General features: G+C 28.9%; 5 protein-coding genes across 7 annotated transcripts; 4 read left to right on the top strand and 1 right to left on the bottom strand.

Moving 5' to 3' along the window:
* Positions 1-8,504: 8,504 nt before the first annotated feature.
* On the top strand, positions 8,505-11,484 carry LOC137809694 (1-aminocyclopropane-1-carboxylate synthase-like). The gene is made up of 4 exons (XM_068610789.1): positions 8,505-8,886; positions 9,285-9,416; positions 9,509-9,669; positions 10,171-11,484. The coding sequence occupies exons 1-4, from the start codon at positions 8,722-8,724 to the stop codon at positions 11,150-11,152; spliced, it is 1,440 nt and encodes a 479-aa protein (XP_068466890.1). The 5' UTR covers positions 8,505-8,721; the 3' UTR covers positions 11,153-11,484.
* Positions 11,485-35,060: 23,576 nt separating this feature from the next.
* LOC137811438 (transcription factor MYB46-like) lies at positions 35,061-37,450 on the top strand. Its single transcript, XM_068613196.1, has 3 exons — positions 35,061-35,322; positions 35,445-35,574; positions 36,376-37,450. The coding sequence occupies exons 1-3, from the start codon at positions 35,190-35,192 to the stop codon at positions 37,061-37,063; spliced, it is 951 nt and encodes a 316-aa protein (XP_068469297.1). The 5' UTR covers positions 35,061-35,189; the 3' UTR covers positions 37,064-37,450.
* A 1,584-nt stretch (positions 37,451-39,034) lies between these two features.
* On the top strand, positions 39,035-41,379 carry LOC137811447 (small ribosomal subunit protein eS10z-like). The gene is made up of 5 exons (XM_068613209.1): positions 39,035-39,173; positions 39,289-39,337; positions 39,415-39,694; positions 39,781-39,913; positions 41,170-41,379. Exons 1-5 carry the CDS (start codon positions 39,171-39,173, stop codon positions 41,242-41,244), a joined length of 540 nt encoding a protein of 179 aa, XP_068469310.1. The 5' UTR covers positions 39,035-39,170; the 3' UTR covers positions 41,245-41,379.
* A 1,047-nt stretch (positions 41,380-42,426) lies between these two features.
* Positions 42,427-46,312, top strand: LOC137811444 (mitogen-activated protein kinase homolog MMK2-like). 2 transcript variants are annotated; one of them, XM_068613204.1, is made up of 7 exons: positions 42,427-42,517; positions 42,841-43,198; positions 43,289-43,418; positions 43,498-43,635; positions 44,336-44,668; positions 45,575-45,758; positions 45,857-46,312. In XM_068613204.1, exons 2-7 carry the CDS (start codon positions 43,041-43,043, stop codon positions 46,030-46,032), a joined length of 1,119 nt encoding a protein of 372 aa, XP_068469305.1. In that variant the 5' UTR covers positions 42,427-42,517; positions 42,841-43,040; the 3' UTR covers positions 46,033-46,312. The 2 variants fall into 2 exon arrangements, with proteins under 2 accessions (XP_068469305.1, XP_068469306.1); XM_068613205.1 differs by lacking the exons at positions 42,427-42,517; positions 43,498-43,635 and having other exon boundaries at positions 42,864-43,198.
* Positions 46,313-51,722: 5,410 nt separating this feature from the next.
* Positions 51,723-52,896, bottom strand: LOC137811436 (protein SPIRAL1-like 5). 2 transcript variants are annotated; one of them, XM_068613194.1, is made up of 3 exons: positions 52,746-52,896; positions 52,318-52,572; positions 51,723-52,137 (listed from the first exon to the last, which is right to left on the bottom strand). In XM_068613194.1, exons 2-3 carry the CDS (start codon positions 52,540-52,542, stop codon positions 52,063-52,065), a joined length of 300 nt encoding a protein of 99 aa, XP_068469295.1. In that variant the 5' UTR covers positions 52,543-52,572; positions 52,746-52,896; the 3' UTR covers positions 51,723-52,062. The 2 variants fall into 2 exon arrangements, with proteins under 2 accessions (XP_068469295.1, XP_068469296.1); XM_068613195.1 differs by lacking the exon at positions 52,746-52,896 and adding an exon at positions 52,655-52,730.
* Between the last annotated feature and the right edge of the window lie 8,972 nt (positions 52,897-61,868).

Genomic DNA, 61,868 nt, shown 5'->3' with positions numbered 1-61,868 from the left:
AAAGAAACTCGTGAAAGAAGGATTTTCATCAAATTTGTCATAAGTTTTATGATAGTTTGTTCATTTATTTTCATGCGTAACTACAATTTCTGTTGAAATTAAATGCAATAATCTAACTTGCATGTATATATCTTTTGTTAATATGAACATATACAGTTATTATTTATCCTCATTAGTTATTCCGTCTGTGTTTAATAAATTTTGTTCGTGAGATTTCATCTTTATGTTTAATAGATATTGTAGTTGAAAAAAAGTCATAGTTTGAATCTTAAGTCAATAACTATATTGAAAAAGTATTTATGGTTTCTGTTATAGAGTGAATCACTTTTTATATTAGATATATAAAAATATGATTTGATTCATTGGTTGTTTTATATTACTTTTCTTAATAGAGAGTATCTTACAAAATATCAAGGAATTTATATTTCAAAAAGGAGTTTATAATTTTATTATCAGTAGATTGATAGTTAATTATAATTATATTAGTATATAATTTTTTTAATAAAAAAATTCTATAAATTATAATAGTAATACTCCAACCTATTCAAATACTAATAGTTCCTACTTGTTTATGACAGTGTAAAAATCATCACATCATACTGCATGAAAAATAATTTCATACTTTATTTAAAATTTGGACTTTTTTAATGCTATTTGATCATTAGAGATAATCAAATAATATATGAATTATTATGTATACATTGTAAAAAAAGAAAATGTTATGTAGATAATTACATAAAGTTTGAAACGCGCTGTTTCTTTGTAAAAAATATTCCACCAAAAAATGTTGCGGTTATTTGTGTGAGAAAAATAAAAGACAAAATGTTCTTTCTACTTTTTATGCAAAAAAAAATCTTCAATTTTTTTTTTCTGTGTGTCAAATGGATCTAGAAGTTTTCTTTTGTAAATGTTGTTGTGATTTAAGTCTGCAGGAAATATTTAAATAATTTTTTGGAAATTTGTAGGTTAGTTCAAATTTGCATAAATAGAAAAAAGTATAAGATATTTTTAATTTTTGTAAAAATTTAATTTAATTTACTAGATTAATCATAAATATCTTATCATATTTAATTTAATAAAAAATAAAATAAATATTCTATTTTAGTTAAGAAAGGTCGTGTGATATAAGTTCTTTTTAACAAGTATATATTAATATTGTAAAAAATATTAATCAACAACAAAATCAGTAAATACTTTATACTAAAAATATAATTTTTTTATAGGAAAAAATTAATTATTATAAAAACTTCAACCAATGATTAAAAAATATAATTATTAAAAAAACACGTGGTTTACTTAGTCATGAGTTCAAAGTTATAGCAACTATACACTAATAAATTCCCAAGTTTGGTAAACGTCAACCAATGAAGTAAAAATACGTAAAATTTGGAATTGCGTTTGATTCCTTATGCTTTCAAATATCAACATTGAATATTTTATAGTCGCGGGAAGTATTTATTATAAAAAAAAGGCTACTGGTAAAATTAAATTATGAAAAGCTTGTATGATGCATCACTATAAGTGTACTGATAATATATTGTTAATAGCATAGTTGCATTGTAAAATAGAAGAATATATATATATATATATATATATATATATATATCAACTAATCAATATTATTAAGAAACAATATTATTAAAAAGTGAATTTTAAGTGTAACTCTCAACTTTATAATTATATGATGAAGTTTGCACTTACTTATAGACTATTAAATGTTCTAATATTTAGTTAATGTGTGATTTTCAACACATTTCCTCACGTCGAGAGTAACAACTCGTGTGTGAGATAACATATTATGGGTGATCCGAAAAAATTCGATAATAAGTGACATGATAGGTCCAATAAAAAAACTTATAATATTAAGAAGTATACTTAAATCAAATTTAATATAATAAAATTTATAAGATGAGATAAAAAAAACTCATAAGATTGATTTTATAAAATTGAGTTAGACTTAAAGTCTTCAGTTTAACAAACATATTTAAAAAAAAAATTATAATGTTATATTAAGAGTTGATTATACTAAAATAGCGAATACCATTTCTTGTAAAGAATGTTTTGTACATTCTAAATTCTGCGTGGACTTTGAATGTGATATTAGAAAGCAGAAACCGTTAAGCTTAGTTGTTCATATTCTTAGTTTGTTTCTATAATTTCTTTTACTTATACATTCTGTCTTATGTGTGCCTTTTTATTTTGGAGTCAAGATATGCAAGATTCTACATTTTTCACGTGAACATACAAAATCAGCTTAAATGGATTTTGACCAAAACGAAAAAGTCTATAATGGCAAAGGTTGAGCGAGTAAAAGTATAAAACCAAATCAATGCAGAATTACGAAGCTTTGACTAAGAAACCTCATTCGTAATTTCAAGTTCTTTTTTTATTAGATGATAAATCTGATAAAATATTTTTTTTTAGTATTCAACCATATTAGTAGATTTTGTTATTTCTTGTTTGAATTTATAACAGCTGGATATGTATATATATATATATATATATGTATATATATATATATGTGTTTTTTTTTACAATATGATTATTTTTGTCATAATATTTACAAAAGCAGAAACTGATTTTCAGTAAAATCGCAATTCATACCTATACCATATACCATGTCGTATAAGTCAAGAAATCATCATTTGATTATATTGATTTCATATTTTAGAAAGAAAAAAAATTGAGAGACCATAGTTGAAGACTTTGATCTTTACATTGTTATTAGTTACAAAAAAAACAAGAAACATAATCAAATTTTCATTAATACTAAATAATATTAATTAGAAAAATTAGTTAGATAATATAAAGTTTGACTTGTCATGCTGAAAATAAGAAACAGAACATAGAAGAAAAAGGAATTAAAATGCTCTAAAACTATATTAGTTTCTATTATCTCCTTTATAAATAAAAAACAATAAAAAAGAAAAAAAAAATGTGTACTTTATTAATCGGATAACTCTTAGATATCTATTCCCCTAATGATTACTTTATATAAGATTGCTTTTAATTATTAAATATTTTTTAGATATTGAGAAGAAAAAAATAGCGGTCCTTCTAAAATGGTGTGAGGTGAGGCTCCCACAATATACGTTGTCGTGTTTCTTCATTTCTCGAAAGTCCCAATTTGACACGTATACAGTTGACAGTGACATCACTTTCCATTTCCGACAAAATTGTTGTTTTTTGATCCAAAGCACACCATTTTATGAGAGCAAGGAAGAGGTTGTTTGGTCTATAAACAACCAACCCAAGTAAATACAGTCAAATGCTTCTATCAATTCAAGTCAGGTACCATTAATGGAAAATTATTTCTACCAAAAAAGTTTCGTTAACACCATCAAATTAAAAACATATATTTCAGAAACACTTATATTAATATAATAATATTTTAACTTAAAAAATAAAATGAAAATAAATCAAATATTAATTTATTAAATTTTATTGTTGGATGTGTTAACATATCAACATCCTATTTCTACTGCCAAACAAACAAAATTTAATTTATATAATTATATATAATTAATTCAATTTTAAAACTGTTTTTACAATATCGAAATTATCTCCAAATAAAAATCTCACTAAATTAAATAACAATCTAATAACAACTAAAACTAATAACAACTAAATTAAATTCTATTATAGGAAATAAAAAATTAGTTATATTTAAAGTAGTTTTTATCATTAATAAAAATTTATAAAATAATTTTTAAATTAGTTATCAAAATTTTAATAAACTAATATTTTAAATTAATTTCTAAAAAATTAATAAAAATTAATTTAAAATATAAAGTAATAAGTAAATAAAAATTTAATAATCAATTTATAAATTTTTATTAATAATAAAATTAAAAAAAATACTTTATAAAATATTCTCTAAATTAAATAATAATAAATTATTTTGATTTCTAAACTAATTTCTATTTAATAATTTTATTGTAATGTGATTTTTATTTTTAAGTCATAATTTTTTTTAATCTTTTGGATGTTCTGTCTCGATCCAAAAATAGAGGAAATTTTATAAAGTATTCCAACATTCAAATAAAAATAAGTATTTGCATTACAATTAAATTAGAAATGTGTGTTTTATTTTAAAGAAACTGACACTTTATGGTGATAAAAATGGAGCACAGGAAAAGTTAATTGTTGAGGGTATAATGGAAAAACATTTACCATTTTATAAAAGTAGAATAGATAATTATTTATTTTCTATGTTAGTATAAAACAACATGAATTGATAACCATTGAAATGAGAAATGAAAAATGGTAACAAAGTGTTTTTATTATTAAGTGAAATTTATTTGGAGTTATAAATTTGGATGAATTTCATTTTCTATATAATGATATTTTTAAATTTTATAATTCCATATATTTTAATTGATAGTAAAGTACGTCAGAAAAAATAGGTTATTTAATATGACTATTTATCTGTAATAGTTATAAAAAAATATTATTATAATGTTTCGTTCTTTGTATATTATTCACCATTGTTTGTTTGTTTGATATGTTTCCGTTGTTATAAACAAATCGCTCTTAATTCCTTTCACTAATTAGAAGTCGAATATTCGAACAATTTGTTTTATCTTTTAACTAATAAAATATTTAATTTATTTTTATTATCAGTAAATACATTATTTACTTTATTTTTATTATCAGCAAAGACAATATTTACTTTATTAACATGTAAGGTCGAATCAAGTAGTGTTCTGTAAAAACGAGTATAAAGCGATTTTAAAAACAATAACTTAAGATTATGTTTTAAACATAATTTAATATGTTTAAAGGAAGAATCGTTTATAAGTCATTAGGTTAACAATATTTTCATAATGCTGTGCCTTCTACGTAAAAGTAGTATAACAAGTTTATTAGTATACAATCAATTGTAGTTTTTTCATGAACATAAATCTTCAACAAATTTCATAATTATAGGTAAAGAAAAATGTTACTTTGGAAATATTTCATCTTAACAACCACGAAATTCCACGAGATGCTTATGTTACGAAGATAATTTTAGAAATATATAACAAAATCATTAAATAAAAATTAATTTTAAAAATAAAAATCAATAAATTGTTATCTTTAATAAATTAGAAACTATTTTAAAGACTAACAAAATCATTAGTTTCTAAATTAATTTATATTATTGATAAATAGTTTGTAAATTGATGTCTAATTAATTATTAAGATTTTTCTATCAAATTTAAAATTTAAATAATTTACCGTTAAAATTTTAATAGTTAATTAAATATTAATTTAAAAACTATTTATTAATAATACAAAATAATTTACAAACCAATTTTTTTTAATATTTAAAATAGTATCAAATTTAGTAGAATTATTTTTAGTTTATAAAATTAGTTTATATAATTTTTTAGTAGGAGATATTAAGATATACATGATATGGTAGTATGAAAAACCTATAAAAAATAGTACTAGCGTGTATTAAAGATATACTCATATAGCCATCTAACAATTATATATATTAGTTTTTTTATTTCAACTATATATTTTATCATTTTATTTCAAAAAATGTACTTATATTTATTTTTATCACTTGAATCTAATAACAATTGTATATATATATAACTTTTTTTTTTATCATCTTAATATAATATTTTATTATTAAAAAGATTATTAAATTATTGTTTAAAAAAATGTTACTAAATTATATTTTTTACAATGAAAAAAGAGAGTAATTTATCTCATATTTCTGGGATAAACATTTTTAAGTATAGAAAGTTTAACTTTATGTTATTTTTTTTTTTATAAAGTTTTCGTGTTAGGCATCACTATGCAACTTGACATCTCAGCTAAGCTGACACCTCAAGTAACAACAATCATGTGCCATCATATGAAAAAAAATATTATTAAAAAAAGAAAAAAGAAAGAAAATACAAAAATATGGGGGACTAGACCAAAACCCATATGTTAACACAAGCGATACATAGGTAGATTATACCTATTCATAAAGAATTCTAAGAACAGACTAGCTGGGAGTCTATTATACCAATGAAATGATTCTCTATGAATAAATCCTAAATTAGCCAACTTATCAACACACATTTCCTTCACGAAAAATATGAGTTACCTTAAACCTGATTGTCCCACAAAAATTAAGACAAGTATTCCATCGATTCTGAAGCATCCACGGAACATTAGTCCTGGCAATAAACGCAGCACAAACCAAGGCAGAATCACATTCAAGCCAGACATTAGTAAGCCCCATTTTTTGAGCTTCCTCCATAGCATGTATAACTCCATAAAACTCAGCAACCAAAGCAGTTTGAACTTCAAGAAACGCTGAAAAAGCACCAATAAATTCTCCCATACTTCCACGAAAAATACCTCCACAAGTAGCAAGACCAGGATACCCCTAGCAGCCCCATCAGTATTAATTTTGACCCAGCCTGGTGAAGGAAATTCTCATCTAATAGGTAGAGGACGAAGAACTTTACCACTACGAGTCTTAATACCGAAAAACTTAATCACGTTGAAGTCCAACATATCATTCTTCATTGAAGCTTTAGACGAATTTCCCACTAGACAAGTTAAATATTTAATTATCGAAATAGCCTTAGAAACCCCAATCTTATCCTGAAATCTAGCATAATTCCTCATACGCCATATCATCCATATAGAAAAGGTTATCACCGCAAGCTTAATCAATTTAACCAAAGGACTACCATCACTCTTAATAAAAGAAAGTAGATCATCCTTATTAGAGAAATGAGAAGTAAGAACATTCAAAAAATAGATGTTGAATAGATTCTTCTTGCTTTTCACAAAGCGAACACATAGAACATATATGCAAACCCTTATTCTGAATATGTTGATATGTAGGAAGTCGCCCATGAAAATTTTTCCAGAGTACTAGAGTTTTGGAAGGCAGAATAGATGAAGACCAAATGAATTTACCCCAACCACCTGGAACTCTTGGTTAGTTTAACTTTATGTTATTTAAGTATAAGAAAGTATTGAAATTCAATTAAATCTTTGAAGTATACTTAGGGGTCCACCTTAGTTTGCCGAAAAGTTTTTATGTGTTACATTTATTTTCATTTTGGTTTAGACTTAAACATTTTAAAAGAATTTTTTTTAATAAGTTAAAATTAACTTATATATTAGTTAATTTATATAAACCATTACCCAGACTTATTTTTCACTTATAAGTTAGTTTAACTAAAGGTAAAGCTTATACTTTTTTTTCCCTTTTATGTCATATAAACATTTATGAGAAATTTACACAAACATTTCCTTGAACAATTATTGTAGATTTAATCTCTAAATTTAGTCATTTACTATTATTTTAACACCTAAACTAGTGAGACTGGATTGAAATTTTAAAAGTACTTTCAAATGCTAAAAATGAAAATGAATGGCTAATTTAGATATTAAAATAAGTGTAAATAATAATTTTAATGATTAAATTAAATATTAAGAAGTCTGGAAATAACATAGTAATAGGTAGATTAATTTTTTAATAAAAAATAAATGACAAATAAATTCTATTTTTATATAGATTTTTTTGAATGTTAACATTTTCAAGAACGTAAATGACAAATACTCATACTTTTTAAAAATTGAAATAGCAGTTTACCCTCCATATTTACCTATAATAGAAGGAAATGCATTTTTTTGAATGCCATTTTATTTTAAGCTAATAAAGTAAATTTGGTTTTAATTTGATAATGATACATTGATAATTCATATTATTTATACAATCATATTACAATTTTCAATATTATTATTTTAATATTATTTTCATATCATTTAATTCTAAATTTATCTATTAATATATATATATATATATATATATTTCTAAATTCATCACATCAAAAAATTGTATATAACTCCAAAAATTAATAAAACATAATTTTTCTTAGACAACAAGAAAATCATGAAATAAAAACCAATTTTAAAGACAAAAAATAATTAGTTGTTATAGTGACTAAATTATAGACCGAGACTAAAAAAAAATTTGGTTTCTAAATTAGTTTCTATTATGATTAAATAATTTATAAATTGGTATCTAATTAGCTACCAAAATTTTAACTACCAATTATTTAGATTCTAAATTTGGTAGCAAAAACTTTGGTACCTAATTACATACCAATTTAGAAACCATTAATAAAAACTAATTTAAAAACCATTTTTTTTTTAGTTTTTAAAATGATATCTAATTTAGTTACTATAGCAATTAATTATTTTTGTCTTTAAAATTGGTTTCTATTTCATCATTTTCTTATAATGTTAATAAAATTATCTACGAACAAGTTACTGGGTGAAAGATAAAAAAGAAAGTAAGTATAATTTCCTTTTAACTTTAAACCCTAAACATGTATATGTGGTATGTGAAATAATATAATTAGCAATGCTTTGATGGCAAGAATCTTATTTATTTTTGAAGTAAATTGAAGATTGGTGACTGTGATGGTATTTTGTTATTTAAAATGGATAACAAGAAGAGGACCAGTTAAAAAGAAGCATGGCGGTCTCCTCTTGGCAAGAAACTTCTATTATATTCAGTCCACCGGGATTCTAACCTTTGAAAATCAACGTTAATGTGTGGGAACTCCCTATAAATACCTCTCATCTACTTCTACTTCATTCACACACTCACCTTCTAATATTAACACACACAACCCCTTGCTTTTGCTTCTTCACCATCATATTCAACTTCGCTAAACAACGTAACTTGGTTGCAGAAAATAGACATAGAATATGATGAACCAAAACCAACCTCAGTTACTCTCTAAGATTGCCACCGGCAATGGCCACGGTGAGGACTCCCCTTACTTTGATGGGTGGAAGGCCTATGAAGATGATCCCTTTCATCCCATCAACAATCCTAACGGGGTTATCCAAATGGGTCTTGCAGAAAATCAGGTATATAATCAAATCAACCTTCTTTTTACTTCTAAACCTCAACACTAAAAATTGTCTTATGCTTCAAACCACCTCCTATTCATTTATTTGCAACACTAAAGAATAATTTTTCGAATTTATTAAGTTTAATTTAATCTTATAAAACCAATTTATAAGATGAGGTTTATAGTCACTCTTATATAAAAAAATGTTATAATTTTTAGTCGATGTAGAATTTCAAACACAATTTTTTATGCCGAAACTACCAATTCAAACGTGAAACTATATATTATATTTGTTAGGGAACCTTAACCTAACTCTACTTTATAATACAAAATTCAATGAGTTTAAACAAAGCAACAACACAACCCAGAAATAGTAATTTTTATTGGTGTGCTGAGGCTTTACATTTTTTGCAGCTTGCTTCGGACTTGGTTCAGCATTGGTTAGCGAATAATCCAGGAGCTTCCATTTGCACACAAGAAGGAGTGCGTGCTTTCAAGGCCATTGCTAACTTTCAGGATTATCATGGTCTGCCGGAGTTCAGAAATGTGAGAAACTGAAAACCTTATAGTTATTCAAATCAAGCATGCTATATACAATATAACATAACACTAACTTTGGATTGAACCTAATTTCACAGGCAGTGGCTAAATTCATGGGAAGAACGAGAGGAAATAGAGTAACGTTTGACCCTGAGCGTATTGTTATGAGCAGTGGAGCAACAGGAGCACACGAGGTCACTGCGTTTTGTTTGGCAGATCCCGGCGATGCATTTTTGGTTCCCACACCCTATTATGCAGGGTAATACTACAAATTCATATCAACTTTTGGATAATTTATTATATAAAGGATGATTTTCTATAGAAATAATTGTGAAAACATACTCTCAATTTAATTTCCGCACATACTTTTACTTGACACTTGATAGCAGCTTTCAATATATCAATTAAAGCAAAATTGAAATTTGTAAAAAAAAAAGAGTTGATTTTATTCCATTGACTTTCTTTAACATTCCATTATAGGAGGAACAGGTAAATGTTGGTAGATTGGATACTAAGTTAAATATGATTTAAGTAAGTGATGACCAAGACCCGGTCAACCCTCGTAGGTCAATAATAACACACTGATTTAATAATCCACTGTCTCTTTCTGATGTTTCTCACCACTCAACATGACTCCTAATGTAATAAACATGATTTTTCACAAAATATAGCACGAACATGACGTGCAATTAAGATTCTATTAAAAATCAAGTTCTGTTCTAAACCGTTTAAGCTGATTGAATTGGTTTTACAATTGCAGTTTCGACAGGGATTTGAGGTGGAGAACGGGGGTTAAACTTGTTCCAGTTATATGCGAAAGCTCGAACGATTTCAAGTTGACAAGGAAAGCGTTGGAAGAGGCGTACGAGAAAGCCAAAGAGAAGAACATCAGAATAAAGGGGTTACTAATTACCACTCCATCAAACCCACTGGGAACTGTCATGGACCGACAAACTCTAAGAACAGTGCTGGGTTTTATCAACGAAAAACACATCCACCTAGTAAGCGACGAAATATACGCAGGTACAGTTTTTTGCTACCCTGGATTCACGAGCATCGCGGAGGTAGTAGAGGAAGACAAGGACATAGAATGCGACCGTGACCTTGTCCACATTGTTTACAGTCTTTCCAAGGACATGGGGTTCCCTGGTTTCAGGGTTGGCATCATTTACTCTTACAACGACGCAGTCGTCACTTGCGCTCGCAAAATGTCTAGCTTTGGGTTAGTGTCCACGCAGACACAACATCTCATTGCATCAATGCTTTCTGATGATGAGTTTGTGAAAGGGTTTCTGGAAGAGAGTGCAAAAAGGCTTGCGCAAAGGTATGGGGTTCTTTGCAGGGGTCTTGGGCAAGTTGGCATAAAGTGCTTGGCGAGCAGTGGTGGACTCTTTCTGTGGATGGATTTGCGTGGTCTTTTGAAGAAGGCAACGTTTGAGGCGGAAATGGAACTGTGGAGAGTGATCGTTCAGCAAGTGAAGATCAATATTTCCCCTGGCTCCTCCTTTCACTGCTCTGAGCCAGGGTGGTTCAGGGTGTGCTATGCCAACATGGATGCTAGAGCCGTGGAGGTTTCTCTGGCGAGAATGCGCATCTTCGTTCATCAGAACACCGAAGCCAGGAAGAAATCTTGCAGCTATAGAAAGTTGAGGCTAAGCTTCTCATCCAGAAGGTTGGATGAGTTTTTGGTGTCACCTCACTCACCTTTTTCTCAGTCACCTCTAGTTAAAGCCTACACTTGATCCTCCTAAGATTCTTGCTCTAACTAACCACATTACAGTATGTTGAATGTTCCTCGAACACACTTTTTCATGGATATAATAACTCCATGGTATTCGTCTCTCTTTTTTAACTTGCAACCAATTGGATTGATGGTGAAACAAGTTTTATATATTAGGGTTTGTATGGTTTTTACTTTAGTGTGAAACAAACTTTGTTTAATTTGGTTTGTAAGATTTATGTACCTGTTATGTTATGCAGATTGTATTTTTTTTTTTTTCTTGTCCTCTTGTAAGAAAATAATGTAAGATCATCTTCACATTATCTTACACGAATAAGATTATTTTTAAAGTTAAGTGTTAGATTATTTACAGATTTTTTTTTACTCGGGTAAAAGTAAAAGTATCATCTTTAATTACTTCTAAATTTTTCTTTATTTTTTTTCTGATTGATGTGTTGATCATCTCTTATTTTGATTATTGTCTTGATTATTTGATTTTTTATTTATTTATTTATTTAGTTTGTTTGTGTTTGATGTGTAGGAGTTTGAAAGGATTTGTGATGTTTGATAATTCTGATTTTTTATAAGGGGTTTATTACTCTTAAAATGGTTCAAATATTTTGTAATGATAACTAAAGTTTGTTTATATTTTTATGGTATGTTACACGAAAAAATTAAACTAAAAAAATTATGTTTATTTAATTTTATAAAAATAATCTAATAAATTAATTGACGAAATGCAAAGCTTATAAAGAAATTAGCAAGTTATACCTATACTTTTCCATGTTTAAGTATAAATAATGACAATATTATTAAATTTAATTACGTGTTTTAAAAAAAGTATAAAGTTTGAAAGAGATGTTTTTATTGTTAATAATGAATATATCATTTTTTTATACCAAAATATATTAAATAGATAAGATTTTAGAAGTAAAGAAAATTAATGGAAATAAAACTATCCGAATCAAATGTATTATTTATCTAGCTATTAAGTTGAAATGAACGTAAAAAAATTAACTTAAAACATAATTTAAATTAGGCTAATATGTTTTTGTCTTAAACAAAACTCTTCAATTTGATATGATATATGTAAATTATATTTGTATTTAAATTTAAAATTTTCAAGTTCAAATGTAAATTGATTAGATTAGATTATATAAAAATTGAAGATATATAAAAAGTGAAATATTAATGTATAATAGAAAGAGAACTCATAAAAAGTGTATATTCAAATTGAAGGATAAGTGTACAGAACTTTTGTACTGTCGCCGCCATAAGTGGACCTCCATCAAATTTAATTGTGTGTATCCCTCACCCTATCTATCTATAACAATATAATTTCTTTAAAAACTATTCATTTAACAATTTAATAAATTAATATTTTAATTACATTTGGTTTATTTTTCAATTTAAAATATTATTATATTAAATAAAATTATTAAATAAAAATAAATATTATTAAAACGTGAATTTTAAGTTTAATTTAATCTTATAAAATCGGTTTATAAAGTGAGATTTGTACCCATTTATATACTATAAAATATCCTAATATATAATCGATGTATAGTGGTTGACCTGATAAATCCAATAAACAATTGTTAGGATAAGATCGAAATGACTCGGATACTATATTAAGAAGTGAACTTTAAATTTACCTTGAACTCATAAAATCGACTTATAAGATGAGATTTGCACTCACTTATATACTATAAAATGTTTTAATCTTTAATCAACCTGAGATTTTCAATAAATACAATTAAAGTTAAAACTAAAATTTATTAAATTATTAAATAAATGTTTTTACCATTTACAATGTGAAAATATCAAAGTATAAATCAATTTCATAAACACAAGGTGATACACACAACCCCAACTCCTGGTATATTCAAAAAGAAAAAGAATAAAATTTGTTTGAGACTCTTAATTCATTTGTGTTGGATTGAACTATTGTTTTTGGAGATAAATTCTGTTTAATTAAATTATAAGGATTATAACTCAATTAGTTAAACAATGTATAAATGAATTAATGTTAAATTCCTACTAATAAAAAAATAATTCCATCTAACACTCGTTTTATTTTTATGTATATTGGAAGCTCAAGTATAATCTTTTTGTTCAACTACAATCAAATGGATATCCAGCACACTCGTACTCTGTTAGTATACTCTTTATTAGTTTAGTAATTTTAAAATCTTGTTTATTTAGAATTAACTTGACATATTCCAAGTTTATAAATACAAGAATTCAAAAGATAAAAATATTTATATTAAATCCATTAAGTTAAATAGATGTTAAATATAGATAAAAAAATGTATTAACATACGAATATGAAAAACTAAAATATCAAATGTTAATATTCATATGATATAGTAAATAAATGATTTTATAAATACTATATATCAAATATGTTACTGCGTTATTAAAATAGTTGTGAAGTGCTTTTGGAAAGATAAAGGGTAAGTTAATGGGCTAACCCACTACTTCTGCTTACAACCTGCAATTGTTTTAGCCCAATTTAATTTAAAAATTTAAAATCTATCTTAGGGTAGCTTCAACATTTGATCCAAAAAAATGTCGTCTAGAATGAACACCTAATATAAAGAAGGTGTATATGAAAAAAAATGTATTATATATTTCTAGACACTATATATTTATATATATATATATATATATATTTTATTTTATCATTTTAGAGTAAAATTCGCATCTATTTTTTATTGACAACTTATATGTAATATATTATAAAAAATATTAAATAAAAATTAATTTTAAAAACTAAAATAATTAGTCATTATATTAATTAAAATAGAAATATTTTATAAACTAAAAAAATTATTTTAAATTTAGTTATTATTTAATGATATTTTTGAAATGTATATGTTTATGATTTCTTAATAATGTATATGTTTAAGTGAATTGTATCTGATGCAAACTAATATATTAATAACTAATATTTATTAAGAAAAAGAATCTTTATTTTTTTTCTATTTTTGCGTGTATAATGCTCCAGCCTGAAACTTGGCTGTTAAAGATATCCGAACTAATTAGAAGTTGGTATTTAATTGAATTTAAAAAAAAACTTAATTATTTTAAAAGAAAATAATGTTATTTTAGTTTTTTCTTTAAATATTGAATTGTTTTTATATATAACCATTTAAATCAAACTATAACATATAAAGATGAAACAAATTAATAAGTATTCATTTATAACGTTAATAAAAAAAAATTAAATAAATTTTTATGTGCTCACAAATTTTTACTATTTTACCTTCTAGATTTCATAAATATGTTAACTTACTTAACTACACATAATAAAAAAATGTCTACACAATAAAAAAATTTCCAACAATAAAATTATAAGTTTTTATTTATTTTTATAATGATTTTTTATGATTTTTTTTATAATTTAATAATATTGTTTTGTTACATAAAAAAGTGGTGTTTTCCTAAATTAGTAATAATTAAAAAAACTATTTTTTCTTTATGTTTACTTGAATTATAATGATGTAGTTCAATTCATTTAAATACAATTTGTGGCTGGGAAACAAGGATCGGTTATCAAATCACTCTTAGAATTGAGTTTAATTCATGAAATTTTATTTATTTTTATCCAAAATCTTGTTTAAGGAAAATGATTTTGTCACTTGTTGAAATAATGATATGTTTTCTTTCGGTTCACTACTTTAATTAATTTTGACTAATTAAGATTTGACCTCTTGTATAATTGGAATTTGAATAAAAGTCAATAACCATGTGTAACTCATGTGACTTTGTATATTTTGCTGAGTTTGAATATAACACTACAATAAACTTATTAAATAAAAATTAATGTTAAAGATAAAAAAATAATTAGTAATTATATTAATTAAATTAAATATTATTTTATAGATTAAAAAGTTATGATATTTAAAATAATTTTTATTTATTAAGAAAATTTATAAACTAGTTTTTAAGTTGATATATAATTAATTACCAACTTTTTTTAGATTTTAAAGTTAGTAGTTAAAATCTTGATATTTAATTAGGTATCAATTTAAAAATTAATCTATAAATTTTATTAATAATAGAAACTATTTTAAATATTAATAATTTTTTAATCTTTAAAATAATATTTAATTTAATTATTATAATAATAAATTATTTTTTATTTTTAAAATTGATTTTTATTTAATAATTTTTTTATAATATAGATTTTGTAGGTTGATCACTAATGCTTTGTTTGGATTAAAGAGTGGAAATGAGGGAGTGGATTTGATATGATTTGAAGAGAAAGTGTAAAGAAAGTTAGGGTGTTTGGATTAAGGTAAAGTGAGGGGAAAGTGTGAGGAAAGTTTATGAAAGTTTGTGAATGATGTGATGGGTGTGATTGAAATTGTATTTTTTTTAATTAATAAAAATGTAACTTTACATATTTGTCCTTATATTTAAAAATTGTTAAAAAATTAATTTAATTTAATTAATTTATTTATAAATTATATTTATTTTAATTAAAATATTATTAAAATATTTATAATTATAAATATTTAATAAAAACTCATTTTTATATTAAATAAAATTATTTTTATCTTTATTTTTTTGTAATTAATAATTTTTATATATAAATTTATTTCTTTATTCTTAAAAATATATTTATTATTATTATTTATATTTATAATTTATTATATATAATATAATTAATTATGTTATTTTATAATAGTATTTTTTTTAATTTTAGTTATATTTTTTATATTTAAATTATAATTCTACTTAAATAAAAATAAAATAACTTGAGTTTAAAATAAAAAGGACAGAAAAGTAATTTACAATTAATTAATTAAAGAAATATAAATATATAGAACTTTCTTCGCAAATTTGCGAAGAAAGTTTAGAGGGTAAAAACTTTTTCGATTTTCGTGTTTTAATATATTTTATTACTTGATTTTCGCATTTTTTCTGTGAACAGTACAATTTTGTCTTTCTCCGCTAAAAAACAAACGAATCTTAAAGCGTTTTACTTGTGGATTTTGTATGTTATCCACATCCACTATAAAAAATATTAATTTTACCAGAGATTTTTTAGAATAGATTATAAGAAACTCCATTAGTACATGAGGTTTTTTTAAATCCCTCATAAGTTCCTATAGTTTTACCAAAAATAATAATTTTTTTTTCTTTATTTTTTACTTTCTCCTATTGTTGGTGGCAGAGTACTTTTCATGTTTTATTTTTTCATAAACTACAACTTCCTCATCTTTCTCAGATTTTTACACATTTTTCATTCGAAAGTTGAGCTCTCTCACGTTTAAACATTTCTCAATCCCTGGAAAATCATCTCACGTTCCTTGAGCTCTCTCACATTCCTTGAGCTCTCTCACGTTCCTTCAACTCTCTCACGTTCCTTCAGCTCTCTCACGTTTTTCCCTCCGTTCTTCCCTCTAAAGCTTCATTTTTCACTATGTTTTTGCCTTAAAAAATCATCTTCAGCTTCTTTGTTTTTCCTTCTGAATTGAAGGTTCATTTCTCACTCTACTTTTGTTATATTAGGTATTCATTTTCGTTTTTCCCTATTTGATTTTTCAAATTTGGTTTTCATCTTCTCTATTTCTCATTTCCAAAGTTGCAGTACGTTTTGCACAACATTCGTGCCTTAGATTTTTCTCAAGGATCGAATACAACTTTTAGAACACTGTCTCTGATTAGTCTCAGGTACAATCTTTTCTCATTGTGATGATTTTTAGTTTGTTGGTTTGATAACGTGTTCTTCGAGCTTTGTTTTTCTTATAAATGTTCTGGATATTTTTTTTAAATGTATGCATTTTGTTTTTAAGGGTATAAATGTGGACTAGAGTATAGGGAGACTGTTTTTCGTTAGTGTAAGGAGACTATTTTTCGTAATTTGCCACATTGTTATTATTATTAATAATAAAGAACAATTGATTGAAGTTTGGTGTGATGACACTATACCTTGAAATAGTAGTTGGTAGAGAAATAAGATTATCCCAAAAGAGACTAATTGTATAAGAGAACTAGCACATGTTTGACTTAGTTGGGGATCACTAAGTGGATTACACAACGAAGCTAATTATGGAACAGCTGAAAGCATATTTACTTAATTAGGGAAAACTAAAAGTTTTAAATGTTGATAAACAGTTTGTCCAAAACATAGTGTATAATATATTTTTCAAAAAACTTAATAAACCTAAGACCCAAATACACTTGACGTGGACTAATTAAGGAGTTTCACTCATTTTCTAAGCTTCCTTGATTCACGTGAAAGTGAAAAATGTTTGCTGTGAAAAATCTCTGATGGCCCTGTAGGATCTTTAGGTCCCCCTATACTCTGGTACCTTATTTGATGCTCGTCAGTATAGACCAGTCGGTGATTCTGACTTGTTTTGAAACGTGTTTCACCTTGCCAACTCCATTCTGAATTACTTAGCTATATCAGGATGTTAATCTTTAGTGGGTTCTATATTTTTCAAGTGAGACTCGTTGAGTCTCATCCGAAGGTTATATTGGAGATAAAAAAAATTAACCTATTCAATTTTTCATCTAGGAAATTGGAATTTTTTTAGGGTGCTATGTTATGCTAGCTTGGAAGGTAAACTAGATAGTAAAAATTGTTGTGAACTTATGTTTTTGGTGAATCAGATTTTCAGCTGCTGTTATATGGCTTCTAAAACATTTTTTTTAATATTTATAGGATATTAATTAATGTGGTGTTATGACGTGATATAAGTAGACTAGATACAATCATGCATATTATTGGTAAGTTCTATTTTTTTAGAAAGTGGTGATTTAGTATAAAATAAAGAATGTATGATTAAAGGATATTACCCTTTATTAATCAATTATTTACTTTTCTTGTTCTTAATTGTATATTATTATATTTTAATTTTTAGTATGATATTGACTTATTTGATTTCACAATAGTGTTATGATAACAAGTGATTAATTTCATTCATTTTTTTAAACTAGGTTTCTATGTTGACATCACAAGTCAATGAAATGAAGGCAATGATGACTTTTTTGGTACAAAACTATTCAGGAGAGTTGCCTCATGATTTTTCTATATTTCATGCGGTAATCTTTATTAAATTAATATATATTTTATATCATAATTGGAATGTTACTTATGTTGGGTCTATTAGTGTCTAAGTTCAAGAGGGGAGGGGTGAATTGAGCTTATAAAATTTTCGCAAGAACACACAATTTTCAGTATATCAGAGGCAAAAGAACAAATTGTTTTTACATGAAACAGATTGATTCTTCAGAGCAGTCTAGCACAATTTGAATTTGTTCAAATTAAAATTGTAACAGAGAGTTATAAAAGAATCATATTGGTTAGATTTTATGAGTATGAAGAATACAGCTATGCCAAGAAATCAACCAAGTTCATTCAACACGAGGTTTTAAAGAGAATGAATCTTTCTCAGGTTTTAATGAGTAGACAATTTGTTCACAACCCAGTTAAGACTTCATATACAATTACCTTGTTCGTGATTAAAGAACTTTGATAGATCAGGAAGAACAGTTTCTATTAAACCCAGAATTAACAGATTCAATTTCAAAAGAACAGATTTAGTTCTTGACAGAATTAAGCAAAACCAGAAATGAGTGCAGGGATGAGAAGAGAAAGACAAGCAAGTTTTTATACTGGTTCACTCATACACAGCTACATCCAGTTTCACCTTACTCCAAGGTGGAATCCACTAAAACAGTATCAATCACTTACAAACACAACAGTTCTTGAACACTACAAGAACAATACAACCAATGCTGAAAAATCCTATTTCAGCACACCTTGCACTCCAAGAAACCCTATCAAGGAGTGACTAACACTTAAACCTTTACAAACCATAATAAAGGAAATATAACACCTGAAAAGAAGATGCAAGAACTCAAAACCAGTAGTTCAATTTGCTGCAGAACTGCACCAGCACCTTCACCAAGATCAAAGGTTTCCTAGAACAAGCACACTTGAAGATCTCTTTGGAAAACATTTCAAAAAACCGTTTCAATCCTTCTTCTCACATAGAAAGTGTTTGATCTCTGTCAAAAATGTAATTGCTCAGCATCATTTCTTGTGAGAGAGACTTTTCTTTATATAGAAAACAATTTCTAACTTCTTTTCAAAAAACAATTGAAAAGCTGTTATGAAAACAACAGATTCAGTTTTGAACTTAATAGATTTATTTTGTGAAAACTGTCAACTCAGCTAACTGAAATAACTGTCTGAGTTGTACCTTTGGTGCCCTAACTAACTTTCGAAAATCCTTTCAGCAAACCAAAGAATAAACATGTTCTTTTACAGAGAAACAGATTTATTTTTGTGCAGTATCCTGATTTTAGGAGAAAACTCTAAAAAGCTTTTGGAAAAACTTTTAACCACTTCATGTGCTTGATCTAGGCTTGGTTAGGCATCTAGGATAGATCATGTAGCAAAAGGAAACCTTACACAACCACAAGCCTACATACAAGATCATCTAAACCTATTACAAATTTCAAAACAAACTAGCTATTTTCTACATCAAACACACACTAACACTAGGTATAGAAGAGGCTTCATCCATCTTCAACAATCTCCCCCTGTTTGATGGAGACAAATCCCCTTTGCACAGCATAGTTTGATGATCAAAATCTGTACAATACTAACTGCTAAAACTTGCACAGTAATTTTTAGACATAAAACCAGAATTGAGCAGTTGTGAGTTTTGTGCTACCTCCATGTAGCTTGAGTCAGAACATCAACTTTTATGAGCTTTCTGTGAGTTGTTCTTCTCCCTCTTTGGATTCATCAAACAGAATAAAGCATGGGATAAAAACATACCAAAACATAGACATTCATCACAGTTCAAACTACAAAGCCAGTATTGAGTTCTATTACAAACCAAAATAAAACCAACTAAAAACAGTGCAGAATAAAGACAAACAAATTAAACCCAAATTGTTCAACAACATATAAAAGATAAAGACTTAGAAATAGGATCACTTGTTGTTGTAGTAAAGCTCAGCTAGCTACACTTGAACTCCTTCAATTTGGTCATCCAAGTGTTGAAACCTGGCGTAAGTCATTTCATAATGTGCCTTCTGTTCATATGTGAATGTGTCCAGCCTGCTTAGTACTTGTCTTTCAAACATGGACAGAGGTTCACCTCTGTACTCAGGTTCCTCATATGCAACCATTGCATTTTGACTTGTAGCAGCAACATCTTCATGTCCAGCAGAGTGCACTGGTGATTCATCCATGTGCTGCACTCCATCAGCATTTTCTTCTTCTCCATTTGCTGGATCAGCTGCTTCATTTTCAGCTCTGTTTGCAGCATTCCTTCTAAATACCTAGTTGTCATCCTCCTTTTGAAACCCCATCTTCAAGAGAGTAGAGTTGTATATTTCACTAGCTGCCTTAATGGTGTCATTTCTCTCATTTGTAGTGTCAACTTCAAAATAATCGATTAGCTTTGACACAAAAATAGCATATGGAAAACGATAGTCTGGTAACCTTGTGGATTTGAGCATATCCTCCACCATTGTACTTACCCAATTTACCTTGAGTTGGTTCATGATACAATACAACAAAATCAAGTTCTCTTCATGAAGGGTAGCATGATTACTTCCTCTTGGAGTAAGCTGCCAAGCAATTATGTAGGCTAGAAGTCTTGGAATGATTTTCAGATTTCCAGCATGAAACCTAGCTACTGGTTCATCAGGATTTCTAACACAACTTCTGTAAAATTGCATCTTGTTGAATCCTTGAATTCCAACAGTATTCCCTTTGCTAACCTTCATTCCAAAGTATTTGATTCCTCCCACATTGCTCCATATTTCCCTTGTAATTTTCAGCTTCACACCTTTCACATGGGAAACCAAATTTTTGCCATCTTGAACCAAGTTGCTGTAGAACACTTTCACCAAGTCTGGATAGACATTTCCAGTCATTTCTAAGAAGTTCTTCAGCTTTTGATGCTTGAGCAAAGTTTTTGCTTCAGTCAGATTTTCTTCCCTCAACCAAGAGAATTCCAGCACTTTGGGCGCATTGACTTGCTTTCTGCTTGTCTCATGGATGAACCTAGTCATTGCTTCAGAATCTCCAGCAAACCATTTCTCCAAAATACCTTGGTTGCTGCTGGATTGCTCTTTGGATTTCTTCTTTCTGTGTGATGAGGATGCCATGCTCAATCTGTTGTTACCTGCACCTGTTTATTAATATACAATTCCAGCTAAAAAAAAATGCAGTTCAGATTATCACTCAAAACAGAAACGAAACCTGTAGTGAAGCAGATGTGAACCTGGACAGCTTATAGCATAGATGAGAAGGTGTGAGAGAAAAGCTGATTTGTGTTAGGTTTATATAGAGTCTGTAAATCAGATTTCAAAAGATCACAAATTTTAAAAGGAAATCAATTTAATCAGATTTCAGAAATTATTGATTAACAGAAAAAACAATTTGATATGTTTCAGATTTTATTCCTATGGTGCAGCAAATTCAGGTGTTGATATGCGCAAGAATATATTGGAACCAGATTTTAATTTGATAAATCAAATCTGTTGCACTTACACACAATCCAATCAGTTAGGATACCCATAAGCTTATTGCCATAGGCCTGCTGGTTAATAACCGTAAAAGCAATCAAAGATAAAGTGGGAGAGAGAAAAGTAAATCTTTCTCTTTCCTAGTCACAACTGTGATTCTGAAACAGGGAACAAAACATGTTAAACTATAAAATAACATATTGAAATTTTTACTGCAGAGGACAATTTAAGCTAATGATACCCAATTCATTTAGAAGAAAATAAAACCTGTCTTTAGCAAGAGGTTTAGTGAATAGATCAGCCAATTGAAATTCAGTGTCAATGAATTTTATATCACAAGTTCCATTAGCTATATGTTCTCTTAGAAAGTGATGTTTAATTTCAATATGTTTAGTTCTTGAGTGCATGACAGGATTCTTAGACAGATTTATGTCACTAGTATTATCACAATTTATAGGTATCTTGTTTAGCAAAATTCCAAAATCACTTAGCTGCTGCCTTAGCCATAAGGTTTGAGCACAACAACTTCCAGCAGCTATGTATTCTGCCTCTGCTGTGGAGAGAGCAACACAAGCTTGTTTCTTGCAATGCCAAGAGATTAGACTTGATCCAAGCATGTGACAAGTCCCACTTGTGCTTTTTCTGTCAACCTTGCAACCTGCAAAGTCAGAGTCTGAAAAACCAGTTAAATTTAAAGATACATTGTTAGTATACCATAATCCAACATCCTTAGATCCTTGCAAGTATTTCAGAATTCTCTTTGCTGCATTGTAGTGTGATTCCTTTGGATCAAATTGATATCTAGCACATAGGCACACAACAAACATAATGTCAGGCCTGCTAGCAGTTAAGTATAATAAGGAACCAATTAAACCCCTGTACTTAGTTTGATCCACTGATTTTCCTGTAGAATCTTGATCCAGCTGGCAGCTTGTTGAGATAGGAGTGCTGATTACTTTGCATTGATCCATATCAAACCTCTTAAGCAACTCTTTGCAGTACTTTTCTTGACTTATGAAAATTCCATCTTTGAGTTGCTTAACTTGTAGTCCAAGGAAAAAATTCATTTCTCCTAACATTGACATCTCAAACTCACTTTTCATTGCTTTCACAAAGTCTTCACACATCTCTTCATTTGTGGATCCAAAGATAATATCATCTACATAGACTTCCACAAGTATAATGTCTTCTCTTTTCTTCTTTATAAAGAGAGTTTTATCAGAATTGCCACGGCTATATCCTTGAGAAAGCAGAAATTCACTTAGCCTCTCATACCATTGCCTAGGTGCTTGTTTCAATCCATATAAGGCCTTCTTAAGCATGTACACATGTTCTGGATTTTTGTGATCTTCAAACCCTGGAGGCTGAGATACAAACACCTCTTCATTGATGCAACCATTTAGGAATGCACTCTTGACATCCATTTGAAACAGCTTGAAACCTTGTATGCTGGAAAATGCTAGAAGTAATCTGACAGCTTCAAGACGTGCTACTGGTGCATAGGTTTCACCAAAATCAATTCCCTCTTCTTGGTTATAACCTTTAGCAACCAGCCTTGCTTTATTTCTAGTGATAGCCCCATGTTCATCCATCTTGTTCATGTACACCCACTTGGTTCCTATGATATTAATCTCATGCTTTCTTGGAACCAAAGTCCACACTTCATTGTATTCAAACTGGTTCAGTTCTTCCTGCATTGCTATTATCCAATTGCTGTCTTGCAGTGCTTCTTCCAGACTTTTAGGCTCAATCTGTGACACAAAAGCCACTGTTCTGCAGAAATTATTAAGTGAATTCCTTGTTGAGACTCCTTTCTCAATTTTACCAATTACATTATCTAGTGTAAGATCCTGGGTGTCTTCCATTCCTTAGGCAATCCTACATTCACAGTAGATTCTTTGACAGAATTTTGATTAGTTGCATCAAGCTCAGTAGATTGATTCTTTTGCAAAATGGTTATTAAATCATCCATACCAGGTTCATCCAGAATAGATTTGGGCACAGAAAAATCTGTTTCATCAAATACAACATATATAGATTCTTCTACTGCAAGCAATCTTTTGTTATACACTCTATAAGCATGACCATTTATAGCATAACCAATATGTATTCCTTCATCTGATTTAGGATCAAATTTCCCCAGATTGTCTTTACCATTATTTAGAACAAAGCATTTGCAGCCAAAAACCCTAAGATGACTTATACCAGGCTTCCTACCTTTATACAATTCATAGGGAGTTTTCTTAAGAATTGGTCTAATCAATGTTCTGTTAAGCACATAAGAAGTAGTGTATACAACATCAGCCCAAAAATATTTAGGTAAACCAGATTCATTTAGCATAGTCCTAGCTAACTCTTCTAATGATCTATTCTTTCTTTCAACAACACCATTTTGTTGGGGTGTCCTAGGAGCAGAATAATTATGTATGATCCCATGTTTTTCACAATATCTATCAAACTTTGCATTTTGAAATTCTCCCCCATGATCACTACGAATCTGTTTTATTCTATTTTCATTTTCATTATGCAGAACCTTAGCTAGTTTCTTAAAGGCTTTATATGCATCATTTTTAGAAGCAAGAAACAAAGTCCATGTATATCTTGAAAAGTCATCAACAATCACCAAAGCATAATAATTTCCAGCTAAGCTAGCAATCCTAGATGGTTCAAACAAGTCCATATGCAAAACATCCAAAGCTTTATTTGTAGAAACCATATCTTTTGATTTAAAGGTAGTTCTAATCCGTTTACCCTTTACACAAGCATCACACAATTTGTTATTTTGAAATTTTATGTTTGGTAAACAAGAAACAAGTTCCTTAGACTTTAGCTTATTTAAGTGATTTGTGTGAATATGAGCTAGCCTCCTATGCCACAGCCATGACTCATCACTTTTAGATAACAAACACTCATTTTCAGAACAGCTCTTTATAATATCTAAGAGATAGATGTTGTTTACCCTTTTTCCAGTGAACAACACCTTACCAGAAATTTCATTTGAAATTGTACACGTGTTGGCTTCGAAATTGACCTTGTATCCCTTGTCACACAGCTGGCTAATGCTTAAAAGACTATGTTTTAGCCCTTCAACATACAATACATTTTCAATAGTGGTTGAGTCTTTAGTACCAACATCTCCTCTTCCAAGAATTTTTCCTCTATTGTTGTCCCCATATGTGACATGCCCTTCAGCTTTGAGTTTCAGGTTTATGAACTGAGTCACATCACCAGTCATGTGCTTTGAGCAGCCACTGTCCAGGTACCACTGGTTTTTCCCGCTGTTTTTCTGCAACAAAACAGATTTAGCACATATGGTACCCCTTTAGTCTAGGGTCCAACATGATTAATACCTTTCCTTAGGAAGCCATTTGGTCAATCCTTTAGGAACAAGGTACCTCCTAGCTTTACACGTTCTAGATACATGACCAGACTTCATACAATAAAAACATGTTGCAGTATGCATTGTTTTTGAACAACTAAAAGAAGAAAAACCTGTTTTGGAAGGAACAAAGAAACTGGACAGCTTTTTCACATTACTTTTCATTCCAGGATTATATCCTAGACCATTTTTATTGAAAACAGCTGTTTTGAAAGTGTTTTTAACAAATATTCAACCTGTTTTGAAAGTGTTTTTAACAAATATTCAACCTGTTTTTCCAGCTTCTTACAATTATCACAGGTTTTAATTGATGCATGCAAACATGTTAATTCAAGGCTAACCAATTCAGTTTTAGCTTTGTGCAGTTCTTCTTCAAGAGCTTTGACCTTAGGTTCAAGTACCCTATTTACTCTATTCAATCTGTTGCACATTATAGCCAACTTGTTTGTTTCATCATGTGTTTCCTTAAAAGCTATTAATAGCTGATCATAGTTTTCAGAATCAGTGGAAAAATCACTTACTGAATCAGAGTTGGATCCTTCATCATTCACCATGAAGCACAAATTTGCTTCTTCACTTTCAGTTGAGGAATTACTAGATGAGGATACATCATTTTCTTCCCATGAGATGTATGCTCTTCTACCTTTGCCTTTGTCACTCTTCTTGCTTGCTGATTTTTCTTTATTTTGATTGTTTGGACAATCATCTTTTATATGACATGGTTTACCACATCCAAAGCACGTGTAATTGGAAGAATTTGAATCATTAGGTTGTTTGGAGTACCTCTTTCTTTGCTAAGTTCTGTCACGGTTTTTCTTTCTAAGAAACCTGCTGAATTTTCTTGTGAGCAGACTCACAGTCTCATCATGTTCAGGATCAACTTCTTCCTCACTTGTATCATGTTCCATGGTCGTTTTCAGAGCAATTCCTTTGGCCTTCTTCTCCACAGTTTCTTGTTCTTTCAATCTTTTCAGCTCTATTTCATGCTCTATCAGCTTTCCAAAAAGTGCAGTAGTGGACATCTTGGATAAATCTCTAGATTCTGAGATTGTTGTTACCTTAGGCTGCCAGCTCCTATCAAGGCATTTTAACACCTTTATGTTGAGCTTTTCCTTGTCAAAGACTTTACCAAGGCCAGTGAGGTGATTTACAATATGTGTAAATCGTTTCTGCACATCTACAATACTTTCTTCTGATTGCATTCTGAACAGCTCGTACTCCTGAATTAGTGAGTGCTTCCTTGCCCGTTTCACATCATCAGTCCCTTCATGAGTTACCTCTAGTACATCCCACATCTCCTTAGCTGAGTTACATTGAGAGACTCTAAAGAACTCATCCATATTCAGTGCAAAGGTGATGATATTCTTGGCTAAGGAGTCATATTGAGCCTTCTTCTTCTCGGTTTCACTCCATTCAGACCAAGGCTTCTTTATTGTTTCATCTTTGACAACCTGCATAGGTATAAAAGGTCCACTGACCACTGCATCCCAGATTCCCATGTCAATAGAATCCATAAAGATCTTCATCCTGATTTTCCAGAAAGCATAGTTAACACCACCAAACATAGGAGGTCTATTAATAAACACACCTTCAGCAAAAGGCATTTTAAACTCAGACATCATGCATACACTTGAGCAAAATACAAGCCCTAGCTCTTGATACCAATTGTTGGGTCTATTAGTGTCTAAGTTCGAGAGGGGAGGGGTGAATTGAGCTTATAAAATTTTCGCAAGAACACACAATTTTCAGTATATCAGAGGCAAAAGAACAGATTGTTTTTACATGAAACAGATTGATTCTTCAGAGCAGTCTAGCACAATTTGAATTTGTTCAAATTAAAATTGTAATCAACAGAGAGTTATAACAGAATCAGATTGGTTAGATTTTATGAGTATGAAGAATACAACTATGCCAAGAAATCAACCAAGTTCATTCAACACGAGGTTTTAAAGAGAATGAATCTTTCTAAGGTTTTAATGAGTAGACAATTTGTTCACAACCCAATTAAGACATCATATACAATTACCTTGTTCGTGATTAAAGAACTTTGATAGATCAGGAAGAACAGTTTGTATTAAACCCATAATTAACAGATTCAATTTCAAAAGAACAGATTTAGTTCTTGACAGAATTAAGCAAAACCAGAAATGAGTGCAAGGATGAGAAGAGAAAGACAAGCAAGTTTTTATATTGGTTCACTCATACAGAGCTACATCCAGTTTCACCTTACTCCAAGGTGGAATCCACTAAAACAGTATCAATCACTTACAAACACAACAGTTCTTGAACACTACAAGAACAATACAACCAATGCTGAAAAATCCTATTTCAGCACACCTTGCACTCCAAGAAACCCTATCAAGGAGTGACTAACACTTACACCTTTACAAACCAGAATAAAGGAAATATAACACCTGAAAAGAAGATGCAAGAACTCAAAACCAGTAGTTCAATTTGCTGCAGAACTGCACCAGCACCTTCACCAAGATCAAAGGTTTCCTAGAACAAGCACACTTGAAGATCTCTTTGGAAAACCTTTCAAAAAACCTTTTCAATCCTTCTTCTCACATAGAAAGTGTTTGATCTCTATCAAAAACGTAATTGCTCAGCATCCTTTCATGTGAGAGAGACTTTTCTTTATATAGAAAACAGTTTCTAACTTCTTTTCAAAAAACAGTTGAAAAACTGTTATGAAAACAACAGATTCAGTTTTGAACTTAACAGATTTATTTTGTGAAAACTGCCAACTCAGCTAACTGAAATAACTATCTGAGTTGTACCTTTGGTGTCCTAACTAACTTTTGAAAATCCTTTCAGCAAACCAAAGAATAAACCTGTTCTTTTACAAAGAAACAAATTTATTTTTTTTGCAGTATCCTGATTTTAGGAGAAAACTCTAAAAAGCTTTTGGAAAAACTTTTAACCACTTCATGTGCTTGATCTAGGCTTGGTTAGGCATCTAGGATAGATCATGTAGCAAAAGGCAACCTTACACAACCACAAGCCTACATACAAGATCATCTAAACCTATTACAAACTTCAAAACAAACTAGCTATTTTCTACATCAAACACACACTAACACTAGGTAGAGAAGAGGCTTCATCCATCTTCAACAACTTATTATAACTATTTTTATATATTAGGCATCCGATCAAGGAAGTGTTCCTAATGATGAAACAAATGATCAACATCAATAATCATAGTCGAAGAATGTTATTTAGTAGGAACTATTTTATTATTCACTTTATGAGATTTCATAGGTTTTAGTTATTTGTGGGCACTGTTTTGTTTGTATGGTACACAAAGAAGGTTAACAAGGAGTTGCTACTTTATATTTTTAGTGCTCCTTTGTCTTTTCTCCCAAAACTCTTGTATGATTTCCCCAAGTTAATTTGAACTTAGTTGGGGATTTTAACCACTAAATTGGGTTGCTCACACGAGATTTGGTCATTTATCTTTTTGCAAACCTATTTATTTCATTAACATTGTTTCTGTTGGACTAAATTTCGCATATAGATTACACCGTGTAAGATTGAAATAACCCATTGTTTAGATAATTCCGCTTTTTATCTAGAGATGTCATTTTTTGTTCTGTGAATCGTAGAGGGGAGAGGAGAGAGGATTTGGCTGGTTTGAGATTTATACTTATGCTTGAGACTAGTCATTATAAATATTAAATTGATTAGAAAGCTAGGAAAATTTTGGACTTCGTAGGTAGTATTTAGTGCTCAAGTGAGAAGCATGGGGTATACGGACTTACAAAGAAAATTCATTTGATGAAGTGGTGAATGACTCTAGCTGAACATTATGACCATGATTTGTTTGCTTCTCAATCATGTTGTTCCAAGTGATTTGTAGTTATGATTTTAAGGTATTCTACATGTTTTGTTGTTCAGTGTTCTTTTATTTGGTTTATTATGCAAACTTTTAACCCAAATTTTAGACATGAGTTTCGCTCAGCGTATGTTGATCCAGTTCATATACTTTTGGTTCTTGAATTAATCAAATCTTAGTGTACAGGGATCGCCTGTGTGCTTCTTAATATGACTTGTATGAAAAATTAAGTTTGATGGTACTCTTTCTAGCTTCTTACATAATTAAATAAATTGTATACATATGATAATACTGCCTCTTGTTAGGTAAAATCAAAATCTGAAACTGTTAATCTTTTGAAATTTGAAATTGTTAATCAAAATCAGATAGTACATTTAAATTAACCCATTAAATAATCTTTCCATTTTAGTAAATATTATCTAAATAATAAGATAAGTATTACAACTAAGTGTACAATAATATTATCTAAGTGTACATAACAGGTTTATCTAACAACATGGCTTATAGAGGAAAACCATTGAACTATTTTGATTTATCATATTTATTATTTGTCACCTACTTTTTTATATACACCTCCTAAAAGTAATGGGGGTTTTCGAACTGCCGAGAATAACAAGGATTTTCAGTTAGCAACGCAGGATCTATCAGGGAAAAAGTAAACTGCGGGTAACGCACTTAACGAGAATTAAAATCGCTGGTAATGTCAAATATAATCCCGTTAAAAATATTTTTTTTTTAGTGATCTAGCCTTTCAATTCTAATTCAACTTAAAATTCAATATTTTTAAACAATAAAAATAATTGGTTTCATCAATTTATTCAATAATTAATAATATTTTTATTTATTATTAATATTTTTAAAATTATTATTATTATTTATTATTATTATTATTATCTTTATTCTTATTACATCAATTCATTAAATTAATATTTTATATATATTCGTATAAAGTAAAATTATTACTCTTATTATTATAAAAAATATTATTAAGATTAAGAAAATTATTACTATTATTATATTTTTTATTTTATTTTATTATTACATTAATACTGTAAAATTTATCAATGGATAATACTAGTGTTTAGTTACTGACGAATATTAATTCGTACTCAATTACAGACAAATTTAAAAAAATAATATTTTTTATATTTGTAAGTAAAATTTGTTGTTAATTATTAATAAACACAAATTCGTCAATAATTACATTCGTTCGTAAAATTCTTCCATAACTAAAAATTATTTACAAACACAAATTTGTTGGTAATTTTTCATCAATAAATAAAAAAAATGTAGTATTATTTCTATTAATTATGCATTGTTTAATGAATTTAATATTTTTTTTTACAAATAAATGTCAAAAATCTAAAATATGTCCAAAGTGAGTTGTCCAATCTATGATTTTTACGAGATGAATGCAAATGAAAAATATTAAAGAAAATAAAAGGTTAGTTATATGGATAAATGTTTTATATTAGTTTATACCGATATTAACTTAAAAGGATGAGACATGCATTAATCTTTCTTCTCATATTTTCAAGATTAAATACTCTCATATTTTTAAAATTAAATATGATTTTTTTTTTATACTTTCACGCGAAATTATTTCATTCATACTTCAAATTTTTTCTTTTCTGAAAACTATTAAAATAAATCATTGTTAGTTTTTTTATGATTAATCTATTTTATGTTGAAAATTTTGTTTGTTACATAACATAGAAAACACTAATATAGATCGATTCCAATAGTTTATTTAGTAGTATTTAATTTTGTAATATAGAGAAACAAAATTTCAAATGATATATATATATATATATATATATATATATATATTTAATCCTTTTTTCAAATACCCACGTTTTTGTTTTTCAAATTTCACACCTTCTAACAGTAAATGAAGAAGAAGCGCAGTCAAAATCCCTGTCTCCAGCACAATTTGTAAATAAACAAGCATTCCTTCTTCTTGTTGTTCTCTGTGAAGAGGGAGGGTATGTTGTATTATTGTGATTGGAAAAGTCAGTGATGGTATGATATTGGCTTGTTCATTTTTCCTCACAGCCGACCCCGCTTCCCTTTTCCTGTTGATCCTGAGTTTCCATTTTTCATGCATAATGATGATTGTTTTTTTAGCTTTCCTGTGACTTTTGATGGTTCCATTGAAGGATAGTAGCAGTACATAATTTGTATTGATATTGTAGTTTGATTAATGAAGAGATATAAAGAAAGAATTGGGAGAGGAACATGCGGATCACATCTGTAATAAAAGACCCAATGGTGTAGACATTTCATCCATGACTTAATAACTTAACCAACCATGCTTATAAAGGCAATGTCCTCAAGAGTTAATTAGTGTGTGTCTCTGTGTGTTTTCCTCACTAATCACTGCTTAAAAATCTAACTGCCAGCCCCACATGCATCTCTCCATTGCTCCTCCTTAAAGCTAAGTACAATCATTTTCCTTTTCATTTCCTCCCAAAGGTCTATTTTAAAAATCATTTGTATATTACTTTCAAAGCTTTAGCTTGCGATTCATACAAGCAAATATCACTTTCCTCCCTTCCACATCAACTTGGTGGTTCATTCGCATCAATCAACACTTCCCTTTCCCTTTCCCTTTCCCTTTCCCTAGCCCCCTAGCTAACTATATACGTATTCATACAAACCTTTCCAATGCCATATTCAACTAAATGCCTCCCTACTTTTCTTCTCTAACTAATCAACACAAACAAACCCTTTTTCTTCAACTCATCTCAATATGATCACTAAATCAGTGTTTTCACAAACCCTTAAAGACAGTGTTTAATTACTATTGTGAAGGAGGTGTTGGGGGAGAGATTCTGCAAATGATTTGCTGTAGAAAGGCTTAGCTAAACATATGTAAAAGGGTCTGGTATTGCACCATATTGAATAAAATATGTTTTTGTTGATGAGAAAATAAAAGGCTACAAATATGTACAAGTTGCAAGATGGAGTCTTAATCCAATGATTAAGAAGACAAGGAAATGATATTGGAAGTGAGCAATGTGGGTTGCAAAATCTTGATGACGATATGAAGATTGAGGAGATTACTGAAGTTCAGTGCATGGTTACTTTAAGAGGCAATGTCATTGTGTAATAGCAACATGATCTCACCTCCATAACTAATGGTGCTTTTCGATGGAGGTATCATTGAAACACGATAATAGTCCACTTTAGGCTAAGCCGACACTCTATCTTTCCTCAATGTACTGCTGTGGGTCACCTCTTCCCACTTCCCAGATCATCCTCTTATCTTTCCATATCCCCTTTATGTTTTTTCATATGTATTTTACATATTTAAATCAATATACAAATTTGTATACATGATTTAAAGAACTTGTTGAATGAGATAATAATATTTTATAATATATAAGTAAATGTAAATCTATTTTTTTAAGCTGATTTTATGAAGTTAAGTTATGTTTAATGTTAATTTTTTAATATGATTTCAAAGTCATTCAAAACCTATTCTAACGAGTATTTGTGTTGGACGTATCATGACACCTATTATCAGGTCGAACGATTCATAATATATAGTCTCACACTATTTTTCCTTATAAATCGATTTTATGAGATTAAGTTAAACTTAAAATTCCATTTTTAATAAAAGTAATTAACTTTAAATCTAAATTTGGATTTTGTAATATATATTTATTTAAAAATTAGTCTTTCTGTCTTTTCCTATATAATATTGCTTATCTTTTTCTATCTAATTTTTATTATCTATATATTATAAATTTAACTTATGAGTCGAAGCTGTAATCCAATCATAACACTCTTTTAGCACTTTACACATATCTCGAATATACTATCTCTTACTTAAAGAGAATTAGGTTCTTCATCACCTCGGAAAAAATAGAGATAAGTGAAAGCGAGATATTTTTTGTTTCATTCAAAAACGATAGAGAGAGAAAAATCTCAGTTATGAGCATGTACCACATACAACTATAATTGTTATTATTATTCAAATAATCGAAACTATAGAAAGAGAAGAAAGGAAAAAGGCACTTCACCTAGTGCAGTGTGGTTTATATGAAAATAAATTGATGTAAATCTCAAGAGTTAATGAGGTATAGATGGTGGTGAGCAATGATTATGGGTTTTATAATTCCCAGTGAATTCTAAAACCTGAGATTTACGAGTCCCATTTAGGCTATTAACTTTAATTGATGTCAATCATGTCACTTATACACGTTTTTCCAACACCATTAATGAAATTATTATTCCTTCTTAATTAAATGAAAAGACAATGAAGTCAAAATAATTAGTAGTTTGGGCTTGCTTAAATCATAAAACAACAACTCATTTTTCAGTCTTTCTCACACTTGTTCTATACATTATATTGCTTTTGAAGATTCTGTTGGAAGAAATAAATATTTTAAATGTCAATTTCTTTCCGAATATATGAAATTTACGCTATCCCACCAGCCACTGTCACCAATACATTTAGTAAATACTATGACATATTACATAATACTGTTGAATCAAAATGAAATCAAGAGAGCACTCTGCACTGGAATATATTATAAATAACATGAGAAAAATAATGTGCACGAGGACTTATATATATATAGATTCCATTTTAATAGCGTCTAAGTTATCCTATTATTAAAAAATAAGATCAACTTTCCTCCATGAGGTTTATATGATAGGAACATGGTTACTTTTTCTTGGACTTGTGCATCACACTAACAAATAACAAGGGTTCAGTGTCTGATGAATAAGAATATAATATATATTTTAAAAATTAAAAATAAAAGAGAGAGCGAGAGATTATGATCTCTATATCCTTTGCCTGTGGCTGTAGAATACACATTGCTTAAAAACTAAAACAAGATTTTTCAAATTGTAAGGTAGTTAATTAACTATATATATGTAATATGAAATTGTGGCCTATGAAAAGAATAATATTATTTTATTAATAATGTAAATTATTATCTTCGTTCAATAAACACAACGTGCATGTAATAAAGTTTAAAAAGTATTTTTCTTAGTTTAAACAAGCATATATCAAAGCTAATAGGCTATCCATAGTTGAGAAAGACTGGTGTATGATGGTTTCTGCAGGAAACAAGTTATAATGTAATGATAATGGTGTTTAATTTGATTTATTTTATGTAAAAAATTACTCATGTTTACTTGTTTTTTTAAAATATATTATTTCCTAGAATATTGTAGACCTAGATTTGTATAGTCTTTGTGTGTGTAATTTGCAGGTGTTTATGTTCCATTCCACTTCTATATATACAATTGATATACAAAAATAGTATAAAATTATTACTGACGTGAGGATTATTATTTTATAAGAGAGCATTTATTTTGTTTTTTTCTTATCAATAAAAATTAATAAAATTAAATAAATCCACTTTAGGAGTCGTCCAACCCTTTTACAAAATAAAAAAGGTTTAAATAGTAGTTTTCCATATACATATCAAATCAAAATATAACTTTCTACTGTCTATCCCACACTACCAACTAAATTAAAAATAAAATCATCAAAGATAAACTCTAATAGAGACATTAAATCGAATGATACATACCAAAAGTTTTAGACACCATCCAAATAATGAGAAACTCGCTAAGAGTATCTTTGAAGAGATTTGTGACCAAACCTTACCCTGTGTGAGAGAAAAAATTTCAGTATAACCAACCACTTTAGTTTTAAATAAATAATTATTTATGTGTCTCTAATCTTATTATGTGATCTAAATATTATTCAAAATAAAATTAATACTTATAAAGAATGTTGAAATGTTTGTGATCCAGAAGTACATGAACTGTAATTTAATTTGTGTGTGAATTAGTGTTCAGCAACGATCACTCTCAGTTACTCAGTAACTGCTGCTATTGATGAAATGACGTTGCTGAATAGTTTGAGACAGGGAAGCGCATGAAACAACCGGCAGTGTTCTTTCTCTCGTTTTCATCTTCTCTTTGGGTTGTTATTAATTTTGGGAGTTTTGTGGAAGTGGGAAAGAGTTAAGTGTGTGAAGAAAGTTTGGGTACGTAATACTACACATGTACGTAGAAATGGTGGCACTATTGCTAGCACAAGGTTGATGAAACGTCCTTTTAGGGTTAGATGGAGACGTGGGTCCCATTGCATGGACCCCATCAGGTTGTAAATGTCGGCTCTTGCCTCGTGTACTTCTCCTCTCACTTTTAAAGGAGACACAGAGAGAAAGAGAAAGAGAGAGAGAGAGTTAACTATTGCATACATTTGATCAAGGCAATAAAAGGCCACTGAGGAAACACGACTAAAAGACACGAATAGAAGAAGACCACATAGGTAGCTACAAAAGAAGTTAAGAAACTGAGATGGGTCACCACTCTTGCTGCAACCAACAGAAGGTTAAGAGAGGCCTTTGGTCTCCCGAGGAAGATGAGAAGCTCATCAGATACATTACCACTCACGGCTATGGTTGCTGGAGCGAAGTTCCAGAGAAAGCTGGTCTCTCTTTTTGTTTAATTATTATAAATAAATAATTCTTTGACATCTCTTGTTTCCTTCATGATGTATGGAATTGCCCTAGACTTGTTCTTTATGATTGATGTTCAATTCTTTGGTTTCAGGGCTTCAAAGGTGTGGCAAGAGTTGTCGCCTGAGATGGATTAATTATCTGAGGCCTGACATTAGAAGAGGAAGGTTTACACCTGAAGAGGAGAAGTTAATTATAAGTCTTCACGGGGTTGTTGGCAACAGGTTTTAACCACACTTCATTGCACAGACTATAGCTAATTCTCTATCAAGCATTTTCCATCTTTTCTCTTGCATTTTCTGTCCAATTACTACCTTATACACATGTCTTTCTTCTTTCTATTATATAAGGCATAACATGGTTATAGCTACCAACCCTGTAAATTTTTCAAATTGATTAGAACATGATCAATCATACATAGTATGTTGCTAGTTTTCGATAGAACGAGAAGAGCAAGCAATTAGAAATGGATTTGAGACCTGTAGCAGTAGCTATAGGAGTTAGTCCTAATTAAATCAACTATAGTTATTAATGAACCAATCCGAAGGAGCCACAGTTTTGGAGAAGTTAAGCAGGCAATTTTTGTCAGTTGAAATTTAGTTTTCCGTTTTCAGTACTGTGTTTGCACTCACAGCCTCTCATGTCGACATTCATTCTAATACTATATTTCTTGAAACCCTTTACATAAGCAACTAAATTGTTATTTTATTATCCATTTCTTGCCACGTTTTTCTCGACACATTTGCTTTCAAATTACGATTCTGCGCGAGACATCTTAACTAAGAAGATACTGCTTTTCATAATTTAAACATTACTATAATACACTTAATTTATTAGTTTTGTATATCTCATTAGACAAATGACAAAAAGGGAAAAAATGATAGATTTTACTAATAAGAATAATTGATACTTATAGCAGTTATAACTAATAAACAGTTAAAATCGAAAATATTATGAGATGCTTATCATCATATTTATCATTTAATATAATTAATTATACATGTTGTTTATGTTGTTTCTTGCAGATGGGCACACATTGCAAGCCACTTACCAGGTAGAACTGACAATGAAATAAAGAACTATTGGAACTCTTGGATCAAAAAGAAAATTAGAAAGCCTTCGGTGACTTCATCAATCACCACTACACAAAGTGTTGATCATCACCACCCTCAGTTCAATTACAATTCCAATCAACTAGATCACTTTGGCAACCAAGACCATGTAACAACAAAGCCAGCGGTGCAAGAAACCTTATTTTCCTCGACGTGCCCTTTATTTATGTTTGACACTAGTTCATTAGACACCGGCAATGTTCGAGCAGAACTGTTCCAAGATTCATTGGGTTTGAGCGGTGAAACGTGGAACTTGAGCCACCACCAGGTCCATGCTCTTCCTCCCCAACCAGCAGAAGCAACGAGTTTTACAGCAGCTACAGTAATTGACACCACAAATTATCTGCCACCATTGATAGAGAATGTGGAAAACATGGTGGGAGGCATGGAGGTACAGTCTTGTAGTATAGAGGAGGAAGGAGAAATGGCGCTGGAGTGTTTGCGGAGACAAGAGTTGAATGAGTGGGTGGAGAATGAACAGCAGTGTCCGAGTTTTCTTTTCTGGGAGAACGTTGAAGGACAACTTGGGGGGGAAGAACTAGCACCAAACACGTCAAATATTGGAAGCAATACACTTTCACCTTTTCCTTCATCTTTATGACTGCGATCAAGTTGTGTCCCCACTACTCTTTTTCCCATGCCCCTTCTAACCAGGAAGAGTTTTCAGGAATGGTCCAGGCCAGGCTGAAGCTTATTCAGAGATTGCTTTTTCTTCTTTTTACTTTTTTTCCAACCTCGCTTTCGATTGCTGATTGGGAAGATTGAGAAAAATGAGTGAAGATAATGTTATTCTATATATCTATATATATAGCAAAGAGTGAAGTGTTTATTGAGTGTTTGACATGGAAGAGGAAAAAAAGAGAGAGAATAAAGGCGATTGGAAGCAGCAGGAAAGTTTGAAATTAATTTGTTGAATTTGTTATTAATTTGACTGTAAAATTGGTGGTTTTTTTTGAATGAGAATATACAATAATGGATTTGCCTTTTACATTTCAGCGTCTTGCTTTTCTAATATAACAACCAACCCCCTGTCCTGTCTGTCTTACCTTACCACACATGCACGTCCCAAAGGATCTTCCACTCTGCATTGCAGATGTTCCTTTTGGAAATCAAATCTACCTGTACTTAAAGACTAGTAACCACCATTCATATATATACTTTACTTTTTCTTTTCCAAAATTCATTTTTTCTTTTTGCTTAATCATTCTATGCTTAAACTTTATGCTATGGAAGTGGTACTTCAAATAAATGGAATTATATGGATATAGATAGTACCAAAATCGAAAATATCATTGTAATCATTATTAACCTTATCTTATCTGTTAACTCGATTGTAAGAAGTTAAATATTTTTTTAATATGATATTAGAATTATTTAGAACATATTCTAAGAAGTTTATTGGTCTTATCGAACCATCAATAATTTTATAGTCCTAAAGAGTATTACATTCCACATCGACTAAAAATAGTGATATTTCATAATATATAAGTGATTAAAAATTTTATCTTATAAATTGATTTTATGGGATTGAATTAAGCTTAATGAGCTAACTAAATCTTAATTTTCAATATATTAACTTTAAACTATATAGTTAGATAAATTATATTAAATAATATTATTTAATGTATATCATTTACACTTATTACTTACATCCATTTAAAAATATTAATTTATCATGAGATACTATTAGAATAAATTGATAGTTTTATTATCTATCTATCTTTATTTAATAATTAATTATAACTTATTTTGTTTGAATTGAAAACGTAAATTGAATATGATATGAATAGTAAATTATAGTTTGGATCATCATAACATATTTTTTTTTGTATCACTCCAGTTTAAATTTTTTATGTTTAAAAAATTATAAAAAAAATAATAGAAAACAAGAGATGAGAGAAAAAAAAGTTGAGTTATTTCAAGAAACGTTGAGAATAATAATATTAAAGACATTGATATATCTCAAACTAGTGGAAAAATTTATATATCTTAAATATATTAAATGATAAGATATAAAGCAAGCATACATAATTTGTGGTTTTAATAATCTTTTTTACGTGTCAAATTTTGGGTCTGTTTATAGACTTAATCTATCATGCGTTAGTCTATTTTGGCCTCACAAATTTTGGACTAAATGATTTTAGGTCTAATTTATTATATGTCATACATTAGTGATGAATTTTGTTGTGTGAACTATATCATTTTGCTAAAGGTGAAAGGTGAAATGATTAAAATAGTCTAATAAGCATTGCCAAAAAATCAAGCTTCACATTCAAAATTGCAAGGATATTTTCGGCATTTAAAATTTTTGTGGTGCAAGTCCCAAATATAGACAGTGCAGGAAGCAAAACCCTAGTCAGAGTAGTAGTCTGCATGTTGGACTCATTTTCATATATCTATTTGTTTTAGTTATTTTAAAATAAATTTATTTTTAATTAGAATAAAAATGTTGATAACATTATATAAGTAGGACTGTTTGTTAATGAAGAATCTTAAGATGGGCCAATTAAAAACTGAAGAAACAAATGGGCTGAGTCATGAACTGGTGTAAATAAGGGAAGTTTAGGCCCAAAAAGAATGCTCTAATATATGAAGAGAAGTCAGTTATAAACCAGAAGAAAGCGGAATTAGGGTTTATACCGCAGCAAGTGACAAAGGCTTAGTGTGGTAGTAGAGTTTCTCTCCGTCGCCGCTACACCGTAGTAACCATGGTATCCGAACTTCATCTTCTTGTTTCTTTCATGGATAACGATTGAACATTGCTTTCTTTGTTGAAATCGATTTATGCAAATACTCATTTAATTTGTTTTCCGTTAATTTGTGAAGATTATTTCCGAGAAGAACCGTCGAGAGATCTGCAAATACCTCTTTCAAGGTCCGTTAATCTTCTCTGGTGTCGTTTTAAAAGGGCTGTGTCGTGTTAAAATTATGACGTGGTTGATTTTGATTCAGAGGGAGTTTGCTTTGCGAAGAAGGACTTCAATCTGGCGAAGCACCCGGAGATTGATGTTCCAAATCTGCAGGTGATAAAGTTGATGCAGAGCTTCAAGTCTAGGGAGTACGTGCGCGAGACATTTGCATGGATGCATTATTACTGGTTCCTCACCAACGATGGAATTGAGTTCCTTAGAACATACCTCAACCTTCCCTCGGAAATCGTGCCGGCCACTCTTAAGAAGCAGGCCAAGCCCGCCGGAAGACCGTTCGGTGGCCCACCCGGTGATCGCCCCAGGTAATATAACGTGGTCGTTCTCGCTTTATCTTTGAATTGTGATATTGCTGTGTTTTATTTGATCGTGTGTGATTTTCTTTAAACAGAGGCCCACCTCGCTTTGATGGAGAGAGGAGATTCGGTGGTGATAGAGATGGATACCGTGGTGGTCCCCGGGGAGCTGGTGGTGACTTTGGAGACAAGGGTGGAGCGCCTGCTGACTACAGACCTTCGTTTGGGGTAACTTACTGCAACATATCAATCATCTTTGTGTTTCTATTTGTTTATTTACTTTCTACTTTCATGATTCTATATTGCATATTTTTAGTTTATTTTACGGGTGTCCATGACTCTATTAGATTTCTATATTAGCCATATCAACATCATCATTACGGTCTTCGAATTAGAGAGGAATTTAGTTTTAGATACTGAAAGAGACACAACCACGGTAAACTAGTATTAGAAACAATGAAATATTTTCATAATTTCCGATTCACCAAAGTGGACTTCCTTCATTTTACTCTGAAAAGAGAAAATGTGGTTCTCCTTTTACACCCCGATTGTTGTGAAAGACTTGTACATTAACTATTGGAGTTGATTCTGTAGCATGCCATTATCCGAGTAAATTGAAAACTTAATGGGTAAGCATGGTAGGAGGAGCATATTGAGTTCAAGGATGTTTTATGTTTCTCCCATTTTAATTTTTGGTTCGAGTCAGTAGTTCATTAAAATTATTACGAGCTTTTGTAATGCTCATGGTGTTAATGTGTCATAACTTTTATAGTTGTAGGTTTCTTTATAAATCAGACTTTCCATATATTGGTTTTTGTTTTTAAAGGAGTTGCAATATTCTTCTCATGAATTTTAGTTAATTTGTACATATTTGTTAATGTTTATATGAAATATCTTGTGTGGATCAAGCATTCTAATGGTGTTCATAATTTTTTGGACCATGATATTTTGAAACCCAATAAAATTTACACCCACCCTACATTAACTATTTTACATTTCGTTCTATTTTTTTCTTCACAAATACAAAAAGTTTATTTGTGTAATGATCATATCACTCCTAAAAGTGGGTTTGCAAGTGGTTAGTGGAGTGTCAAAACATCATTTATTGGGTGTCAATGCCATGGTCATTTTCTTTATCTAATTATGTTTAGTTGTTAGTCACTTTTTTTTTATGATTACCTTTATATTGTCAGGAACTTACTGTGTTGCTTCTGGCTTCTGTGTATAATTCATGGTGGTTTGAGTTAGGCATCTGATTTAGACTTACTTTCTATTCTCGTTCTATCTAAACTCGTATCCGTTTGATGTTGCGCAAGTTTTGTTGGGTGATTTGAGACAAGTCCTCATTCACGCATTGCTAAAATGCCTATTTCTGTGAAGCAGAATGTTTCTGATTTTGATAACAAATTCGTAGATGCTGGTTCTTATTTGGTGGGTTGCTTAGTTTTTATTCAAAGTCTGAATATGCTTGATTCTATTTTCAGGGTCCCAGTGGAAGGCCTGGTTTCGGTCGCGGTGCTGGTGGTTTTGGTGCACCAACAAGTTCAAACATTCCTTAAATATAATGATTTGTACTCTAGTTTTAGCAGTTTTGGCTGTCATTCGAGTTAATATCTCAGCTCCCCTCGTTCCAAAGTAGTTTGATCTGGCAGACATTTTACTTAAGTTATTTATACAATGATAATTTTGAATTGGATATTTTTGCCATGATTTTTTATGTTTGACGTGTGATGCTTTGGAAAGTGAGAATGGGCCATTGAAAATGGCTGGTAAATGGTTCAAATGATTTTTGGAAGTGGACACTTGTCACATTGTCTTTGATAGGATATATTCAATTTTAAAGATATTTAATAGAGTTTTTGTTGCATAAAATTTAGTTATATAATTGTTTGCTGTTTCTGTATAATATTTTTATAGCGCTTATTTTTTCAAATTTGGTCTTATTATATTCCTCTTCCTTTTCTCCTGCTATTACATTGTTGTGGAACTGCACATCTTTTATTTAAATACAGTATCCCTAATGTCTTTGTGTAATTTAACTGTTTAAACATAATTTCTTTAAAGCAAACTTCTATTTGGATCGTTGTATGCAAATGATCTCCTTGTAATTAATATTAATAGAGTTCTAGGAACAGGCTACCGGATTAAATGAATGTATATGGTTTCGCCTAATCCTACAAGTTTTTTTGTGGGTAATTGGACCAGACTTATGTAAAGATCTTTGTCCATTGACCAAGTTATTTTTTTTATCTTAAACCAAACTCACCCATACCAGATAAGTAATATCACCTTAAGTTTAGTTTAGATTATTGTGGTGGAGGGGGAAGATGCAAATTAGAACTGGAAGAACAAGTAGTGACCTTGTTTTCATCAGCGGAGAGTCGAGATATGCGCAGAAACTGTGGGAGACATGAATGTGCCTACATTTTCGCAATTTTGTAAAGAAAAGTTTGCAAATTTACATGGGGATATAACAATTTATTTTACCACTCACTCACTTTTTTCTCTGTGATCTAAAACGAAGAATAGGAAAATAGCTTATGTTCGAATATGGGTGACGGTAATTCAGTTAAAAAACAAAGGTTGTCATGATACTACAAATCATTTTATTGGCTGAATTTACTGTTACCATTTTCGGACCTTGAACTGTGAGTTTATCAAATTACCTGCAATTTTTCTACTTAACCAACACAACTTGCAATTTTAGTTCATTCTTCTAACTTCGATTATGTGCAGAGTGACTTGGTCACCATGGAAACACGGACAGAGCTCGAAGACTACTCCACAATTTTTTGTGTCAAAACTAGATTCGTTCAATTGCTTTGTTTATGAGTAAGTACTTCATATACAATACTGATTTGGCGAGTTTCAATGGTTGAAAAATTAGATACCAGTTGCCAAGGAATTAATCCTTACAAAACCCTAGACTTAATCTGATTAAAACATTTGAAATTTAGTCAATTTAAAATTAAATTACAAGTGAAGACTTTGTCTTGCAGCAGCAAATCTTTTGAATTATAATAAAAATCATTAGTTAGTCATCAGGTGAGACGAAATAACTCATTTGGATAAAGACAAAAATTAGGTAGCGTGATTTGAAGCATAACCATCCATTAAACACGGAAACTAAATTATTTTTTTCATTTAAAGTACAGTTGATATTTGATAGTATAGGTGAGTTGGAGAAATTGAATTGGAGAAAGGGCAAGGATTAATTAATGCGAAATGGAGAAGTGGTTTTGAATTTGGAAATAAATGAGAGTTCACATGAGGAATTTTCAGAAGCAATAAGCAGAGAGAGAGAGAGAGAGAGAGATTTGGGATTTGCAGTGCGTGGTTGAATGTTAATTTGAAGATGAGTGGGAAAGGCAAAGAGGAAGAAGGGATTAAGAGGGTAATGATTCACGGAGGTCGATACGTGCAATACAACGTTTATGGAAACTTGTTCGAGCTACCCTCCAAGTATGTCCCTCCGATTCGCCCTGTCGGAAGGGGCGCATACGGCGTCGTTTGGTATATACGCCCAACAAACCCTTTTCTCTTCTTCTTCTTCTACTGCTTAACACCCTCACCTCACTCCGTTATTATTTTCTTTGTTTTCAGTGCTGCTGTTAATTGCGATACGCACGAGGAAGTTGCCATCAAAAAGATTGGGAACGCCTTTGACAACATCATTGACGCTAAACGGACTTTGAGGGAGATTAAGCTCCTTCGCCACATGGACCATGAAAATGTATTTTTTTCAGACTAATCTCTTCCTTTTTCTTTTTCTATTTCTGTTTCTCTGTTTAGTAATCAGCCTTCTTTCCCAGATAATTGCTATTAGGGATATCATACGACCTCCCAGAAAGGATGCCTTTAATGATGTTTACATTGTTTATGAATTGATGGACACTGACCTTCACCACATTATTCGTTCTGACCAACCTCTTAACGATGACCACTGTCAGGTTTCTTTCTAATCCTATTATAGACACGACGGATATGGATACAGATATAGATACAGAGATACAGATACAATAAGAGATACAGATACGATAACCATAAGACACGAAATATATATATATATATATATATATATATATTTTATAAGGAGAACTATATTTCCCTTTGTTTCTTTTTGTAGTAAAAATGTTTGCCATGCTTGGTTTCAAAAATACGACGGATATGGATACAGATATAGATACAGAGATACAGATACAATAAGAGATACAGATACGATAACCATAAGACACGAAATATATATATATATATATATATATATATATATTATAAGGAGAACTATATTTCCCTTTGTTTCTTTTTGTAGTAAAAATGTTTGCCATGCTTGGTTTCAAAAATATTTGTTATTTATTCTTAAAGTTTGAATTTTTAGAATAAAATTGTCAAAAATCCAATAAATAGTTTTTGAATTAAACATTTAATAGATATGTGTTTTACGAATGTTGGTTACGTTTGTCCGACACGACGGGCCATAAACGGGCCATTTAATATACGTGTCCAAACCTTTGCTTTTTCACTTTTGCATTCATATTTTCTGTACAAAAAATATCATATCCACATTCATTGTATTGTTATGATATTTTGAAGTGATTATGTCAAGGTTAAATAAATTAAGCATGGTACTAATGTTTCGTGAAATTTGTGCAGTATTTTTTATATCAGCTGTTACGGGGGCTGAAATATGTGCATTCTGCTAATGTCTTGCACCGAGATCTTAAGCCCAGTAATTTGCTTCTGAATGCGAACTGTGACCTTAAAATTGCTGACTTTGGTTTGGCAAGGGTAACATCTGAAACGGATTTCATGACGGAGTATGTGGTCACCCGGTGGTACCGTGCCCCGGAATTGCTCCTTACTTGTTCGGAGTACACCTCTGCTATTGACGTTTGGTCTGTTGGTTGCATATTTGGTGAAGTTATGACCAGGGAACCCTTGTTTCCTGGGAAAGATTATGTTCATCAACTAATGCTTATAACGGAGGTATGGCTTTGGTGCTTCCGTTTGAAATTACAGGTTTTAGAAGCTTTCTAAATGATGTACTGCATTACCTCTCTCTGGCATTAGTCTCTTGGTTGTTCTGTAAATTTTATCCTTCTTAAGAAACATGTTTACACTTACAAACCCTGTTTTCTTTGACCTTCCAGACATGCTTAATACTACCAAGCTGCTGCAGTTGGTTTTCATTTTGTACTCCTTCTTTTCTAATCCTTATCATCACCGCTTATTATTAGCTAGATCAATTGACTCTGTGAATTGGATTCTGTGTGGTTTTCAGACTCTGATTGCATAGAAATAGAAAGATCTATATTTATCCAGAAATGGTACCCTTCACCATAGTGATGTGCAAAACCAGGCAGTTCAAATTTCCTTTGGGTTTCATTGTTGACTTCTCCATTCTACCTATTACTAATTGAATAGTGCTATTCCTACATTTTCTTTCAACACTTTTACAACATTTTTTTCTTCTTCTTTTATCTCTATGCAATTAGCCATCTTATTCCACACTTCTGTCTCTTCTCATCTTGACTCTGTCTTTGTTATGGAAATCATAATGAAAAATGATTTGGAAATAACATTACTCTTGCTAATTTATATTGTTGATAGCTGGAAGGTAAACATTGTTAATGTTATCATAAGCCAAAATATCTTTAGCATCGTCCTGGTTTCATTTATAAACTAACGTATTTTGCTGCGTGACATAAATTCCTATAGTATCTATCCAACCCTTCTGCCCTTTCTACACTAGGGAATAACGGGAAGTTTTATACTTCCATCTTGAATGTTGTTATTATTAAAAAATGGAAGGATTGCATAAGCTGATTTTGTGGTTATGTGTAAATTAGTTGTAACATGACACTCTTCTTATCTTTTCCTTTTGCTTAAAAGTTATTAGGTTCACCAGATGATGCCAATCTTGAATTTCTTCGAAATGGAAATGCTAAAAGATATATTCGACAGCTTCCCCCTCGTAGGAAGCAAAATTTCTCGGCTAGATTCCCAAATATGTCTCCTGAGGCATTGGATTTACTAGAGAAGATGCTTATCTTTGATCCCAACAAACGCATTACAGGTATGCCACATGAATTATGTTTCAAGTATGTATTTTTAACTTGCTTATTATTGAATGTAAGTTCATATTTTTTGTAATATTTAATTTATTTCCTCCAGTTGATGAAGCACTATGTCACCCATATCTTTCATCACTTCATGACATCAATGATGAACCAGTTGGTCCTGGGCAATTCAACTTTGATTTTGAGCAGCCAACATGCACTGAAGAGCACATCAAGGAGCTCATCTGGAAGGAATCAGTGAAATACAATCCCGATCCACCCAGTCAATAATTCTTTCTTGATCATTTGATCACTCTTGGTCTTGGGTGTACACCCGGAGAGACATAGGAAGAGGGAAAGATAAGTGATTCATATGATTGATGATACAATGTGCCAAGAGGGAAATAAAGAGAAATGAGGGGTGTGTAACTTGTGAGACTAATATTTGAGTGAGGAGGGAATCATTATTCTTCTTTCTTATTAGCATAAATGTATCACGATAAACCTTTTCACCTTATGTACAGTGCCTGTCCATTATTCAGATTAGTTGCTATGTACAGAAATTCGGAAAGTTCCATTGTTGTAATCTAGTCCTAAAGCATTTAGGATACATCAAAATGAGTAATCATTAGGAATCTAATTGGTAGTCAGGGTTTAGGGAAACAATTATGGTAACAAATATGGTGAGTCTGTCCTGGAACCTTTTGCTTAGAAATAATTTTTTTTTCCGGTTTAAATGTTTGGATCTGGCACCCTTTGTTTCACACCTATTATGTCTGGCTTTTTACACATATAGTGTGCATTGTTGTTTCATGGCTACGCTAGTTGACTATACCAGAGTTCTATATTCCTGCCATACTTAAGACTTGAAGTAACGATGTTGTTCTTCCAACGAGACTATTTTCAAACTCCATATTGAAATATTGAAGTGTCCATCGTTGGGTTGTTTGCATGAACAGCCACTTCCCTTTAAACCGTCAAGAATATGTCCTGAACCTACATTTTTATTATCAATGGCTAAGCTATTATTTGGGAAGGAAAATCCGTCATCTTCTCTAGTCCTTGGAATTGCAACATATTGCACATGATTCGTACCCTTTGAAGTCTTAGCAATACCCGTACAAATTTATGAAACTTGTTTCATTATGTTGGATATGGAGATTCATGGCACAAGATATACCTCTAATATAACGAAGACGAATTTTAGAAATCTTAGAAATCTCCAAGTTCTACCAAAGACGAATTTTATTCTTTTTTATTTGTTTCTCGAAACAATTAATCTAAGTATTACTTTCATAGAAGCTTTTTTCAGGATTTGTAAATACTCCCGTTAAAGAATAAAAAAAAGGTTACAACCAAAAATGTCTTGTATTGACAATAATGAAATGAGTTAAGGTTTCTTATCTAAAACATTTAAAGAAATGATAATAGAGGAGTTTGCAAAGCTTGAGTATAAGAGAGAGATTGACGGGTAGATAAACAATTCTTATACATTTCTTCATGCTTGTAAGTGCATCCTCGTATTTCTTCATGCTTATAAGTGTATATATACGAGTCTTCAAAAAGCTAATAACAAAGAAAATAATCATTATACAATAAAATACATTTAGTGTATTTCATCTTACTTTCTTGATAAGATAATATAATCTACTTAGTAATGTGATTATTTTTGTTTTTTCATAATAGGTTGATACGATATATAAGAAATGTATTTTTCTTTTGATATTTTTTATTCAACATTTTATCTTAGACTTTTTGGAAGCTATTTTAAGTAGTGGGAATCCGTTTCATTAGACCTCTACTAGGATTTGTTTCGGTATGTCTAATAAAACCTCACATCGTTTAGAAGAATTTATATACACTTTTTTTCCTTAATTCTCTAAGACATCTTTTAAGGATAAGACTGTGACGAAACTCTGAGCTCCAAAGCGAACAATACTTTGATTACATGCGGTGATTGACCTTAGTGATGTCATCTAAACAGATTTGAAGTCAGAACATTAACGTCGTCTGTGAGAACAAAACAAGGTTCTAAAGTGGTCTCTTATTCCTTAACCCTCAACTGGGAAAAGTCCACCAAGTTTCGAACTCCATAACAGACACTACCTCATATATTAAAAAACATATGTAGTCATACAAATCCTATATCTACTTAAAATATGTATCATTCAAGGTAGATGTTATTTAATTTAGTCTATCATAGAATATATTATTTAGTGTTATGTGTTAATGATTGTATAATGTAAAACTTTAAAGAATACTTCCTTTGGAACATATTTATTTATATATTATTCATTAAAATAATTTTTTTAACTATTTTTTTTGTCTAATAAATATGTTTCCAAACTTTGAAAATATTCGTTTTTATAAATAAAATTATTAGTTTTTCTGATATATATTTAAATTATGTGTTTTTCTATCCTATTATACATTAATTCTTAAGCCCTAGCAAATGGATTATATTGCGTCATTATGTTAAATACAAACTCCAAAACATAATATTTTTTATGGGATTAAAAATGGAAAAATATTAAATCTTAATTCAACTGTTAAAACCAAAGTTCCTGTAGGCCTTTTAATGTAATAAGCTAGTAAGTAGAACAATAGCATTATTTAGGATTTGCTTGTGGAAATTTTTTTGTAAGTTTTTTCAAGAAAAAATTAAATAAAATTTTCTAATATTAAGAAATAGCTTGTACATAAATTAATTTTTTTATACCTTAATATAAAAGAGTTTTTACAAAATGATTTGTTTATAAATTTACTTTAATTTTTGGGGAAGTTGGTTTTATTATTTTTTATTTGTTTAAAGTGTTTATAAAAGAATTCAACAACCTGATTCTTAATACTTCATTAAATTATTTTACTTCACCAAATGTATATTATTTAATTTAAAAATAGTAAATAACTATATTCTTTTTTAAAGAACTATTATTTAATTATATTTTAGTCTTTCAATCTAAAGTATCGCAATTGTATGATTTTGCTACTTTAGGTTTTAACTGTGCAAATTGTATTTATTAAAATTTTCTCACTTACAAACTAGTTCCTCTACCTTAATTTTATCTAATATTTAAAGAAATTAACTGTAATACTAATGAGTATAACTACAATGCGGTGGCTAATCAACACATAATTTAACCTATAATTATTTTTTTATTAACAAAAAATCAATTAAATAAAATGAAGCTTAAATTAAGGAAGGTTAAACCTTTTTACACACAAAAATGAGAGACTAGTATGAAATTAGGATGGAGGAATCGACCTAATTGTAAATGTAAAAACTTGAAATGTTCAATTCATACAATATTTAAAGTTAGTAAGAAAATTTCATGATGAGAGAAACAAAAATTGCTCCTAAATTTGTAATGATCGATAATCATGTGATGTGATGCTAAAGCCAACCCGTAGCAGACTCCAACTTAAAATGCCACGAAACAATCAAATCCAACAACGAACACGTAAGCACTATATATGGCAAAAAAACTACTTAAGTCATACACCTTGCTTAGTTACAAACAACAACTGAAGAACCACATAAAGATTCTTATCAATTTGATGAAGGATAAAGATCCTCTGAAAAAATATTCAAGTTTATGCAGAACGTTTTCCTGTACAGGTATCATGCCATAGAATATCAAAGAGGAGGAGAAAAAGAGAAAGAGAATGAGAAAACTGATCATAAACCCATGAAAAGCTTATGAATCAATAAAGAGTAAAAAAGTAAAAAACTGTACTTATTGTGATTTTCTAAACATTGAGAGATCCCATTCCCTGATGAATGAATGATATACAAAACAAGTTTCAGCTTATTGATATTGATTGAAGATCAGAAGGGTTAGATGCACAGGAGAAACTAACAGTAATAAAAGTGTAACTCAAGATTAAAGGAAAGTTTTGAAGCATTGATTAATCTTCTTTACTAATTGTGAATTAATGATTTGTTAGGAAGGCCGACAAGTGGGAGAAGACACAGTGGTAATATGAGACCGAACTGTCCCAACCGAACATATTCCTGAACAGACATTGCCCACTGCACTACTTGTCTACTATTTATCACAATGACATGATATGCAGCCTAGTTCACGTGCAATCTTTCCTTCTTTCATCTTTTTCCTCAAACCTTGGTCCATTCATGGCCATAACTTGCTCTTAGTTTCGTTTTATTTGAACTTGGACCAAGTCTAAACCACACAACATAAAGTTATAATTATGACTCAATTAATTTTCTGTTAAACAATCACACACCAAGCCAGCTATTGCATGTTTCAGTCTTTATTTTCATGTTCAACAAATTGATGAAAAATTAGGAAGCAAATAATGTTGACACTGTAATATAGGGTATATATATATATATAACATGTACTAAAGCACAGTCAATGTGATCACCCTTCCATGAAATGAACTGCATAATCCTTCGTTAATCTAATGAAAACATGGCTTATTTGCTGTGAAAGCATAAATCAGTTTTATTATGCGAAGGTCAATAACTTTTAAAATGTTTATCTAAACAGCATAACAGTACTGAATTTTGATTGAATGATAATATTAAAAAATTATAATAATGTTAAATAATTATTAAACTAGTAAAATTATGAGCAATATTCATTAAATATAAACTAAGACATCACAAAAAAATTGTGATTTCAAATTTAAAGTGATTTTTAAAAGAGTGCAGTGGAGAATATGTTTTTAGATTTTCATGATAAGAATGTTTAGAATATTATATATATTATTTTATTTTTAAAATATTCAACTTCTTTTTTTATTTTTCTTCTATACCAAAATGTTTACAGGGTTTGTTCTTAGATTGCCATGTATTAGTAAAATGCTTATATAATACTGAACAGAGTCACTCACTGATAATTTTATAAGAAAAAAAACATAGAAAAAAAGGTTTAAACTGTGAAAGACAAAAATGATCAATTTTTTTTATAATAACTACATACGTTGTTTGAGACTTTTTACATTATCAATAATCTTAATCTTAAGTATTTTCATGGCCATATTTAATAAATGAATCACTGATATAAATATTGTAAATTTAATTATAGTGTTAAATTATATGTACATTATATTATGCATTTATAAGTATTAAGAACATGTTTGACATTTTCAGGAACAATTTTGGAGCAACTCCCTAACAAAACAGTTATTAACCATATTACCATAACATGCATATATTACAATTCGGCTCTGGAAAAAAGAACATTACATTTTGTTGATAGTGAATTAGGAATCTTGGGAGACTTAAATGCTAAAAAAGAAGGGTTTATAATTTTATATTAGAATTTTTTTCTATCTTCTAAATTCCCTGGGAAAAACAAGGTAAATGGAAACAAATTCAGGGCAATTAGATTCTACTTGGCACTCTCCCCCTCCTTCTCTCCTATTTCTGAGAGTGAAATAAAAAGGACAAGGAAGATATTTCTTTGAACATGAAACCTAACTGAAGTGCATGTTTACTTCTGAAAAACACTACCCCCATCTTCTTCCTATCTCTCTCTACACTATGCTACAAAAATGCAGAAAAAACATGTACTAAACTCTCTTATCTCATTTCCATACGAGAGAAATTGTGTGAGAGTGTTTCCAGTAAACCATTTTTCTTTCTGAAATGATATGGGAGAAAATCTAAAGAAAGAAGAAACACACCCTCACCTAAAGTACAGTTTTTGAAACTTCTAATTCTTTATTTTGTAAAGAACAAGAATAAACTATGTTATTAATTAAAACACTTAATAAAGTTGTTTGTCGCTGAAGAAGAATATCTTAATCGGCTAACATATAAGAACAAATCCCCGATCATCATCATTATAAGACATGAAACTAAACAAAATGGAAGCAAATTCAGTCTGCTATTGAATCGGAAAGCTATAGACGAATGATTCTCTAGCTTTAGTTTTTATAATGCTTTCTTAATTAAAAAAAGTTCAGTGTCAACTGAATATAAATATGATTAAGATGCTTGCTAGAAGATCAGCCACAAAAACTGAAATGAAATTATACAAAGTTTATTATCAGTTTGAATTACAACTATAGATTTAACATTCCATTCAAACTGATTAACCTAGCACACAAAGCACACACTGGTTTATTTTTCACTCATATGACCCACATTATTAGTAACCTGATCCTTGCTTATACAAGAAAGATGAAGCTTAATCCTTATTTGATTTGTTTTTTTTTTTATTTCTTTTTACATTCTAAAATCAAATTATAAGCGATTCACTCAAACCCCACACATACACGCTACCACAATAAGTATCGATTCTCCTTGTCAGAAGCAGCACTATCAATCAATGTCGGAGAATGAAAATATCACTTATCTCCAAACAAGTATCCAAGCGATGAATGACCACCGGGTACCGATTTGACTTTTGTTGATGGCCGATCCTGCAACACACACATACATATATATCAGAAAAATGATATTAAGAAATAGAGTAGAAATAACTTTTTACTGAAATAGAATAATTGATATCTTTCAATATACACAGTTATTAAAGTAACATTTCCTAAGAAATAAGTATAAGATGATTATGAAGGTTGATAAAAAAATGGCGATTAGCTTACAGTTACAATGTTTCCCAAGTGGTGGCCTTGAGATCGGTTGTTTGTGACAACAAGTTGGGTGTTAGGAGGGTTAACAGCGTGAGGGAGCATGGTGTTGTCGATTTCAACGCCATAGGGTGGTAATGGAACTGTTGCTGTGGGTTGAGGCTGATTTTGCTGTTCTTCTGACCCAAATAGATATCCCAAAGAGCTTTGTCCACCACCAGAACTTTCACCTCTACTCATGGCGCACGCAATTCCCTTCAAGATCTATGCCTGCTTAATTGCAAATCAAGGCAACGTTAATTTCACTGATATAACATTAACCCTAAATATGTGTATCTATCTATATATATACCCGGGGGTGTGGTTTGTTGTCTGCTTAAGCAAAGTATGAAAATACTTAAAATACAGTAAAATGGTGCAGATGATGTGATAACGCACTGTACCTAATTGCCCATTATATATGTAGTTTGCATTATTCTTACTACAAGGGAAGGGAGTAAGTGGAATGCAATGTGGGTTAAGAAATAAGTGGTCCTTTTCCAACCCGAACTTGCTTCTTCAATATACATAGACTGCTTTAATAATTTATATAGAAGAAGCTAAAGATGCTTTTTCTTACTGCGGAAAGACACACAAAAGAAACCCTTTATAGAGTTTAGCGGAAAGTATGTGACTAGTATTCGAACAGGGATCATTTTTTTATTAACAACAAATAATATTTAAATATAAATTACTTTTAAGAATGACTCAATTTTTATATAAAAAAAATATAAGACTTCACTACACAATTTATTTTAAACACCAGAAGTTATTAACAAATCTTTATCTAAAAAACAATCAAAGAGATAAACAGCTTACTAAACATTAATCTCTAACACTATAAATACATTTTCTTTTTTTAATCCTCTAGAACTATAAAAAAAAACACAATACCTTAACAAATTACGAATAATAAAAAAAAATATATAATATTTATATGACACATACTTTTTCAAAAAAATAATATTAACATAATGTAAGGAGAAATAAAAAAAAAACTTTAATAAATTATAATTTAGTTCCATTTGTAGACAAGTAAATAATACACCAAATGTTATCTACAAATTGCTCAGTTACAATTCTGTTTATCATAATAGTATTATACATACTACCTCAATCCTATATTTGACTCTTGAAATTATATGAAGGAGATTTCAATTAAACCAAATCGTCTAAAACTCTAGTAAGTGTAACCAAGCTAGCTCATACAATGAAAGTGCATATACTGTAAATTTGTCCACTTATGTAGAGTGTGATACACTACACATAAATCAGGTTTAATGTTATCGTGTGTTTTTTTTTTTAATTTAACTTAATCCAAATTTTTATCTGTAGTGCCTTTAACTTTTTTTTATCAGAAAAAAAAATTAAATATAAAATGGAGTATTTCTAGTGACTTTAAATTATTTATTTTATGATAAAGTTATATTTTTAAGTAGGAAATTCGGGTCAAGATTAAACCTCACCTCTTAAACACAAAGTGTCAAACTAAGTGGATGAACAACTTTTGGTTACTGCATTCAATTAAGTGATGTCTAATTGTAATTGATTATCTTTTTTATCCATTCTATTTTATTTTGATTTTTCTTTAAAAAAATAACCAGTTTTGATTCTAGCAAATATAAACCATTATGAACAATTTATTAAAAGTTTGTGTATATCTCAAGTGAGATAAACTAATATTTATAATATCATGTCACACTACAATAAAAATATAAATAGAAACTAATTTTATAGATAAAAAATAATTAGTTGTTATAGTAATTAAATTAGAGATCATCTTATAAACTAAAAAAAATGGTTTTTAAATTAGTTTCTATTATTGTTAAATAGTTTCAAAATTAGTATCTAATTAGCCATCAAGATTTTTGCTACCAAATTTAGAATCTAAATAATAGTTAAAACCTTGATTGCTAATTAGATACTAATTTAAAAACCATTAAACAATAATAGAAACTAATTTAGAAATCAAAAAATTTGTTAGTCTAAAAAATATCTCTAATTTAGTTATTATAACAATTAATTATTTTTATTTCTAAAATTGATTTTTATTTTATGATTTTTTTTTTCAACAATAGTACTTCTAATTTCTTTTATATATCTAATTACTAGTAATGTCGGAGAAAAAAAAGGTTGTTTTTGAAACACGACTAACATAATTAATAAAAACTTTCAACTAATAAAAAAACTTAAAATTAGCTTAAATACTTGTGAAGTATATCTTAATTAAAAAATCCTCCAGTGCTACTTAAAAATTATACCTAAAAGTATTATATTTCATTTTTAGTATATATTCTAGTTAAAACTTTTCAATTGTGTCATGTTCAACTCTCTTAAGGCGTAGGTCGAGTTAAAATTCTTTTCTAATACTATGCAAATAGTTAATAAGTGAGTTAAGATACAATACTGCTGCGTAATTATTTACTTTTAATCAAAACTTAATAAAGTTATGGAAAGATAAGAATAATATTAAAGTTGAAGCTTGGTGATTCAGGTGTGTGCTTTAAATAAAGCCTAATGTCAAACAAGCAATCATTTTAAACATGGAATTTTAATGAGATAGAGAAGATAGTTTATAATCTTTTCTGAATATAATAATTTAATGTCTAGAGAGAAGATGCACAATATAAATTAAAATAATATACCAAACACACACAAGAACAAAAACATTTTATGAAAAAAAAAAGTTATTATGTATACCAAATACTATCTTGAAGTAAACTCTTACTTTGTATGTTTATTGATAATTATTAAGTTTTACTTTTGTGCATATATAATATTTTCATGGAAACTTTAATAAATATATGTAAATATTTTTTTATTTTATTTATTGTTCATTTTATTCGTATCACAATTAAATTTTATTTATACTAATCATATTAAAAAAATTACAAACTTTTAATTCAATAAATACAATCTTAACTTGCTTGATATATATGATCAGTCTTTCTTAAATCTTATGAAGATGAAAGTATTTTGTTGATGAAATAGTAAAGAAACTACATAAAATATATAAATTGAGTTGTATAAGTCGATTAAATTAATAATTGCACCGAACATGTTTATTTATTTAAAATTTAAAATAATTTAATAATTTTATTTATTTTATATTTTTATTTAAGTAGGACATTAAAGAATAATCGGTTATCTTATTTCATAATCATGTGTGTTTTCTAGAATATAATACTTTGTTGATAATCAATTATGGATCCATGTTGATATTGAATGATGATCCATGTTTATGTAAATGCTTATCTGAGTAAGGATTTATGTACAATTTTATTAATATGAGCCTAGTGGTGAAACAAGACTATGAAGCTCAATATCACATGTTATGATAAGGTCCATGAAAAAAATTATGACTTTGTAAAATCAACTTAATGATTTTCGCAACTCTTTTGAATGATATAAATTTACTAGATTGTTATTATTTTTTGGACATTATTCTAATATTAATTTTTTATTCCATTTATTCATATGGATTGTATCATAATCTGTTTAATATCCGACAATTTTTCGTGTTTTGACAATATTACATAATTTGTATAGTTTTGAAATTTATTTATTGGAAACAATGTTTTAATTATAAATATCTAAAATATAAAAATAAATAAATTATATTTCTTTTACAATTCTTTTTAAAAACAAGGGGAAATTTATAATCTTATTTTTTTTATCAATTAAAAAAAAATCGATCATGTATCGGTCGGCACCGGACGACCAAATGGTTTACATCGAATAAATATAATTAAATCCAATTAAATCCACTACGTTGTTATACGTGAAATAAAAGAGCAGTTACAACAATCATTGACTAAGTCGAAACACGTTTTCTAGATCACCTCCCTGGTTTTCAGGGAACCATCAAGCACGACCCGGGGACAACTAAGCATGTCCCTAGCAAGTAATGAGTGTTGACTGGGCCCACAGGGTAGAGGCCCAAGTCAACCTACTAAAAAGGAAGGAGAGAGGAAAAAAGAGGTACGTTTTTCATAAGATCGGAGAATTCTCGCTTAGGAACCATCACTGACTTGAGTGTCGGAGTGCAATCGCAGGTACCCCGCCGGCCGACCGAAGCACGCGAAGGAGAAAGGATACGTGAAGAATAGGAGAACCTAGGAAGAAGTAAAGAGTGTATCGACGTGGATCAAGATTACTTGGCCTCCAACATCCATACAGGTACAGATCACATTCATCATATCAGTCACAAACTTTTATACATTTTATCTTCATTTTCCACTCTATTTATCTTAATCCAAACAACTTCACTTTTGCTCCTCAAATTTCATTTCTCTAAATCAATTTCTTAATCCAAAGAAAGCGAAAATGTTTTAAAACAATAAATACTTAAGTATATTCACGTGTTAACATTTCTAAATCATACATTGGTATTAGTTCCTTTGAGTGTATGGAAGTCAAATTCATTCCATTGTGTACAAGTGTCAATCATACATTATAATACTCGTGGATTATAGCCTATTGTTTTTACTAAGGGTTAGGAGCATGTAGATATATGTGTTTTTAATTCTTTTTATTTTTCTATTTTTATAAAGATTGGATCATCTAAAGTGATCCATATTTATATATTTTTTTTTATAAAAAAATCATAAATTTTTTTGAATTTATGCATGTTAAATTCATTCAATTATTTTTTAGAACTTTAAATAATTTTAAAAGAGTTTCAAAAAGTTTTAAAATATAATAATAGATTATGTTAAAACAAAATAAATTATCTTATAATTACACAACTAAAGCATTGACAAATAGTTGATTATTTCATATCATAATTAATTAACCATAAGTATGTATATATTGTCTTAACTGATATTAGTTATCTGGAGTTTGTTTTGGATATAGATTTCTCATATAATTGGTTAAAATAATATATTAGATAGTTTTTTTATTGATTTTTCTACATTTAAATAAGAATAATATATCTTACTTGTGTTAAATACATTTAAATTAGATCAATTTGTTTTCTTCAAAATTATAAAGCTAGCAATTATATATTTTTGCCAACATCCTTCTAGTTTTTAATATTTTTTCAAGAATATGAAAAGTGGTTTTCCTTGGAAGTTTTTGAAGCAAGTTTATACTTGAAGACATTTGAAAATATTCACACTAAAAAAAATCATGAAATAAAAATCAATTTTAGATACAAAAAATAATTAGTTGTTATAATAACTAAATTAAAGACCAACTAAAAAAATTATTAGTTTCTAAATTGTTTTCTATTATTGTTAAATAGTTTCTAAATTGATATTTAATTAGCTACTAAGGTTTTAACTACCAATTATTTAGATTCTAAATTTGATAGCAAAAACATTGATAGCTAATTAGATACCAATTTAAAAATTATTTATCAATAATAAAAACTAATTTAGAAACCAATAATTTTTTTAGTCTCTAAAATGGTTTATAATTTAGTCGTTATAACAACTAATTATTTTCAGTCAAAATTAGTTTCTATTTATTGAGTGATTTTCTTGTGTGCATGAAATTTATTTATAAGAATAACTTGTGATGTTAAAGATTTATCTTTATAAATCTCAAATAATAGTTACAAATTAATGTTATATCAATACTTAAATATGAAATTTAAAGGATTTTTTAAGAAAATAGACAAGAATAACACTTATAAAAAAATTCCTTATGTTCTTGTTGTTTTAAAAGTTAGACAATAATCTGTTGATATTTTCTATGGAAAATATTTAATGTTAAAAAGTTATGTCTCGTTCCTTTAACAACCTAAATATTAAGTATTTTAATTAGTTCAATTTTTAAATTACTATTTTTACTAAATTTACAAGAGAATGCTTAAAATAAGAAATTTTTTTTACAATTGTTATTATGTCTCATATCATATATAATTTTTTCTGAGAAGTTCATGACCGATTGCAATTGTTTTACAATTAAATTAAATTAAATGTGATTTTAATCGTTTTATAATTAAATTAAGTGATTTTAATTGTTTTATAATTAAATAAAATGTGATTTTAATTGTCTGTCTAACACTGACAATATAATAATACAGTAGATATAGTCGATCAAAATGGTTTTTCAACTAATTCAAGAATAAATATAATAAATCACTATTATTCAAAATTCATCTAAAAGCAACCAGAGAAAAACAATAAATGAAAAAATGGGTTAATATTTTTAACAGAAAATAAAAAATAAACACTTAAAGTTAATAAAGAAAATAGATGGACGCTTTAAGTTTATCTAATAGTGAATTCATCATAAAATTTTTAAGATATCATCATTTTAATTTTCATAGAGAATCGAAATTAATCAAGCAAGTGTACGTGTGTCTCTAAGCGTTTACTCGTAAAACATTTATATTTATCTTTTGAATTAAATAAACAAGAGATTAATTAGAATTAAACATATTAATCAAAATAAAAAAAATAAGACTTTCTAACACAATTTATTAGAGATTTTAAGAACAAAAATTTATTAAAGAGAAATTTCAAAATTTAGTGTGAAATCACAATATAATTAACCCTCAATCTTCCATATAAAGACAAAACCAAATAATTATAAATAAAAAAATATATAAATATTAAAAATAGAATTAAAAGTGAATTATTTATAAAAATATGAAGAAAGAAAGTTCGTGAGAAAATTAGATAAATCCTAAACTGATAAATTATGAATTGATAGTCTAACCTGAACAAATAAGTATTTCTTATATTTTTTTTAAATAAAAGTTTTCATGTTAAATATTACTATACAACTTAAGATCTGAACTAGGCTGACACTTCAAGTAACAACAATCATTTATCATCACATGAAAAAAATATTATTAAACAAAAGAAGTAAGAAATAAATAAGTACTTCTTATATTTTTGTTCACTATATATTTATTAGTATTGATATTTTATTTGTTCATACATTACTTCTTGTAATGTGCATACATAAACTATTACCAGCACTCTGAACAACTTATTTAGTTGCATTTAAAAAATTAAAAACAGTTTTAAAGTAAGAAACCAAACACATCCTGAGAACCTCTCTGATTATTCGTAAAAAAAAAAAAACAAAAATCATGTCCCATACAAAAAGAAGAAAACATGATATGTAATTGGTTCAGATCTTGGCTGCAAATAACATAGAGGATATAACTAATATACAAGAAGAGTTGTTTTTAGATCATGTAAATAGGAAGTACAAACATAATATGTTTTTATCTCTATCTTTCTCTTCTTGTTAACTTCTTAATCAATTAGTGAAATAGTCAAATAATAGTCTGGTTTAAATATTGAATAAATTATCTACTCAATAAATCGTCTTCTCTATGTATATTACATATGTAATATTACTATAATTCATAATTCAAAATTAACAATAAAAATAATTAAGATCAAAATAAACTTAATTAAATAATAGTATGCAAAATAATAAATTTATACATTATTTTATTCCAACCGTAACACCGTTTTTAAAAAATCATCGCACGCAAGTTATTAATCGTGTATTCAAAGAAGTACAACACTTTCTATTTGGAGGCACTGTCTTTACATCATGAGTTCAGACATAATCATAAGCTTTTGAATCTAAATAATAATATTTAAGTTGCTGACTATTGATTTGACGAGGGTCAAGAAAATATTATTATTTTAAAAATCTGAATGTTCTTGGTTTAAATGCTTGAAAAATGTCAGAATATAAAATATTTTTTATTACTTTTGAGTAATTTTGAAAAAGCTTACATTAATGGATATTTTTTATAAGAATAACTAAATAAAAGACGTTTTAGAAAGCAATTTATTTTTATATATAATTCCAACAATTTAATTTAAAAATGACATAATAAAAAATGGAAATAATGGGTGGGTGTAAAGCATGAGACATAAAGAGTGAAATAATGGGTTGTGTTGCACTTGAATATGGATGGACCCTTTGGAAAAAGATGAGAAGATTAAAAAGAAGCGACAAAGCTCCATCGACAGGGTTCGGTTGGTAGGGTTCTTGTAGGACCTATGCTCCTTTCCAAATTAAGCCACCCAACAAACTTTAAATATCATGTCTTAGCCTCTAATTATGTTAAATCTGTCATATAAACTAAAATTATTTTAAATCATTTTTTATTTCATAGTTTTTTATATTTCACATTGTGAATTTGAAATCTCGTAAAAAATAAATAAATTTCTAAACATTATAAATAAGAATGAAGGAATATATGAGTTTTTATCCAAACATTTCATATTTTTTTATAATAATATTTTTTTATATGGTTACAAATGATTATTTTTTCTTTAAGTTTCAAAATCTAAGTGAGATATCAACTTTAACAATAATATAAGAATTTATAAAAAAACACGAAAAATATATGATTGAGTTTTTTTTATCGTATAAGAAAATTATGAAAAAAAATCTATTTTAGAGATAAAAATAATTAGTTGTTATATTAACTAAATTATATACAATTTTAGAAATTAACAAAATTTGGTTTCTAAATTAGTTTTTATTATTACATGGTTTTTAAATTGTTATCTAATTATATACCAAAGTTTTTAATTAATTAGGTATTTAACAATAATATAAATTAATTTAGAAATAAATAAAAAATTAGTCTCTAACATGGTCTCAAATTTAGTCACTATAACAATTAATTATTTTTTGTCTCTAAAATTAATTTATACTTCGTGATTTTTTTGTTGTAGTGTTAATTCTAGAATTTCTAAATTTAAAAATCAATAAATCTTCAACTATTAATTAAAAAATATGTTCAATCACATAAAATATACCTAAGTTTATATCCATATTTTAGTTTTTTTTTTCATTTTAACTATTAAAATAATTATTAAAGAAGTGATTAGTCATATTAGTGTTCTAAAAATACTTTCTTGAATCTTGAATTTATAAAATGTAAAACATGAAAATATAGAGTAGTAATTGAAAGACACTTCGTTATAAAAACTAATTTTAGAGACTAAAAATAATTATTTGCTATAGTGATTAAATTAGAGACCATTTTAGGAACTAAATAAATTTTTGGTTTCTAAATTATTTTTGGTTTCTAAATTATTTTCTATTATTGTTATATGATTTTTAAATTGGCATCTAATTAGTAACCAAAATTTTTGTTACTAAATTTAGAATATAAATAATTGGTAGTTAAAACTTTGGTTGCTAATTAGATACCAATCTAGAAGCTATTTAACAATAATAAATACTAATTTAGAAACCAATTTTTTTTTAGTTTTTAAAGTGGTATCTAATTTAGTAACTATTGTAACTAATTATTTTGGTTTCTATTTGGTGATTTTATTGTAGTGATTGAATTTTATTTTATTTTTATCAAATCCTATGTTTATAGTTTTTATAATGTAAAATATTAAATTATAGAGTAATTATTGGTGAAAAGAAACAAGGAAAATATTTTTTATGGTTTTATATTTAATGAAAAAAATGAAAAGTTTGTCAGTGCATATATACTCAACTTATTATAATATTGTTATAAATTTATCAATAAGATCATTTGTCAAATATGTTTATCAGATTTTATGAATGATATATTT

This window comes from Phaseolus vulgaris, chromosome 2 (genome assembly GCF_000499845.2).
Source record: "Phaseolus vulgaris cultivar G19833 chromosome 2, P. vulgaris v2.0, whole genome shotgun sequence".
Classification (NCBI taxonomy): Eukaryota; Viridiplantae; Streptophyta; class Magnoliopsida; order Fabales; family Fabaceae; genus Phaseolus; species Phaseolus vulgaris.
This window is presented reverse-complemented; position numbering and strand designations above follow the sequence as displayed.

Coding starts and splice junctions, on each gene's coding strand:
- LOC137809694 (XM_068610789.1), top strand. CDS start 8,722: ATGATGAACCAAAACCAACCTCAGTTACTCTCTAAGATTGCCACCGGC. Junction 9,417..9,508: donor GTCTGCCGGAGTTCAGAAAT/GTGAGAAACTGA, acceptor CTAATTTCACAG/GCAGTGGCTAAATTCATGGG. Junction 9,670..10,170: donor CCCACACCCTATTATGCAGG/GTAATACTACAA, acceptor TTACAATTGCAG/TTTCGACAGGGATTTGAGGT.
- LOC137811438 (XM_068613196.1), top strand. CDS start 35,190: ATGGGTCACCACTCTTGCTGCAACCAACAGAAGGTTAAGAGAGGCCTT. Junction 35,323..35,444: donor CGAAGTTCCAGAGAAAGCTG/GTCTCTCTTTTT, acceptor CTTTGGTTTCAG/GGCTTCAAAGGTGTGGCAAG. Junction 35,575..36,375: donor CACGGGGTTGTTGGCAACAG/GTTTTAACCACA, acceptor TGTTTCTTGCAG/ATGGGCACACATTGCAAGCC.
- LOC137811447 (XM_068613209.1), top strand. Junction 39,695..39,780: donor CCACCCGGTGATCGCCCCAG/GTAATATAACGT, acceptor TTCTTTAAACAG/AGGCCCACCTCGCTTTGATG. Junction 39,914..41,169: donor ACTACAGACCTTCGTTTGGG/GTAACTTACTGC, acceptor TTCTATTTTCAG/GGTCCCAGTGGAAGGCCTGG.
- LOC137811444 (XM_068613204.1), top strand. CDS start 43,041: ATGAGTGGGAAAGGCAAAGAGGAAGAAGGGATTAAGAGGGTAATGATT. Junction 43,419..43,497: donor GCCACATGGACCATGAAAAT/GTATTTTTTTCA, acceptor CTTCTTTCCCAG/ATAATTGCTATTAGGGATAT. Junction 45,759..45,856: donor TCCCAACAAACGCATTACAG/GTATGCCACATG, acceptor TATTTCCTCCAG/TTGATGAAGCACTATGTCAC.
- LOC137811436 (XM_068613194.1), bottom strand. CDS start 52,542: ATGAGTAGAGGTGAAAGTTCTGGTGGTGGACAAAGCTCTTTGGGATAT. Junction 52,138..52,317: donor ACTTGGGAAACATTGTAACT/GTAAGCTAATCG, acceptor TGTGTGTTGCAG/GATCGGCCATCAACAAAAGT.